General features: G+C 38.5%; 5 protein-coding genes across 6 annotated transcripts in view; 4 read left to right on the top strand and 1 right to left on the bottom strand.

The window, feature by feature from the left end:
• The first annotated feature begins 11,692 nt into the window (after nt 1–11,692).
• Nucleotides 11,693–14,616, top strand: LOC121769777 (toMV resistance protein Tm-1(GCR237)-like). Its single transcript, XM_042166535.1, has 5 exons — nt 11,693–12,314; nt 12,399–13,363; nt 13,513–13,719; nt 14,029–14,232; nt 14,316–14,616. Exons 2-5 carry the CDS (start codon nt 13,331–13,333, stop codon nt 14,517–14,519), a joined length of 648 nt encoding a protein of 215 aa, XP_042022469.1. The 5' UTR covers nt 11,693–12,314; nt 12,399–13,330; the 3' UTR covers nt 14,520–14,616.
• Nucleotides 14,617–24,919: 10,303 nt separating this feature from the next.
• Nucleotides 24,920–27,289, top strand: LOC121772518 (AAA-ATPase At5g17750-like). Its single transcript, XM_042169650.1, has 2 exons — nt 24,920–26,003; nt 26,723–27,289. Exons 1-2 carry the CDS (start codon nt 24,963–24,965, stop codon nt 27,164–27,166), a joined length of 1,485 nt encoding a protein of 494 aa, XP_042025584.1. The 5' UTR covers nt 24,920–24,962; the 3' UTR covers nt 27,167–27,289.
• A 7,220-nt stretch (nt 27,290–34,509) lies between these two features.
• On the top strand, nt 34,510–37,437 carry LOC121770584 (thioredoxin domain-containing protein PLP3A-like). The gene is made up of 9 exons (XM_042167323.1): nt 34,510–34,669; nt 34,756–34,863; nt 35,506–35,580; nt 35,664–35,711; nt 35,824–35,966; nt 36,214–36,286; nt 36,368–36,429; nt 36,971–37,068; nt 37,146–37,437. Exons 2-9 carry the CDS (start codon nt 34,780–34,782, stop codon nt 37,247–37,249), a joined length of 687 nt encoding a protein of 228 aa, XP_042023257.1. The 5' UTR covers nt 34,510–34,669; nt 34,756–34,779; the 3' UTR covers nt 37,250–37,437.
• Nucleotides 37,438–37,447: 10 nt separating this feature from the next.
• Nucleotides 37,448–38,946, bottom strand: LOC121770585 (putative 4-hydroxy-4-methyl-2-oxoglutarate aldolase 3). Of its 2 annotated transcripts, XM_042167325.1 has the most exons (3): nt 38,773–38,946; nt 38,199–38,278; nt 37,448–38,116 (listed from the first exon to the last, which is right to left on the bottom strand). In XM_042167325.1, exon 3 carries the CDS (start codon nt 38,097–38,099, stop codon nt 37,599–37,601), a length of 501 nt encoding a protein of 166 aa, XP_042023259.1. In that variant the 5' UTR covers nt 38,100–38,116; nt 38,199–38,278; nt 38,773–38,946; the 3' UTR covers nt 37,448–37,598. The 2 variants fall into 2 exon arrangements, with proteins under 2 accessions (XP_042023259.1, XP_042023258.1); XM_042167324.1 differs by lacking the exon at nt 38,199–38,278 and having other exon boundaries at nt 38,773–38,939.
• Nucleotides 38,947–71,871: 32,925 nt separating this feature from the next.
• Nucleotides 71,872–72,089, top strand: part of LOC121771071 (bZIP transcription factor 11-like) — a 986-nt gene continuing 768 nt past the window's right edge. Inside the window, exon 1 of the mRNA XM_042167860.1 lies at nt 71,872–72,089. This exon is cut by the window's right edge and continues 768 nt beyond it. The gene's annotated coding sequence lies outside the window, so the exon portion shown is untranslated.

The following is a 72,089-nucleotide window of genomic DNA, read 5'->3' on the forward strand; positions in this document are numbered from 1 at the left end:
TAGCAGATTTTCGAGAATACCCTCGATTTTACATTTTCCCCAAATCTGTCAAATTAGGGCACAAAACAGGGCAGCAACTTTACACATTAATTTGACCTATCAAATAATGAAAATTTGGGTTGAAATTTTGCAGGTAAATAGTTCATATATCAAGGTTCGTTCACACCAAAAATCAGCTCAATCCAAAACAATAGACCAATAAACAAACATAGGCTAAAACAAGGAAAAATAAAGAAATGAAATTTCATAGAGGCATATAATCAAACACTTACTAAGCAACTAGGCTCTAGATACCAAATGATAAGGATTCTTGTGAGGGAATCCTTCCATGTGCCCAAGAAATACCCAAAATAGTGTTTGACTCTAATTTTTTTTAGTTATGATAAAAATGATAGGTTGAGCTAGCCACAAAAACTAGGATCAAAAAGGAGTTTGGTGGAGATGTTAGAAAAGGAAGAAGGGTATAAAGAGGGAGGAATCCTCTTTGGGGACCTATGACTTCCCACAAGAAGATGTGGGCAACCCTAGGTTACTTTCACCCAAAGCAAACACTCCATTGGTTCCACATTCATGACTACACCACCATAAATGCATACCTATACTTGATCTAGTCTAATGAACATAAACCAAGCAACCTACATGTACGAATTTGGATAAAAATCTCACAAGGGAGATGCTCTCAAAGGAGTCTTCAAAATACCATTCATCAAAGTCTGCCAACAAAAGTCTTACAAAATAGTATTTATAGCTAGGGTTGGAATCCCAAGAAAAGGGTTCAAAAAATTAGAAATTCGGCTAAAATAGTTAAAACGCCCGGTCGGGCGTTTTGGACATGTGAAATCGCCAAGTCGGGCGAACTCTCTGTACTCTGCCGCTACTTTGTCAAACGCCCGGTCGGGCGTTTTGGGATGGTGAGTTCGCCCGACCTGGCGAACTCTCTGGAACGTGGACGACACTCAGTGCACAAACGCCCGATCGGGCGTTTTGGAGGGGTGGATTCGCCCGACCGGGTGTTCCGTCTCCCTCCTCCATTGCCCTCCGGATGAAGTTTGAAACGCCCTCCCAAAGCTTTTGTCTCATGGATCTCGTGACGGGCCTTCCGGGCAGCCTAAGGAGAGTCGTGGTCGCGTCCGCCTTGGCCTTGGACCCCGTTCGTATCACTCGTGTCAAGTCAAACTTGGACAATATTTTAAAGTCTATGAACAATCTCTTATGGGACAAAATGGGTATTATTTGGATTGTGAACTATCACTTCAAGCACTCGAATCATATATCAATATCAAAACATCTTAAATGGAAGTACATAACAATTGCACCATGGAATTTAACAACAAAAGTTAATAATCTAGAAAGTACAAATATCCCCTCGAAACTCGGTACAAATTCCAACATTGAACACTATATCTGACTCGGTACATGAACAAATATGCCAATCAAATTTATAAAGCCTAAAAGCCAAAATTATGGTCCATGAAATAAAGCCCAGATGTTCTTTGTACACCCAAGCCCACTCACATAAAAAACATTATTTTCTTAAATCTAATTGAAGAGCTTTAGGAGACGTGTCATTTGCACGCCTCTTTTTGACCCAACAAATATAGTTATAGTTCTCATTCTTCCTAAAATACTATCATTACGAGTATATGGAAAGTGCGGATGTCGATCCATCAAGGAATGGTAATTCAGACATAAGAGATTTAGTAATTCAGACATAAGACATTTCATACACAAGAGAGGGGTTGGTCATGCAACCATGCTATGCTTTACTTTGGGATGGTGAGACTTAACTACTTGCATGAAATAAACTATCCTAAGTGGGAACTAAGAGCATCAATAACGCGTTGGGCCGGGCCACAAATCGCGAGTCCCGGCCCGTCCCAAGCATTGGATGGAGGCGAGTCACGACCCAGGCCGGTCCCGGGGCCGCATTTGCGGCTCGGTGACGGTCCCGCGGCCCGGCCTGGCCGGCGTTAACGCGTCACGGGCCGCATCCCGCGAGTCCCGGCCCAGCGTTGCATGATCTTCGGGCCGGGCCACAAGTCCTCAAAATATATTTTTTTTTCGATTTTGTGTCTATAAATACGAGACTATCGTCCATCATTCTTACATGCATTCTCCATTTCAATCCTCTATTATACCCTTTGCTTCGGTGTCAATGGAGTGGTTCAACAGCGATGAACGTCAGATGGACGAGTTGCACCGTGAGATGATCGCCTACCTTCGCGCCCAAATGAAGAAGTAGTAGTTGTGGCCCGGGTTTCTAGTATTTTTAATTTGCTTCGTCTAGGAAATGTAATGTTAATTTCTAATGAACAATGCATTTTTCCAGTTTCAATTGTTCAACGAATTGCATTTACGAGTTAAATATGTCGAAGTTGTGAATAGTATCTTTTATTAGTTGCGGCTCGGATTGTGGCCTGCAGGGTTAGAGCAGTTGGGGTTTGGGTCACAACTATACAGGAATAATAATGTGGAGGGGACTTGGGACCTGAAACTGGATCGGGGTTATTGATGCCCTAAACTAGTGGAAATGTTGGGTGCAGTCACGCAACTTGGACAAGTAAGAGAGATTCAGCAAATAAGCATAACAGGTGATGTGAAACAAAAGACTAAAATTTGAATTGACAAGATGGAAAAGTAAACTATACTACTTGGCAACATGAGTGGACAAGTGAAACAGTATACAAAGCAAAGCAGAGCAGTCTTTGAAAAAGCAAAAATAAACATCTCACTCACGCAAACAGACATTGGGAGAAATAAAACTCAACCTAACTCATAAGACCATCAGCAGTGGAGCGCCCTATGGCGAGCCACGTCAGCATTTTTATCCTACTCCTTCTCCACCTGCAGTGGGGCACCCTAAGGCGCGCCCTATGGCGCGCCACATCATCAATTTTGTAATATTTACAAAATACATATGAATTAAAAAAAAAACTAAAATACATTTAAAATACGAATTTTAAAAACTTCATTCATTTAATAAAAATTAATACATTACAATGCAAAATAATAAAAAACGCAAACTCAGCGACGGCGGTTACGAGCCCACACGTCTTCAATCATGTTGAGAGAGAATATGTTGAGAGATAGTAGATATGTTCGTATGCACAACTGAATGAGAAACGAGATTTATATAAAAAAACGAAACCGCGTGCCATCGTCCGCGACCATCGTACGCGACGTCCACAATGGAGCGGACGATGGCGCGGACGATGACCATCGTCCGCGGTTTAAGTCGCGCCCGAAGCATAGGCCGCGACTATCGTCCGCGGCCTATGCCACACACCCACAGTGGGGGCGGACGATGAATGGCGCGGACGATGCGCGCCATCGGGCGTGCCATCGTCCGCCCATTGCGGGTGGCCTAAGTATATTCTTAGAGCATCCACTGAGCGTCGCGCCGGCGTCCCGCGATCCGTCCCGTCCCGCGTCCCGTGTCGCCGAGACAAGCGACAAGCCGTCTAGCCACGCGCCTAGGCGACGTGGTGCGACCCGGCGTCGTGCGTGGCGCCCACTTGCCGGCCCGCGAGTGAGCGTCGTCACGCTGACGCAATAAATCAATTTTTTTAAAAAAAATCGAATTTTAAAAAAAATATTTTTTATTTTTAAAAATTGTTTTTATATTTAAAAACAATTTTTACAAATAAATAAATACAAGAAATTCGTAATAGCCCACATATATTTGATGGGCTTGCGAATTTATGAAACTCATTCTTGGTTGCTTCTCTTTTATAGAGACAACCTTGAATGTTTTATGTTCCACTTTCGATGTGGGACAAAATCATTCATGGTTGCTTCTCTTTTATAGAGACAACCTTGAATGTTTTATGTTCCACTTTCGACGTGGGACAATGTCATTCTTGGTTTCTTCTCTTTTATAGAGACAACCTCGAATGTTTTATGTTTCACTTTCGATGTGAGACAAAGTCATTCTTGGTTGCTTCTCTTTTATAGAGACAACCTTGAATGTTTTATGTTCCACTTTCGATGTGGGACAATGTCATTCTTGGTTTCTTCTCTTTTATAGAGACAACCTTGAATGTTTTATGTTCACTTTCGATGTGGGACAAAGTCATTCTTGGTTGCTTTTCTTTTATAGAGAAAACTTTGAATGTTTTATGTTCCACTTTCGATGTGGGACAAAGTCATTCTTGGTTGCTTCTCTTTTATAGAGACAATCTTGAATGTTTTATGTTTCACTTTCGATATGGGACAAAGTCATTCTTGGTTGCTTCTCTTTTATAAAGACATCCAAAAATGATTTTGTCCCACATCGAAAGTGAAACATAAAATATTCAAGGATGTCCATATAAAATTATATTTTAAATTATGTAATTTTTATTTTTTTAAGATTTTAATTATGTTTTTTTAAAAATTTTAAGTTGTATTTTTATTTTATGTTGTAATGTTATTTTAATATTAATGAAGTGTGTTTGTTTTAATTGAATTGTGTTGGAAAAAAAATAAAAAATGAGATTGAATGAATAGTAATTTAAGGGACGGAATAAGGGACGGAGCGTTGCAGGTTCCGTCCCTTAGTTAAGGGATGGAGGAATAAAGTACAGATGGGGTCCTCAAATAGTAGTTTAAGGGATGGTGGGGGGACAGCGTAGTGGATGCTCTTAGGGGGAAATTTCGTTTAAAAGTGAGGATTGTACCTTTATGCACGTAAGAGGAAATTAAGAAACAAAAGTAGAAATTAGCTATCAATTTCTGTTCTTATTTCTAACTACTGTACAAACAATATTATCTCTACTTTTTCATCTCTTTTACTTTATTCTATCTCCATTAACTCATAAAAAACACTATATAAAATCTCGTAACGAAAATCAAATGTTTTTCATACTTTATAGAGCAAAAATGAACCTTATCACTTATTGCAAAAAAGTGTTAGAGCATCTGCAACGGTGGTCGGGAAGAAGGCCGCCGTCCGTGCCAGCGGCAAGGACGAGGCTCGCCGCCGCTGCGCTCGCGCCATCGAGCAGCGCCGTGCCAGCGAGCAGTCGACGTGGCGGCACACGATTGGGCAACGGCATAGCTGTTGCCTTTGAATAATTTTTTTTTAAATTCGTTAATTAATTTTAAATAATGATAAAAAATAAAAAAAAATTATTTTCCAAATCCCAAAAATATGGCCGTTTTTTTGCCCGTTTTTCTGAATTTTTTGATTTTTTGATTTTTTCCCCAAAATCATCTATAAATACACACATTCATCATCCATTTATCACATCAAATCATCTCTCATTCATCTCTCATTCATAATTCTCATACAAACTATCAACACATTCATCCCTCACTCAAAACCTCAAATGGATTTCACCCATATTATGGCAGAAGCGGAGCGCGAAGAACAAGAATACTACGAACAACATCGTGCCGCTTACGAAGCATATGTCGCGGCGAATACCCCCGCTCCTCCTCCTCAACGAACTAGATCAAATCGCCGCTACATCCATCGTGACCGGGAGGGAGCCCACGAAAGGCTCGTTGCCGACTACTTTTCCGACCAGCCGCGGTTTCCGGCAGATTACCCAAGGTGGTCGACGTTCGTGAAGACGCTCCACAACCCGCACGACCCGAGACGGGTTCTTTATGCGCAGCGTCAAGAGTCCGCGCGGAAAGACGTCGAAAGAGCCTTCGGGGTCCTTCAAGCCCGATTCAACATTGTGAAGGCCCCGGCTCGGCTGTGGTACGTGAATAATATCGCCGACATCATGTTCACGTGTATTATCTTACACAACATGATTATAGCCGACGAAGGGCCGAGGGCGGCTAGCTTCTACGACGAGGATGAAGCCGGAAGCTCAACAGCGAGGTCTCCCTCACGCCGAGGTGAGCATACGACGGTTGGACAGAGGATCGAGACAAGGCACACAATGCGCGATACCCGAACCCACATTCAGTTACAAGAAGACCTAATCAACCACATGTGGATGAAATTCGGCAACGAGTAGTGGCTTTTTTAATTTTTAGTATTTTAATTATGTAATTTTTAATTTTTAGGCTTTTATTTATGTCGTTTTTATTTTATTTGTCATTTGTAATTTTATTTAGGTTTTTTTAATGAATTTTATTATTATGGAAATGTTATTGTTTAATTGAATTTTAAATTAATTGTGCTCGTCCTTGCGGAAGAGCACAGCTGTGGGTGTTGTGCTCTTGCCAGAGAGCATGCAGAAAAAGTGGGGTCGGGCCCACAACCATGCCGCTGGCAAGAGCACGGTTGTGGATGCTCTTACGATAGAACGGAAAGAATATAATAGTCCAACTGAGAGTCCATATAAGTTAAATTGAGCTCACATTTAGCTATTCAAGTGATAGTTTTAAGTTCGAAATAATTTACTATAAACAACATTAGTATAGATTTATAGAGTTAATATAAATAAAAAATTATTTAATCAAAAACTGATTGAATTATTGTCAAATCAATTAAACTCCAAAAATTAACACTAGATTGAATTTGTAAACTTAACTAATGATATTTATAAATTTATAAATATAATTAATTTGGCTCCAGCAACTCAGAATCACTGTATGAAATATACACACTCAGCTCAACTACCAACAACCCCTTCACATTCACAGATTTCGTTTGAGGTTTCAACAATGGAAGATATGAAGAACAACAACATTATGCAAGTATTCTGCATTGGCACAGCTGACACGAAGCTTGATGAGATTCGATTCCTCGCGCAGTCAAATTCGAGACAATCTCAACCTGTTTTCGGCTAATTCTTCCTCAAAGGTTTTAATTTCGACTCATTTATTACCATTTTTGTTACTTTTCCAAAAAGTTATTGAGAGTTGTGATGATTTAGATTTTGTGTGGAAAAGGGACATCCTCTCGTGCTGTGCTGAAGCAGGGATGCTTGGTAATCAGCAGGTTCCTGATGATAGAGGCAAAGCTATTCAGGCTTTCCTCTGCAAGTCAGGGCTCATGCGGATCGAGTTCTTGCTGGAGTTATTGGGGTTGGAGGAAGTGGAGTGGAGTTAGACGTCACCACGGTTCGGAACCGCCGGTTCCGGTTCAAAAAATAAGTGAACCTGAACCGGCCCGGCCAAGGTTCGGCGGTTCCGGTTCCTGAACCATGAACCGCCGGAACCGCCGTTGCATATCCGGTTCCGGGCCGGTTCGTCCGGTTTGGCGGTTCAATTTTTTTTATACATTGTGAATTTGTAATTCAAGTAAAAAATGTAAATATATTTGTATAAATAAAATTAGAATAAAGCGATGTACAAATGCAATTTTATTGATACAAATTACAACTTTAAAATTACAAATTACAACTAAAAATTTACAAATTACAACTTTAAAACTACAAATTACAACTTAAAATTTACAAATTACAACTTAAAAATTATAAATTACAAAAGACTTAAAGTCTTGATTACAATTTACAAATTACATATTCGAAACAAAGGGGGAAAAAATAAAGGAAAAGGACTTGAGCTCAACTTAAATTTAAAATTTAAGTTGAAATGCCTACGTATCCTCAATGCTCAATTGCATTTTGGAATCAAAGTCAATGTAGTTCTCTTACCATTCTTACCTATTTGGCTTGATCGTAGGAATTGGCGGCGCGCCTACTCTTCTTCGTCGGGGAAGTAGTCTTGGTCGGGTTGTACTACTTGATTGTTACAATCCGGTTCTTGGTCTCTAATTTCGGCGAAGCACCAATCATCAAGTAACATGGTGGCTTCCATGTTTTACCCGGTGAGTCTACTTCTTCTGTCGTCCAAGACGTTGCCTCCAACACTAAAGGCGGACTCGACGGCGACAGTGGAAGCCGGAACCGAAAAGATCTCCTTGGCCATTGATGCAAGGATGGGAAAATCTTTCTCGTGTGATCCCCACCAATCTAGGACGTCGATTTGTTGGGGAACGGGACCTCCTTCTTCCTCATTGAATGAAAAGTGTGAGTCAAAATATAAGTTTAACTCACTTGTCGAATTTGCCGTCCTTCCTCCGCTGCTGAAGCCGTATAGGTCCGCCAATTGGGATTGGGCGTCGGGGTCATCAACTTGGAAGAAGCCAAAGTTATGTGTTTGACGGGGGGTCTAGGTCTCACTTGGTGGGTACGGTTGTACTTGGCTTCGTAATCGTGAAAGAGAGCCCGCAAGTCGAACTCAAGATTGTTTGTGGAATATTTCATTGCAGTTTTAAAACCAAGTGATATGATCATGCAATGTTCTAAAACACGAACTGATGTGCAATAATACACACCCGATAACTCAATAGTGGCATTTCGAAAACCTTTGAATAACTTAAACAAGCTCATGCATTGATCCCAACAAGAAGATGTTAGATATAAATCATCAACAGGGTAAGTTCTATAAAAATCGACTAAATATTCTATATGCTCCAATGTAGAATGCAACATATCATATGTAGAGTTCCATTTAGTAGACACGTCTAAAGTAAAAGTTGTGTACCTTATTTTCTTCGTGTGGCAATACTTCTTCCACGCCTTGCCAATTTGAGGCTTCCAGTGGATCAAGGATACAGCTGTAGTAATAGGTTGAATATGTCTTTGCCATAAAGACAAAGCATCTTGTACACATAAGTTTAAAATATGACAAATACATCGTTGGTGAAAATACTTACCACTTATCGCCGGGGAGTAAGCCGCAATTAAATCAGATATACTTGCGGTGTTAGCGGTTGCGTTATCAAAACCAACCGAAAATATCTTGTTTCATAACTCATACTCATTCAAAACTTGAATAATTAAAGATGCAATTGCTTGTGCGGTGTGTGGGGAAGGAAATTGTCTAAAACCAATTAAACGTTTATTTAAAGACCAACTATTGTCTATAAAATGGCATGAAATTCCCATGTAAGAATTTCGTTGGAAAGAATCCGTCCACACATCGGAGCAAAAAACTGACGGTTGTTAGATCTTTGAGCAGTAGAGGGGGAAATTCTCTTTGTAGCAACATTAAAAGCGGTTTGCATAGTAACTTCATATTTTTTGTCATTAAAAAAATTGAACGGAAATGTTTCATTGCCGCCCATCTTACCATAGCATCGGTAACATTTTTCGGATCATATTTAAATAGCGGCGTACCTATTTGAGACGATGAGCCGGCGGGGAAGTTTATTTGGCTTTGGAACTTAGAATGCCCATATTCCACGGGGTGTTTTGCCTTCAAATGGCGATGGAGAGTACCATATCCCTCACCAATAACATATGGATAGACTTTATCGCAATAGTTGCAATATGCTTTGAACTCACTTGTCTCAACGGTAGTGGTCGGATCATTAGGATTTGAAATTACCACCGGGACCTTCTTGAAATATTTGGTGAAAATCTCGGATTTCAACTTGGGAGGCATCTTTTTCTTTTGTCGTCCTGCGGGAGGAGGAGCATCGGCCTCCTCCTCATCATTGTCGCCAACTTGGCCGGTGCTAGAAGGGGGAAATTGATGCGATCCATCATCGCCTTCGTCCGACGATAGAGTCACATCGTACTCGAAACGCGAAGCCGAATGTGAATGCCCCCCTTGTTGGTCGTCGTCAGCTAGGGCAAGTAACAAGGCCGCATTTCGATCTTCTTCCTCCTACGAAAGTTATACAACTAAGTAAAAATACTAACACAAAAATAAAAACACATAGACACATAGATGTTGAAAAATGAAATTATGAATTTAATAAAAATGAATTAACAAAAAATTAAAACATATTATAACTTACTTGAGCTCGAAGAGCGGCTAGCCTTCCCACCTCCTCCGCAACTTGTGCTCTAGAAGGGGCACGTCGACGACGAGTATCACTTTGATCTTGGGCAATTCCCTTGCCCCGATCACCACCACGACGAGATGAAGACATGATATAAATATTTATGGAATTGAAAGTGGAGAATAGAGAGTAGTGTGATTGTGTGAAGATGATAACGTGAACAACGTGAGTAAATTATGAGCGCAAATAACGTAAACAACTTGAGAGAATGAGGATGGAGAATAGAGAAATTGAGATTGAGAGAGAAATTTTTATTAACACAAGAATGGGGTGAGTAGAAATGAAGAGGATGTGGGGTATTTATAGGGGAAAATTGTGATTAAAAAAAATTAATTTTTGAAAATAACGGCCGAACCGCCGGAACCGCCGGTTTTTCGTCAATTTCAAATTTCAAATTTTTAAAAACCACGGCGGAACCGGCGGTTTCCGTCAACGGTTTCTGCCCAAACTGGCGGCCGCGGGAGCGGTTTCTGAAAAGGCTAGGAAGTAGGCCTGAAAAGGTGTCAGGAGTTGTCGGGAACCGCCGGTTCGAAACCGCCGGTTACGGTTCTTCAAAATTCGCAAACCTGAACCGGTCCGTCGGAACCGGCGGTTCCGGTCCCGGTTCGAACCGCCGCCGATGGTTCCGGTTCTGGTTCGAAACCGCCGATGACTGTTCCGGGCCGGTTCGTCCGGTTCGGTTCGGTTTGGAGACCTCTAAGTGGAGTGGAGTGGGGGGACGTCGTTAATTTCCTCTTGGAATCCCAAAGCTGATTGTGTCAACTGTGGCTAGTGGACAGACTGAACCTTATGTGGGAACATCAGCTTTGGTGTTGTTTCCGTCGGTGGTTGACATTTGTGGCATTAATAATGTGAGTAGAGTCGCTGCTTCTGCATTTACTGGAATGCTGATTCCAAAGCATCTGCTGCTACTGCTTCTCTTAAGGGTACGGTTGGTTTAACTATGTTTGGGGTTACAATTCCACGCCCTGTCACGCCCGCATTTTCTAAGAATAAGACGCGAGGAAGAAATGGGGAAATCAACACAACTCGACCATAACTCAAAATGAGTTAGAATAGCTCAAATCAAATCAGAGTACTATTTCAACAATCAACAACTCCAAATGAAATATCTCAACAATACACGAACTCAAAAGAAACAATATTTAGCGGAAGCATTCGAGGGTAGAATACTATTATGTATGAAGACATAATATATTCAGAAAATTTTATTTAGTATCTTCTTCACTTTCATGCTCAACACCCACCGCACTCGTCACCGCTCAACCTGCACATAGGAAAAACACATGCAGGTTGAGTACTTGATGCACTTAGTGGACTCATGCCGAAAATATTTTCAATAAAAATATTTATCATGCCATTAACGAGTGACCTCGGGGTTTTAACTTTGAAAGGGCTCGAGTCACTAAAACATTTACCAACATCATCATCACCATCAACCTCAACATCATCAACATCACCATACCATATCTGAACATATATGACAAGGAATGTGACCACATTCCAAGCCACTAGACCGGCCAACTCAAAGAGATAGCGCACGATCTACGGGGTGTACACTAGCCTGAGTAAGGATTCACTCCCTAGTCAGATCCGAATTCGATTAACCATACATGGCAAAAGCCACTTCAGATAGGTCCCATAGCAACACAAAAATATGGCATGACAAGCATATTTCGCAAAAATAAATATACTTAGGACATAATCCTTATTTAAAAAGAAAGTCCACCTCGTTCACTTAAAATCCGCAACTCATCTTTCCATTCCGATCTCAAATAGCATGCAAAAATCAACCTTTTTAAAAGTACATAATATGCAAAAATTAGACTTTAAGAATATAATTTAATTTCAACAGTGTATGCATGTATAAATCTAACCCTTCGATCCCTTTTAGGAAATTCTAAATTTTTGATGACTTTAGCACATGTCGTATTCATCCTTCTATTGACTCCGTCCGAGCTCTCATCATTCTCGTATTCTAATTCCACTCCAACTCAAATAAACAAGCCGCCAAGTCTCGTAATTCAATCATTAACTCAACCTCTTTAAACATAACTCCGGCCCAAACTACTATTTATTCATATTGCTTAGATCAAAACTTAATAGTCCAACAACCAACAAAAAAAAGTGAATAGAGCTAACACTACAAAATTCTTTCTTCTCCAAAATCCCCCTTCTATCTTCAATTTCTTCTCACACGCCAGAACACCCCAATCCTTCTCTTTTCTCTCCTCTTTCTTGCGTAAAATCAGAGGGTCCCAAATTTGCATACCCTAACCTCTCTTTCTCAAATCCAAATCAGGAAAATACCCAAATTCACAACGCATTCTCTTTCTCACAGTAAGCACCCAAATCAGTTTCCTCTCCTCAATTCAACGCTAACTTTTTTTCTTCTTTATCTCCCTCTCGGCGTTTTGCGCCGCCTCCGTTCAGCCTGGTCTCCCCGTCGCCGCTGCCCCACGCTCCGTATTGCAGCGCCGTCGCCGATGCTTTCGTATTCTCTCCATCTTTCCGGTCTCAATTTCTGCCACAGCCACCGCGTTCACAGCGACGAGCTCACCACACCGCCTCCTCGGTAATTCTCTTTCTCTCCTTCTACCTCCGTACATCGCCGTCCCCCTTCCTCACTTCGCAGCTCCACCGTTGTCTTGCTGCTCAGGCCCGCTCGATGTCACGCCGTCATCGCCAACTCTCCTCTGTTCTTGGCCAGCTCTTCCCTTCGCCACCTCTGCTCCGGCCGCTTCCGTCATTATTGCTGCTGTCCGTCATGAGCAACCGCGGCTGCTGCTGCTGCTCTCCCCGCCGGCTCGTCGTCGTTCGCCTTCTCCCTCCTACCTCAGCGGCAATCGGCGCCGCCGCTATTCACCGTCGCTTTCTCAATTGATACTTGAAAACTTCTCGGATCTCTCTCTCTCTCAGATTTGGAATTCATTGACTTGAGTGTGTGTAGCTTGTGTTGAGACCAAGCTCCCTCTCTGTTCTCTCGCATCGCAGCGCTGCCGTGAGTCGCGGCAGTTGTTGCCGAACCTGACAGCCGTCGGCTCCGTATTCACCTGCTGTTATCCGCCGTCGCCGAGCCCGTGGATCACTCCGTCGTCATCTCTTCTCCCTCCATCCAAACTCTCTCAAAACACAGCGCCTGTCATCTCTCTTTCTCTAATTTCTAACTCTCTGTTTTTTTTTTGAATTGATTGAATCTGATGAAACGTGAAGAAGACCGAAGGTATGTAGATGGTCTCACGTTGAAAGTAAAACTGATTTGGTTCCCTTTTTTTGTCTGGTTATTGAGAGTAATATGTGGCAGTTTTCATCTCCAATTGGGCTTCAAAATGTAGTTTCAAATAAAATGAATTGGGCTTGGAAAATTAAATAAATTAGGGGTAGAAAAAGAATAATTGTTATAGGCCCAAAATGATATGTCCTTCTATCAACTAACGAAACAAAGGCAAAAATTTTCCGGGTGCACAAACGATGTCACTACAAGAATAAATAAAAAGGGTAGAAAAAGTGGGTGTATTACACAAAGACAGGTTGGCTCGAGAAGGGTATGAGACCTTAGTCTTTCATGCTACTGGGGTTGGAGGGAGAGCTATGGAGGATCTAGTTAGAGGAGGATTTATACAGGTATTTTTACCTCCTTCAGTGTTTCCATATTTGTATCTCGAATACGTATATCTAAATAAACTCTTACCATAACAGAAACTATTTACTGTTGTAACTATTGGCTATCTAACTTTTTAATTCTCTATTATTTGCTTCTTCCTGTCACATAGGGGGTTTTGGATATTACAACAACTGAGGTGGCAGATTACATTGTCGGAGGTGTCATGGCATGTGATCCCTCCCGCTTTGATGCCATCATAGAGAAGAAAATACCTTTAGTTCTCAGTGTTGGAGCATTGGATATGGTGAATTTTGGATCCCAAGACACAGTACCTTCTAAGTTTCAGCAAAGAAAGTTGTATGAACACAATGAACAGGTGATGGTTTTCCCTCACCCGGTTTGTCTTTTTCTCTCTATAATCTCCATAGTCACAAATTTTACAATCTAATTAAACTAAAAGCCTCTGACCCTTAGTTTCCAAAGCCCCATCCTATGATAGTTTTGGGGTCATGCATGTGAAAATAATATAGCTTCCTTAGCTGCTGCTGCCTCTAATAGCAGAGTTGTTTAGTCAAAGAAGTTGTAGAACAGTGGACATTGATGAGTAACAATAATATATTTTGGTGCTCACTGTCCAATTTGCCTAAGCTGTATACTATTCATGACTGTGTATCTTTCTTCCCAGGTTACATTGATGCGAACGACAGTGGACGAAAATAAGAAAGTAGCTGCATTTATTGCAGAAAAGTTGAATAAGTTGTCATCTAAAGTTTGCCTGCCAAAGATGGGAGTATCGGCATTGGATGCACCTGGGCATGATCCTGTTGCTACCGGTACACTTATAGAGGAAATGCAGAGGCTAATAATTCAAACAAGCGAATGTCGTCAGGTTCTACACTTGCCATGTCTTCATATGATGATCAAGATTTTGCATTTACTGCAATATGTAAGGCTAATACTGTTTGTTGACAGATTAAGCTTTTGCCACAACATATTAATTACCCTGAGTTTGCAAATGCTCTAGTGGACTCGTTCTTGGAGATCTCTACAAATATTAAGGATATTAGTAAGACAAAGATTGAAAGAAAAAGTAGTTATTGGAATATTGTCAGTTGCTTGCTACATCTTTACATCAATTTCTTTATATTCAACCACATATCTTCTAATCTAATCTAATCTGTTTCCCAAACTAGGATTATTCTTTAGGTGGACAAAGGTTATCAAAATTTAAAAGAATTAGGCTAAAAACAGGACAGAACTTCACCTTTAGGAGGAGCTGAAAATTTCGTCCACCTCACGAAATTTATGAGGAATAATGTCCTTTGTCTCATGTGTAGTTTCCTTAATACTCCACCCGTAAAAATAAAGAAACTTTCTTTTTTCGTTCATCCTATAAAAATATCTCATTTCCATTTATGAAAAGTTCTACCAAACTCATTACCTATATACATCAATTTATATACAACTTATACCACTGTGGCCCAACTTTAAACAATAATAATAATCTGAATCCCACATCTAATAACTATATCCTTTTTCTCATCACTCTTACTATACCAATTATGCATTAATTATGTGTTGTTTCAAATATTACTATATTTTTTTAGGATGAAAGGAGTATAGAGTTTTTATGGGCCAGAGTAGGAGATTAGAGGTCCATGGAGATTGGACTTGGGTCAAGCTTGATTTTACTAATTAAATTGAGTCTAAATTATTTGGAATGTTTTTGGGAATCCTGTATTACTCCAAATGATAGATTTAATAAAATAGAAATATCACTATATATCTTACTTTATTTTCTCTCTAATAAAATAACAATACATATAAAATCTCGTAACAAATAAAAAAATAACCCATTTAAAATGGAGGGAAGGAGTTTGTTATAATTTGTAGTAATGAGTACTCCACTGTCTACAGCAGAAACCAAGTATATTGTCTTTTGTGCACTGTTCACGGTCATCATCTCCATGTTATTGTGCAGGTTGTACTTTAACTTCGGATATTGTCCTAGTTAGTATAGAAGTATTATTAATTTTTGTTTTTTGGGGGTTTGGGGAGAGGGTATTTCATGCCTTTTCTTTACAACATTTTAATACTATGAGTTTATTGAAGAGTTTATTTTCTTTTAATAGTAGTACAATTGCAGAAAAAGCCACGAACCACTTTAGGTTTGTCTGCAAAAACATTTGCTTCATCCAGAACATATAATGTTCATGAAAAAAGTGTATTAAAGTCGTTTCGTCTGCAGTAAATTATTGGAATTAGTCTCAGATAATGATTTAAGGAAAGTTTGGAGTTTGACTATATGAGTTTCAGCATATTGTTCCGCGCAGATGTGTGGTAGATCGGTGGGTCTCGTGGTTTTTATCTCTTCACAGTAAAGAGAGTTTTCCACGTAAAATATTCTTGTTGATAGCATTATTTATTATCGCTTCTCATTATCATATTATTCATTCGTCCACATTAGGGAGTATTATATTGTGCTCCTATCATATTCTCGCAATTTGGGAGGTTTGTTTATCTGCTGCGCCTTAGAATTAGGTTATTCCTCTCAACAATGTGCAATATCAATATGTGTGAGTAGCATAAAGCAAATATGTGAAAGAAAAATTTTATTTGCAATTTTTTTGAAGTTTAATACGACCAAACGGATGATTGAACCAAGTGGAGCCTTTGCAATTTGGTTTCTTATGTTGATGGAATAGATTCGATTAATAATTTCGATTGATCAATCATCGGCCATGATCCAACTCCTTTAATCACCTATCCTTTAATTTTTTTCTAAAAAATCTTTTTGCATTGTGAGATATACTACTAGTATTATCCTTTTATACAATCACTCATATACCACATGCAAGAAATATTTATGGTGATAACATACAAATCATAGAATTTATAGATCTATGCAAGGTGAATTGGATTAGGATAGTTGGCTATATTAGGCGAAGCTAGTAGGAGTTTAATGTTGGAAGGATCAAAACAGCATTAACAATATTTGCGAGTTCTTTTTTATGTTGGTTGCCGAAAGAAATTGTAATATTGACGAAGATATTTGCACAAGAAAGATAACTAATTAGAGAAAATTAGTTAGAAGATAAGTGACAATGTCGATAAAAACAAAAGGGACAGAGAATATATTTTCAATAAAAAAAACCTAATAAAAATTTAAAAAGAGATAAAGAGAAATGGTGTAACTTCTAAAGAAACGGAGGGAGTATACATTTGCCTACGTTTATATTATTGTATATTCATACAAAAATCATAATGATATTCAAATTGGAGCTATTTTTAGATTAGATTAACAAGTACTCCCTCCGATCCCCAATAGAAGTCCTATTTTATTACTTTTTGTTAGTATTTCCCATTTATCATGTTTGTTGTTTCCCATTTGTTTGAATATAGGGAGTAATTTCATATCATTAATTAATAATCATTGCAATCCAAAATTATATATCACCGTTTCTGTATTTATTCTCTTCTTATTTATTTTTGTTGCTTTTACAATTTTACCATTAATATATACATAAAAAATATTAATTTAAGATCATTAAAAAATATCTTCACAAAATAATTATTCAATTGTATTGTTTTGTATTCATTCTCCACATGTTTATTTTTATTGTTTCCTTAGTTCTATCATAAAATTTTGTTAGTATCACTAAATAATGATACTTGCAAACAAAAAATATAAATATAAATATAAATATAAATATAAATATAAATATATGGATTCATTTGATACTAACACCTCTCTAGTTTCTATTGATCAATCTCTCATTATTCATATCTCTCGCATCATTTTTTATTGTTTACTCATATTGCAGTTGTTCTAGCGACAACGATATTTAAGCTCCTTAAAATCAAAATTCCGGCTTCTCCTCTACATGGCTTGAAGTCGGAAGATGAGACAACAAAATTTGTTTAACTTGCACAAATCCAGACAAGTCGATCCGGTACACTTGGATACCATTAAATACCTCCACCATCAAATTGTTGTTAACTTGTCCTAATCCTGCAATAACAAGAGTATCCACTATAGGGGCGGCAGCGCCCTATAGGGCGGCGGCGCCCAATTCCCTCCGCCGCCCCGCCGATCTATAGTGGCGAGGACGTCCGCCCTGAGGCGGAAGGCATTTCCGGGGCGGAAGGGCCTCCGCCGAGAGTTGTGCGAGGACGCGCCGGTGCCTGATCGCCGCGCCTATAGTGCACCGGCCGCCCGGTAAATTTTTTTTTCAAAAATTCTATTATAAATACCACCCCTCCACCACCCATTTTACCCCCTTTTCACACACTCTCCATTCATTCAATCTCTACACTTTCACTCTCTAAAAATGCACGGTGGAGACGACGAATCACCCGACACTGACGAATCGGGATATGTCGGCTATCCTTCCCAGTCGTCGGGATATAGCGGCAATCCGTCCCAGCCGTGGGGATCGAGTCCAACCCCTCCTCCATCTCAGCCGTGGAAGTCTTCTCCCACGCCCCAACCTTTTCAGAGGAATTTGAGTCGCTCGGCGTTTGAAGATTACAGACCCAACCTCGACGCGCTTAACCATTCGCGTCCGGAGACCCCTTTCCAATCCAGCCAACCTCCTTTCACAGATGCAGATCGAGATGCACTGGAGACGATGATGGGTCTGCTCAGTCCGGGCATACAGGATACGCTGGCAGCGCGCATGGATACCCCTGTTCCAACGAGAGCGGGTGGAAGCAGTGGTGGCGGGGGCGGCGGAAGAGGCGGCAGCCGCGGTGGCAGCGGCGCCGGCAGCGGGGAAGGCGGTGGCGGCGGCTCGGGCAGCACCGGCGGTGGCGGCAAGGGCAGCGGCGCCGGAAGCCGGCGGTAAATGGGTCACGCTCTACACCAAAGCAGAGTCCGTTGCTTTGGCGCAGGCGTAGGATGCCGTCACATCGGACCCCATAATGGGAACCGATCAGACCGAGGGGATCTTTTGGAAGCGCGTCATGTTGGCATACAACGAGTTCAAACCTCAAGGCGCCAAACCGCGTGACGGGGAACAGCTCCGCAAAAAGTGGTCTAGGATTTTGGCGGCCACCAAGCAGTTCGCAGGCATATACGATAACAACCTGCTCAATGCTGAGAGTGGCCGAAGCGAAGCCGACGTGAAGGCACTGTCTATGAGCCTATTCAACACGGAAAACTGGCCGAAGTTCACAATGTGGGAGGAGTATCTTGTTCTCGAGCACTGTCCGAAATTCAAGGCCATCTGTGCGCAAGAGCGGACTGGAGCTCCTGGGGCGAAGCGTACTAGACACAACATAGTCGGGGACTACAGCAGCGGCAGCGGCTCGCAATCAATCGACCTCAACGACGAGCAAACCGAAGAGCCCTCTACTACACACTCTAGGCGCCCACGCCCTTCGGGACAACAGGCCTCTATCCGAAGCGCTAGAGTGGCTGGAAGTTACTCCCGCCTATCGTCGGCCGCGTCTGGATCGCGCATCCCGCATCCCGCCCCTATACTGCAGCCCATGGCCCCCACGAAGTCTTGAGGGAGACCCTAGATGTGCAGTTTTTATTTGTATTGTTTTTAAATGTTCGTTGTAAAATTTTCTCGGTTTCATAATACAATGAATATTCGGTCTCAATTACCTCGTTTTCTAATTATTTACATTCTGATAATTTTTTATTATAATTGATTTAAAATAAATAAAAATAAAATTAAATGAAAAGTAGATATAAAATTTGGGGCTATTGGAAGTGTCCACCTTATAGCTGCAGATAACTTATTTTATGGGCACGAACAAATAAAATGGGGCTATGAAAAAAAAAGAGTGTGGAGCTACTAGGCTTGTCCGCTATAGTGGATACTCTTCTGCCTCTTGGAACACATCAAACCATAGTGGAATGTGATTAGTTTGCCAAAAAGAGAGGCAATATTAAATTGACACCTATGATAGAGCCCCCTTTATCTATCTTGGGTGATGTGAGACTCCCCCATGTGAAACTCCACAGATTCTATTACACAAATAGGGTATTTTTCTTACAAAAGATCCCCATTGGCTAATCAATCCAATCTGCCAAAGAATTCATGGGACTGTACCTCTTCCTCTTTATAGTAAATCAAAATTATAGAAAAAATTTGCTACAAAATCACTGATTGAAGATTCTCCTTTTACAAATCTATGCTACACTCCAATGCTAGTTTTGGACCACCTCACTGCTCTCCCTTATTAGAAACTCAATACTAGGTTAGGACAGGTGTCACCCCCACATTGCAGATCACCAGCATCCAACGGCCCAGAATCAACCAGCACACCTAGATGTCTAAAGTCAATTTTTCTCTTTCTTATCCGAAAATTAAGTTTACATTGTACCATTGGGTGTAATGTAATAGAAATATAACATCACATGGGATAGAAGAAAAGAGGGAAATTGCTGGCTGTATTTCCACGTACAAATTTGTTAAAATAATGAAAGAGGACAAATTCACTTTTTGCTCTCTTCCTTTGCTACTTTTCAGAATTGCCCACTTTTGAATTTTGATTAGGACTAATATTAATCGACTCATATACTATAGTACTACGAATTTTGATTAAAATTGAATCCAAACCTAACAAATTATCCAAAACTATGAATCCGAAAATTTGAGAATTTAATAAGAAAATTGATCCTACTAAGAAATCTGAAATTCCAAAAAATCAAAAAATTTAGAAGATTTGAAAATCTGAAAGCCAATTCTCAGAAACTTGCATAGCAATATTTTGCTTTGGTTGGAATCGGATAATTAATTTTTTGATATTATAATTATAGTGACCCCATATTATAATATTAGGATTTAGGACATAGTACAACTTAATTCATGCCGCCAATCTCAACTCGAAACGTGTGTGAAATTTGTTCCATGTCGATTTTTGTTGCTGCCTGACGTTGTAAAGCAAATTTAATAATTTTAGTTATTTGTGTGTGTGATGTTGTTTGGGTATATCAACATGAGACTTCCAAATTTACTTTAATTTACACAATTATTAAGTCACTTGATTTCAAATTTACTTTAATTTACACAATTATTAAGTCACTTGATTTTATTCTCCAATCCTCTCACCATCATGCACAACCATTTATCAAAAGAAGCATAAGAAATAATGCTATTCCAGCATGCTGAAATTGTTTCTTACTACATTTTTCTACTATTAAAGTATAATTTAATACTCTCATATAAAAGCAAGGAAAATTACAATTTGTAGTTGTCTTCCTTAATTTCAAATTGAAAGCACGCATGCAATTATTACAATTATAACTGGTGTGAGCACTTTTTCACCATGAGCACGAATATTATAATTTAATAAACTTTACTACTCCACCAATTAACCTTATTATAAGTAAATGATTACATACTATAAATAGTAATTATATTTGGTCTCACTGTGCACGCGCACAAGGACTTCAACTCTTTTATCATTTGGCACATCATCATATCCACTTCTATAATTTGATGTCTTAAATCGACTGTAATTAAAAAAATTAGATATAAGGTATAATCAGGATCAAATATCAATGTTATTATCATGATATCAATAACTATGATTAATGTTATGTGATAACCAAATTTAATTAATTTTTATATTAAGCGGTCGCTTTAATTTGTCGATTTTTACAACAATCAGTTATGAGAAGTGATAACGTTTTTTTTTTCTCGCGAGTTTTAACCATATTCAAATAATTTGCATATAATGCATTTAGCGTTATAATGTCGTAAATTCAGTTTTAAGATGAAGAAAATCTAATGTTATTATGATGTATAATTTTTAATCTCTAATGACACTTATCCATTAATCACCGTTGGTAGTCCAAGAATATTTCAAAAATTTTAAATTCTAGTGGTATAACTTTGTCGAATTAAATTATTTTTTTCCAAATAAGTAAAGGTAATTTAGAGCATCCACAATAGAAAGGACTTCCCCACGGACTAGCACTAGGACTTCTTAAAAACACCTTCTGCCACATCACTAGGACTTCTCATCTCACTGCCACATCACTAGGACATCCCACTGCACAATATTGGACAAGCACTAGGACATCCCGGTGGACAAACACAATAATAAAAATTCACAAATTCACAAATACGCAATTACGGACTTAAAATTTCGACACGAATACGGCGGAGAAAGTGCAATAATAATTTTATTAAATAAAAAAATTACAATAATACAATGCAACAAAAAAACAACAATTTAAACAAAGTTTAGTATGCCTTGAATCTTTATAGTTTGCCGCTAGTCGAACGGGGTGCAGCGAGCCGGATGTATAGAGTTGAAATTAAAAAAACAAACGAAAAATGCTCTCGTCCGTTGGGACATCCGTCGAGCACCCATAATAGCGGACGAGCCGACGGACGAGCGCCTTATCCGACAGACAAGAGGTCGTCCGTTTGGCTCTTCCTTCGCACGCTCGTCTGCCCCAATATTGGACGTCTCGGACGAACGTCCCGCTCGCCGGTCGGACGCCTGCTATTATGGATGCTCTTATGTGAATGTTAATGAATTTATAATTTTATAGTTTTGTATGACGACATTTTCATAAAAAATATTCCGTTTGTTCCACTTTAGGAGTCTATTTGAGTTTGACACGAGTTTTAAGAATGTAAAGGAAAATTAATGGAAAAAATAGTGGAACGTGAGTCCTACTTTTATATATTCCCCATGTCCCATAAAAATATGGCAAGAATATGACACAGGAATTAAAAAAAATTGGTAAAGTAAGAGAGAGGAAGAGAATGGTATGGTAAAGTAAGAGAGATGAAGAGAATGGTAGTTAAATAGTGTTAGTGGATAGTGAGACCAATATTTTTAAATTGATATAACTTTCCAAAAATAGAATACACATATTTTTTGTGGGGAAAGTACACATATGTTATAGGACGGGGGTATTAGTTTTATAATCAAATGAGTGGAAAAAGATTGATGAAATGTGAGGCTTATCACCATTTATGGAATATTTGAACTGAAACTCTTAAAATGAGACAATAAAAAAAGATAAATGGGAATTATTAAAGTGGGGCGGAAAGATTACTACTTTCTATGTGCGGGGTATAATGTATGGAGTATATGTCAATTGGTATTATAATAAAGTAAACATTATGAATTTATTGTGTGAGAATGCGAATTAATCATTGCTAAAACTGAAAAACTTTTCAGGGGCAATTTTTGTGGAAGCCATATGCTGTTTGTAAAATAAACTTGTGCCAATTAGCTGAAATTATTTTCCGTTCTATTCCTGAACTGGGAGATCAACCAATTGGTCGCTCTAATTACTTTATTATTCCCTTCTTTCCTGAAAAAAGGAAAACATTAGATAAACCAAGAGTTTTCGTATATAAGTACTAAATTAAGTTAATGTATACTCTACCCCACTATTCCATTAATAGTGTAGCGTAATGACATAAATTGTAAATAAATTGATGTGCAAAGATAATGTGTTGTTTACATATTTTAAAATTAAAATGTTCATACTTTTCAAGTACGGATTAATAAGGAAATAACTCATACTTTTCATGGACCGAGAGAATATTAGATGAAATTAAGCTCTGATTGAATTTTGCAGGTTGTCTAATTCAGAGAATAACTATTGTTTCTATTTCATTATTAAATAAAATTAGAAGAATAAAAATAATACTCCCCCCATCCTATTAAAATAGAGAGTATTGAATTAACACAAGTTTTAATGAATAACGTAAGAGCAACTGCAACGGTGCTCGTTGCTAAGGCGGGCTACCGTGCCGACGGCGTGGCATGCAGCTGCTTGCCGCTGTGCTCTTGCCGTCGGCACGACCCTGCTCTTAGCATCGAGCACCGCCGTGCCAAGAGCAGGGCGACGTGGCGTTGTTTCATTGGCCAACGACAATGAAGTTGGTTATTTTCATTTTTTTAATTCAAAAAAAAATTAAAAAATCGATTTTAAATAAAAAAAAATATTTTCCCACTTCTCAATAAATATACCCATTTTTTCTCCACTTTTAATTTATTTTTCATTTTTGTACCCCAAAATTCACATTTTCATCTATAAATACTCTCATTTCCACACAAAAATTTTTCCACCACACTACACAAATTCTCATCTAAATTCTCTCATCAATTCTCACACTTTCACTCTTGCAAAAAATGTTCGGCTCCGGCGATCACCCCCGACTCCCACGGATGGAACCACGAATGGTTCGGCCCAACACCATTCCCTAGTCCGGATACGGAATTCTCGCCCCCTCTTCAAACCCAAGGTTCTCAAATTCCGGGCGGCTACCTGCCTTACCCGGTGGACAAGCAAGATGCCCCCGATGGCCAATACGGGTGGGCACCCGAACAAGGCTCGGGAGGGAGTGGCTCGGCGCCATCGTTGTTCAAAATTCCGGAGGGCGGTTCCGACACTCCTCCTCCTCGTAGCACCCGTGTTCGTACTTGTGGCAGTACCAGTGACCCCAACGTCCGCACCCCGTACACTCCGAGGGAGATGTAGAGCTTATTCAAAGCCTATTTGAGAATCTCCGAAGATGCGGAGGTAGGCATGAACCAAACCGTGGACAAGTTTTGGTCCCGCGTCACACTCCGGTACAATGCCAACCGACCGAACGGAACCATCGAGCGCAATGAGAGCATGGTGCGCAATGTCATCAGAAGAGCCAACGAAGAAATCTAAATGTTCCAAGGGTATTACCTCCAGGAACAAGCGTCGGCAGGAAGCGACACGAGCGAGGTCGACGTGATCACGACCACCTTGAAGACCTACCAGTCAATGCACTACAAACCATTCAAGCATCTCAACGCTTGGTACGAGGTGCGTCATCATCTGAAGTATAAGGGAGGCGTTGGATCCTCCTCCAGCTCCACTTGCAAACGGTCGAGGTCGGTTTCCCTATCTGACGCCGGCGAGGATGAAGTGGCTAGCCAGCTTTCCGGAGCTCACTTGGGTAGCCCCGACGCAGGCTCGAGCGGTTCTCAACACCGGCTGCCAGGAAGGAAACAGGCGACGACCAACCGCCATCGCGCCGCGACCCCAGCTGCCGTGCCAGCTCCCGCTCCCTTTGTGCCGCCTCCACCCCCCAACAACACGTTGTGGGCCCTTTTGGCTCAAGCTAATATGGCCGATACGTCTTGGATGGCTCCCGAGCAACTTGATTCACATTTTACAATGATACGAGCTCTCCGACAAATATTGGGGATACCACCATCGGGCTAGTCTTCTTTAAATTTCCACGGATGTATTTTTTAGGATTTAATTATGTAATTTTTATTTTTTAGGAGTTTAATTATGTACTAGATTTTATTTTTTAGTGATTTGTAATAGTATTTCGGGTATTATTAATGCATTAATATTGTGGAAATGTATTTAGTAATTGAAGTATTTAAATTAAATAATAGTATGGTGTGACCCTTGAGCATGCTATTACGAAAAAATATGGATGTGACTGTTGTGCTCTTGAGAAAGAGTATGAAGTAAAAAATTAATAAAAATGGGTCTGGGCCTACATTCATACTCTTGCCAAAAAACATGGACGGATAGATGCTCTAAGAGACTTAAAAAAAAGTCTATTAACAATGAATGAAGAGAGGGGTATAAGTAGTGGGTTCGTCTGTGTGTGTGTGATTGTAGTTGTATTCCGCAAAATGGCAGTGTCGATGATGTCTCACATGATGCCCCCCGCCTCGACCCTCTTCTCGATGTACGCCTCCATCTCCGCCTCCATCATGCTCCTCCACACCATGCTGAACCAGCTCCTCCCCCTCCCCGCCCAGCGCTTCCTCCTCTCCCTCCTCCGCCGCCTCTTCCCCCGCCGCCCCTCCCCCGCCTCCCTCCTCATCGAGGAGCGCGACGGCCTCTCCCCCAACGAGCTCTTCTCCGCCGCCGAGACGTACCTCTGCTCCCACCTCCCCCCCGACCTCCCCCGCCTCAAGCTCTCCAAACGCCCCAACGACCCCTCCCTCTCCCTCAGCTTCGCCTCCTCCCACTCCATCCCCGACTCCCACCTCGGCGTCCCCCTCCTCTGGCGCTTCGTCACCGAAGACCAAAGCAAGAAACACAACAAGCCCAACCTCGACTCCCCCCACCCCCTCCTCGAATCCGAGAAGCGCTACTTCGAACTCACCTTCAACAAAGAGTTCAGAGACACCGTCCTCGACTCCTACATCCCCTCCATCCTCCACCGCGCCAAAATCATCAAGGAACAGAAAAAAATCGTGAGGCTCCACACGCTCGCCGGGGCCCCCTCCTACAGCTCCTCGTCCGTCTGGGACTCCGTCAACCTGGAGCATCCCTCGACGTTCGAGACGCTGGCGATGGAGGCGGAGCTGAAGAGAAGGATCACGGAGGATTTGGATCGGTTTGTGAGGAGGAAGGAGTTCTACAGGCGGGTGGGGAGGGCGTGGAAGAGGGGGTACCTGCTGTACGGCCCCCCCGGGACGGGGAAGTCGAGCTTGATTGCGGCGATGGCGAATTATCTCAAGTTTGATATCTACGACTTGGAGCTGACGAATGTGAGGCGGGATTCGGATTTGAGGAAGCTGCTGCTCAGGACTGCTAACAGGTCCATTCTTGTCATTGAGGATATTGATTGCACCGTCGACCTTCCCGACCGGAAAGGCTCCTCCGCTGCAGCCACGCCCCTTGAAGGCGGGAATGCCCATCCCCACCGCCCGCGTGAGACTCAGGTTCTTTTTTTTACATGCTTGCTCTGTTTTTTAGTATTTTTTTTAAAACTTGTTGAACTCACTTTTTTTCAACATTATTGGGAAATTGGTCTACTTTTCACTCACTTATTATTGTTTCTTGCTTCGTCTCAGTTGAGACCACATTTCTCTTTTTTTTTATCCTAATCAGAATGACATTTTTTATTTTTGGTAATTTTTTCTCTTCATTTACATTTAATACACTAGTAGCATTTTTTTCTCCGTTCGATTCTTTTTCTCTCTCCACCCAATATTTGCAACCAATCTTTCTCTCTTTCTCTTTTTAGTTAACTGTATTAACCAACAAGCCCTAAAATCTCGGAGTAATAAGTATGTCATCTTAGTTGAGAGGAAGGAGTATGAATGTATGATGATTACTTACTTCATCCGTGCCAAAGAAGATGACTTATTCCTGAATGGATTTTATGTAATTTTATTTTATGTTTTAGATGGAGTGAATTAATTAGGAGTAATAAAAATAGAACAAAGTAGATAGTGGAGATAAAAGGAATTTTTATTTTTAGTAATATAATTAAAAAATGAGAGTGAAACCAAGTTCCAATATCAACATTTCGCTTTCAATATGAGAAAATGCATTGAAGATTGATTTCAAAATCCTTTTTTTGTTATGCTAGGGTCCACATTGTACATGGTAACATGACTACACTAGAAATGTTAATAACATGAAGATTTTGTTTTAGTTCACACTCTCAGGGCTGTTGAACTTCATCGACGGGCTGTGGTCGAGCTGCGGCGACGAGAGAATCATCGTATTCACTACAAACAACAAGGGCAAGCTAGACCCCGCATTGCTCCGGCCGGGGCGCATGGACATGCACATACACATGTCCTATCTCACGCCCGATGGGTTCCGCCTCTTGGCCTCCACATATCTCGGCATCCAAGGCCACCACCCCCTTCTCCCCGAGATCGAAAGTCTAATCAAGATGAAGAACATCACGCCCGCTGAAGTCGCCGAAGAGCTCATGAAATTTGATGACGTCGATTTATCCCTTAATGAGGTGCTAATTTTTCTAAAAAGCAAGACCAATGAAGAAGAAGATGTCACCAAAATTATTAGTGAAAAAGATGTGGAGGTTGGTGAGGCTAAAGATCAAGTTACGGCCCACGATTGCGACTTTTAAATGTGACACATTGAGAAACTACTAATTTGGTATGGTAAAAATGGTTTGATATTGCTAGCTTAGCTTAGGTTTGATCACTTGTTGCTTTTGTTCTTTCCTTTTCAAGAATTGAATTTTAATTTATGTCTGAGCTCGCATTTAAATTGAAGTCATAGAAAATAAGTATTCCATTGAACAGGTCTTCATCGAGCTACCCAAAAAGAAGCAAATAATTGCGAAATACCTTCACACATCTTGGTTCTTTATGGTACTCACAGCCCATGTGCCACAATTATCCAAACTTACAACTCACTTTGTCTCGAATAAAATGTCAAATTTCATTAAGTTTAGGAGTAGCAGGTTAATGTATTTAATTAGAAGAAAAAATTAGGCATAAATATCAAATAAAGAAAAAAAAGTTAAATATTTTAATTGGAGACAGAAAAGTGGTTAGATGTAATAATTAGAAAGAAACAATTATACTACAAAAATAGGAATATTATTGTTTCCAAAAATAGAAATGTTTTATTTGTTTGTGACAAAGTTAAAAAATAAAAATGTGTCATTTTAGTTGAGACTAAGAGAGTATTATTCAGGTAAGTACTAAATTAACTTTTGATGCCAAAACACTAAACGCTCATAATCCATAGGCTTAACTTTTACTATTAGTCAATGCTATTCCTTCCATTCTCATTAGGAGTCCATATTTTACTCGACACGAGTTTTGAAAAATATAAATGAAAGTAAGCTGAAAGAATTAGTAGAATATGTGTCTCATTTTTATTTAGATTAGTTTTATGAAGTATTAAAATGTGAGTATACTTGACTCAACTTATTTTAATACAAGAAATACCCGCAAGTGTACGAGGCTAGTGTAGCAATTAGCAAGCAAGAGTATCGTATCCCACATAGACAAGATTGTATCAACTCAAGTACCACTAACAAACGTTGACAACTATCTAGACAATCGAAAATGAATTGGTTTTGTTCTAACACTACTAAAAGCATATAACAAGTAAAAGTAAACAAAAGTAGCAAAAGAGAATTAAACACAAGGAAAAGTATCACAAGGAGAAGAGTAGACCTTTGGATCCAACTACAATGGAAATGTCATGCAATTATTTCAACAACTTCGATTACCCATTTTATGTCTCTAGGATTACTAGGAAAGTCGCTAGTCTAGGTTGAGCCCCCTCTCGAGTGTACTCACCCCGTTGATTAACCCTTAATATTGAAGTCTCCTTCTAATATGTTTAGATTAACTCCAAGGAACAAAAGACCCAAACCCTCACAAAGGATCCCCTCTCTTGAGTGTAGATTACCAATGTGATGTTCACTCTTTTATCATCCCTACTTAGGTATCTCTCGATTACTACTATCAAGGTAAACAAACTCAATTGGTAGCTAAGCAATTGAATTGAAAAAGCACAAGAGTGAACAAAGAAATCACAGGAGCTAAGCAATCTAAAGAAGTCCTTGAATTAATCACAAACATCCATTGTAGTCTTCACCAAAACTCCACAATAAATTTAGCTACTCATGTTCTTCATGAAAACCAAAACAAAGGATTGATTCGAATACATAATAAAGCAAATAGATACTCATGTGGAACGATTCTATGGAATGGAAACTTCAATCTCTCGATTTGTAGTCTTCAATCTTCAAATCTCTCTTCAAAGTGTTCTTGGGAGTGTGTGCGAGTGTAGGAGGCGGTGGATCTAGAATGCATTTGTTAGCCTGCAACCCTAGCCTTTTCTTCTCATTTTTCCATGTCAAAAATCGCGTTTTCTGCTAACAGACGCGTCAATCCACAGTATCCGGCCGGGTGGAAATAATGCACTAGAAACTCACCCGGTCGGGCGTCACTTTTCGGGCACCTTCTGGACTCTGACGACTGAAACGCTCTACCCGACCGGGTGGAATTATTGAACTGCATATTCACCCGGCCGGGTGCTCCTATTCAACGGCATTCTGCCTCCATGCCACCAACAGTCCCATTTTTGCCTTCTTTTCCACATATTTTTCTAGAACACTCAACAAACACATAAAACTCCAAAAGATAGAATAATTGGCTGGACAAAGACAATTTCGAGTGATAAACTCGACATTTAGCACTTCAACAGACCAATTTAACGATGAAAATATGAGTTTGTCAATAATGAGTTATTAGAATATGAAGTATTAGAAATGAGCCACTCACCCCTTAAAAGACCTCATAAGGGGGAGGGTTACCCACACTTATATAGGTGAGCTAGGATCGTTACCAAGTCGATGTGGGATAAGAATTATGAATTTTAACACGCCCCCTCACGTGTGGGCCGGAATGACACATCGGACTTCCATCACGTGGGTAGGCAAGAGAAGAAATAAAGAGATATAATCCATCATCGACTTGGGCCCGTTCTGATACCATATTAGAAATGAGTCACTCACCCCTTAAAAGGCCTCATAAGGGGAGGGTTATCCACACTTATATAGGTGAGCTAGGATCGTTACCAAGTCGATGTGGGACAAGAATTATGAATTTTAACATGAAGTCCACTAACTATTTACAGTAAAAGTGAAAGTGAACTCTCATTGTGGGATGAACCAAAATGACTAACGTTGTGATACTAGGGATGTCAATGCAGCCCGTAACCCGTGAGCTGACCTGAATAGACCGCCAAATTTATAGGATTAGAGTTTAAACTAGTCATTTTTTTGGCACATTTCATTTTTATTTTGTATTCATTTTCATACCTATAAATACCATAGGTTTTTTATTCTTGTTTTGACACCATAATTTCAATTCTTCTTCAAATTTTCTCCAACTTATCTCTATATATCATTCATTTCCTATTTGGGAATACGTACTGCGTACACACAGAAAATGCATCCATCTTCTCGACAACAAGCAAATAGAATCAAGACCTAATTTAAGGGCCAATAAAATTTGACCTAAGGGTATCCACTATGGGGGCGGCGCGCCGGCCGCCCCCTTCCCGCCGCCGCCCCGCCGGATTATAGTAGGGAGGACGTCCGCCCCGAGGAGGACAAAATTTCCGAGGCGGAAGAGGCTTCGGCGTGTTTTGTGCGAGGACGCGCCGGTCCCCGATCGCCGCGCCTATAGGCCCGCCGGCCGCCCCAATGTTTTTTTTTTCCGACATCTTTAGGGTTTAGAGGGAGATTGGAGAAGGAAGAAGAAAGAAGAGAGAAAGAAGCAGTTTCGAATTTTGTGTAATTAAAATGAAAATTGGTTATAAAATTTCGGGGCTATTGAAAGTGTCCGCTTTATAGTGGCGGAAACCTTTTTTTGGGAGCGGACTAAAAAACTGGGACTGTGGACAAAAATGGGGTAAGGCTATTGGGGACGTCAATCTTACAGTAGATACTCTAAAATTTCTCCAACTCAGACCATCCACAACGCGTCCCGCCCCGGTCTCGCGTCTCGTCCTGGAGGGACGGGTTCGCCGCGGGACGCGTTGCAGCGCCCATCCCGTCCCCAGCCCGAGCCCGTCTCGTCCCGTAGCCCGTACCCGCGAGACGCGGGACGCGCTGTCCCGCCACGCGCCTGAGACACGTGGCGCTCGTCCCTTGCGTGCGTGTCGCCCACTCGCTGCCCCGCGAGTGGGCGACGTCACTGATGACGCAATAATTCGTTTTTTTTAAATTGAATTTTTAATTTTTTTATACAAACGGTAATATTACCGTTTGATTTATATTTTTGTTTATTTATTTTTTTTTATTTTTTTTATTTTTTTTTTACTCTTTAAATAATCTTATTTCATACTAATTTCAAACACAAACACACATGTATTCCTCTCAAATCCTCTCTATCACTCCAATTTCCATCTTCAATCACCTAAAATAAATGGATCCTTTTGAGCAAATGCGTCAATTAATGGAACAATCACTCGAAGAAGATCGACGACGGGAGGCGGAGGAAGCCGCGCCACCCCCACGACGCTCCCAAAAGTACATCAATCGGAACCGGGAAGAAGCCGCTGCACGGTTAGTACGCGACTATTTATTGCGATAACTCGATTTGGGGAGTTACCTACTTCCGTCGCCGTTTCCGCATGCGGAAACCGCTATTTCTCCACATAGCGAATACTTTGGCGGCCAGGGAAGAGTTCTTCCGAGAAGGGTTCGACGCGGTCGGCCGTCCCAGCCACACGACGCTGCAGAAATGTACTGCAGCCATCCGGCAGCTTGCGACTGGACAAACGGCCGACATATTCGACGAATACCTGCACATCGGAGACACCACTGGGCGCATGTGCTTGCTCAACTTCTGCAGAGGCGTCCGGGCAGCCTTCAGTGACGAATTTCTCCGGAGGCCAACCACGGAGGATAGTCAGTTCCTCCTCAACCTGCACGAACAAGTGCACGGATTCCCCGGGATGCTTGACAGTGTCGATTTCATGCACTGGCAATGGAAGAATTTCCCGGTGGCTTGGAGGGGGTCCTACACGAGCGGCCACAAAGGCACCCACCCAACCGTTGTACTCGAGGCCGTTGCCGACTATCGGATTTGGATCTGACATGCGTACTTCGGGGTTCCTGGCTCGAACAACGACGTAAACGTGCTCCAACAGTCCGACCTCTTTACCGAAGTTTTGGATGGTAAAGCGCCGGCCATCAACTTCGTCGCCAACAACCGGCGGTATAAAATGGGGTACTATCTCGCCGACGGCATCTACCCGAAGTGGCCGACCTTCGTGAAGACGTGCGGCAGGCCTGCGAACCCAAAGCAGGCTCTTTTTGCGCAGAAGTAGGAGGCTGCGCGCAAGGATGTGGAGAGGGCGTTCGGGGTTCTCCAAGCGCGCTTCAACATCATCAAAGCCCCGGCTCGTTCGTGGTTCATGGACCCGATGCAGGAAATTGGTTCGACCCCGAATCCCCCGGAAGCTCAACCGCAAGTAGTCCGCCGCGAAGTGGAGCGCATCCGTCTATACAAGAACGGTTGGCTATTCGGGCAAGGACACGCGACTCTAGCGCCCACACCCAACTCCAAGAGGATCTAATTGAGCACATTTGGGAAAACTTTGGCGGAGCAGATTAAATTATGCCATTTTTATTTTTTGGGAATTTTAATTATGTCTTCATTTTTTTTTAAATTTTAAGTTGTAATGTTGTTTTAATTTTAATAAAGTGTGTTTGTTTATTGAATTGGGTTGAAAAAAAAATTATAAATGAAATTGAATGAATAGTAATTAAGGGACGGTATAGAGACGGTTAAGTGACGGAGCGTTGCAGGTTCCGTCCCTTAGTTAAGGGATGGATGAAAAAAGGACAGTGAGACCCTCAAATAGTAGTTAAGGGACGGTTTAAGAGACGGTATAGAGACAGCGTAGTGGATGACCTCATGATGCAAAAAATCGAAATTGAGTGGAGCACTAACAATTAAATTGACTTTGCCTATCATTATGGTCAAATGAACAAGACACATTTAGATATTTTTAAAGCACGGACAAAAATAAAGAACTTTAAACACAAGAAATATCTTAAAGATTTCGTGGTTATGAACTTTCTCGAACGCAACAACTTCTTGTTTTCTTCTTCTACTTCCCTTTGGTACGTATTGATATATATATGGAAGTAAAACTTAGTGATAAGTTTCATTAAATATATAATTATAATATAAAAATGATCTCTCAATGATGAATTATGAGGGTATTTTTTATAGATATTAGGGTGTTTTTTCAGTATGATAATAATTAATTTTGGCTCATAATGGTAAGTCCTGGAGCGAAATAGGGTAAACAGCACCTGTCGTACAAACTCAGCGGACCATAGACATGATCACAGCGGGTCGCTGACTTGCTCCTAGACTCTTGGCATTGAACTTAGCATGTCGCTAATCGGGACATTGGCTTAAGCTTGATTTCCAAAATGGGCCATTGGACCTCTATCAATAGCTGACAAGCTTGGCAGCCGCTGACTTCGTGTCAGCAGACCATTGAGATGGTCCAATTCTTCCAGACTTCAATTTCGACTTTTTATATAATTTTCTATGTCTAATTTCTCACAAAACATGTTAAAATATCGAACAATAAAGATATTACACTTTAAGAACATATTTTCAAGAAAGATAATCAAAAGTGACCAAATCTAGGCTTAAAAGCATGCAAAATCCGCAATTATCACAAGTGGCTTTCCAAACTTGTGCACGAAAAACCAATCAGATTCAAGTACAAGTTTAAAACACTTATTAACAAATATGGATCCCGAAACTAGATTCTTGCGGATGTCCAGGACATGCAACACTTTCTTTAGAATGATTGTCATGTTAGACGTCATCTTGAGGACCTCATCTCCAACACAGATAATTTCGATAATGCTTGATTCCTCATGTTGAGCTTCCTCCGCTCAAAACTTCTATAAGTAGGGCAGTAGAGCCCGTGACAATATACCAACCACCTTTATTTTCGACATGGTTGACTTCTTTAGAAACCGCGACGGATATGTCGCCTTCATCACATTTGATGAAGTTTTTCTCTAAGTTTTCTCACATCACTTTTGATGCGTTTACAACGGAATATACTATGTACAAAACTATAATCCAAAATATGCATACAACAAATTATACTCACATATTCTCATACATTAGTTGGTCTTGTTTTTTTTACCAAACATTTCTCAATGTGGTATCCAACAAGGAAAGTGTGAATATTAAACTAAATGTTCTACTAATATTTCTCCTTAATGGTATCGCATCGCCAAATGGATAGCGAAATAGTGTGCATATAGAATGTGTCGTATCGTAAATAAAAATTACTGCTACTCCTTCCGTCCCATATTATGAGTCTGGTTGACTATCCTACACTAGTTTTATAAAATTATACTCCCCTTGTCCGACTTTAACAGTCCCATTAATTTTTCTGTAGTCTTTTCTACGTTATCCTCTATCTTAGTTTACCATTTCTTCACTTTAACTATTTATTATCATTTTTATAAAATGAGTGCAGAAAAGTTAACGAGACTCATAATGTGGGACGGATGGAGTAGTAATTTATTTATCACTTCTTAGGCTCCCCAAATTAAATCTATAAGTACATTAAAAAAATTAATTTATACAGTAAGTTTTATACACAAAGTGAAATAAGCACAATCTCACAAAATTATGAGATACGTTTAATGTAAACCTTAGTATAAAATATACATGATTCTGCATAAATAAAAGACCATAACAAATATAAATATGAAACCCTATTTAAAAAATAGATATCCGAAAATATAGAGATTCTAAACATCTAATGAAATATCGAATTAAACCTAGTAGTACTATTTTTTAGCCCAATATGATTAAAAGCAAAAGGTCCAGAAATTTCAACAAGTCCAAGTAGATTAAATCTAAGCCCATGTTTTACCACATTTTTCAAACAGAAAATATAGTTTTTTTTTTTTATAAAATTAAATAGATCAATCACTCAATTCAAAGACCTAGTGAAATTGAATTTCGCTATAAATTTTGTTGCAGATTGTCGAGTTAATCTTTGTCTTTAGCTTTAGCTTTTAGATTTGTGAATCCAGATCTTATTGGTAAGTTTATTCTCTCCCCTGGTGCACAAATTCGTTGGTTTTTTGTTTGATTATGGTGTAACAGTGGTAATATATTTCTATTTCAGCTCTGCAATCAGAGAGAGAAGGAAATGGATCCGGATTCAGTGAAATCGACTCTTTCTAATTTGGCATTCGGCAATGTCATGGCTGCTGCAGCTCGCGATTACCAAAAGGTTCCAAATCTTTTTTAGTTTATTTTGGGTTAATTTTACTTTGATGAATTTCATGCTCTATATTTCTGCTTCGGGAATTCTATGTTAAGCAGATTTAGTAGAATTGATGAATTGGAGGAATAGCTTATGCGAACTGATGTAATTGGGGTATATTTTGCGTAATTCTACCTTTTTTTCGGGTAATGTTTAGGTTTAGTTTCTGAAGAAGATTTTTGGACATTATTCTACTAGACTAATATCTTCCTACTAGAGCACTCAGAGTTTATATTAACCAGAGTAAATATTGATGATTTGATTGAAGTAGTAAAGGGGAAGTTTATTTGTTTTATTGAAAAGAGGCAGAACTGAAATAAAGTTCGAGTGTCGAATTTCAAATTAGATGCTGCAGTTTGGTAGATAGTACAGTTGAATGTTGATTTGTGTGGTTTCAATTAAGCAAAAGCATGCATTTTGCTAAATATCATGTGCTGAGATTTTGTCAATGTTTGTATGTTGCAATTGAGGGTTTGGTTCATTTCAAGGTTTCTGAAGTATATAAGATTTAACTGCGAGCTGGAAGGAGATTGGTTTTAGTAATGTATGCGAATAACATTTCTTAAAGGAAGTAAAGATTGTGGATCTCAATTGCTGTAACTTCCACAGGATTTGCTGGCTCAAGGGAAAGCTAATGCATCAAGCTCTGTTCATGATGAAGTGGATTTGGATGAGCTTATGGATGTAAGTAAGTTTTGCATTGACATTATGTTGCTTTATTTTTCTCTGTATGTCTCATCTTTTTGCTTTGTTTATGCTACTCATAGGACCCTGAGCTGGAGAAATTGCACGCTGACAGGATAGCGACTCTTAAGGTATCTATCTAGCTGGTTTATTTTTCTTCTTGCCTTTGAGATCATCTGTCTAGGTTTTCATATGAGGCAGAGCTTGCCTCTTTTGTTCTATCTTTACTAACTTTCCTTACAGAAAGAAGCAGAGAAGCGGCAAAAGTTGACAATGCAAGGTCATGGGGAGTACAGGGAGATAACAGAAGGAGATTTTTTGGGTGAAGTTACTGGCACTGAAAAAGTGATTTGTCATTTCTACCACAGAGAGTTCTATCGTTGCAAGTACTGATGCATTATATCTCTTATTTGCAGTATCTGTAAAAAGTCGGATATATTGAGTAGATATTTTCAATTAGGCATGTGATGTTATCATATTAATTTGTTAAGTAGTTAAGTATTGAACAGCTAAAAGAAGGATTTATGGTGACTCTGTCACCCTAGTATATTTTGCAATTTTTTTAAATTTTATTCTGAAGATCCTTAAAAAGCATGCATTTGTTATAATCTCTGTTATTGTTGCATTCTCTAGGATTATGGATAAGCACTTGAAGTCCCTTGCTCCTAGACATTTTACTACTAAATTCCTCAAATTGGATGCTGAGGTTAGTATAGAAGATCGTGCTGCATGTATGTATTGTACATCAAAGAAGCTTAAACTCACGTGTGCTATTTTTTTTTGGTAGAATGCTCCTTTCTTTGTTACCAAGCTTGGAATCAAGACATTGCCATGCGTCATACTATTCAGGTAATCCTTATTTACCATACTATTCCTAAACTTCCAAATTATTCATTTTTCCATTAGCAAGTGGGAATGTGGGATTATTCCATTGATTTATAATTGACATGAATGGCTATGAATTAGATATCAATGAAGTTGGAAAGAACTATTGTTATTTTGTTATATTTAAATCTTATCATATTCATCTCCAAGTTACTTCTGTGGCATCCTAGTTTTTCATTCTGCCACTGCTGGTGACGAGTAAGATTTCATACTTCTTATTTCCTTGCTATGACTTGCTGTGCAAAATATACTGGAGACGGGTTGAGAATAAGTGATGGTCAAGGAGAAGCTATCTTTAGGTGGTATATTATTGTCAAAGTAAAATCAGGCTATGGCATAAAAACCGTAATTTGTTCAACTTAGCTCACTTGAAAATTTCTCCGTTTTGCCACTGATTCATTTCACATTGTATAATAACATCGCATAAGAAAGTCTCTCTGCTTATGATTCAAGGTGAAAATAGCATTGCTTAGCATCATATCTTTACATACAAACATTCACACAGGCAAGGCGTAGCATCCGAGAGGCTGGTGGGGTTTCAAGACTTGGGGGGCAAAGATGATTTCCCTACAAGGAAGCTTGAACTTTTCTTCTTGAAGAAAGGTAACATTGTTCTCCGGAATCCTGCGTTGTAGCTGCATTTATTTACTTTGTTGCAGATTCTAAACCTATGTTTTCAGGAATTATCGAGGAGAAGAAACGAGATGAAGAGGATGATGATTATCTTGAAGGAAAACGTACGTCAGTGAGAACATCAGTACATACAGATTCGGACTCTGACTAAGAACTCACCGAGCAGCTTGCCCCAAGAACTTGAACTGCAGTTATTTTGTGGTTTTTTTTTGTAGTTACTGTAAAATTTTACCGCACTCGTCAATGGCTGTAACTCTTGCTGTATGTGTTATTTTGTTTTGCTGGGATACTATTACATGCAATACTCGAGTAATGATAAATAGAGTAGTATATTTGCAATGCAACAATCTTAATAAACTACTATGATAACTCTGAATAAAAATCTGTCTTTAACATACACAGCCAACAGGCAAAAACAATGCATAATGATAGTAACTGTGTGCTTTTGTGATTATTACTATTACTATTACTATTATTATTTTTATTGGTGCAGAAAATAACTAGAGAGAAAGCTCTCCTTTGGAAATGAGGATTCCATCAGAATCTGCATAGAGCCACTCCCCGTCGTGAATGAGTGTCCCTGCAATATTAACGGGTACATGCTTCTCGCCGATGCCCCTTTTGTACGACTTCTGGGGATGCGACGCCAATGCCCTGACCCCGACATCACACCCATTGATCTCATCCACGTCTCGTATGCACCCATTTACAACAATCCCATTCCAACCCATATTCTGAGCGAGCTGCCCCAGATTTCCTCCTACCAACGCACACCTCATGCTTCCTCCCCCGTCTATCACCAGAATCCTGCCTTCACCCTTCGTCTCAAGAAGCTCCCTCACCAACACATTGTCTTCGAACACTTTGAGAGTCACAATCGGGCCAGAGAATGCACGACACTGCCCATAGGTCTTGAAAATAGGTGGAAGGACTCGGATGTCACCAACTGCCACCAGTGCTGCATTCGTGTCACAAACCTCCGCGGTTGCTAAAGAACCCATGTCTTCCTCTCCTCAAACTAGTCAAAACCATTGCAACCATATAATCAATTGTTAATCTACAAATATGTCAAAAGTAACAAGAATGTTAACACCTCTTACTCGATAGTGTTTCGTTTCTAGGGCTTCAACGTCCGATTCAACTCTAAGATGCCTAATTTTCGATGTAAATTCCATATTCGCTACCAAATTAAACAACAAAAATCCACAAATAAGATCCTATAAGGTCAGAATTTCGTTCTTAAAGGCAACTCACAATTTGTTTCGATGTCGATTCAATTTAGCATTCGAATAATGTATATTAACAGCCAGCCTATTTAAGCCACCCCACATTCAATATTCATCCATATCAATAACCATGTGATCCAACTTCTAATTCAAACATCAAACCATAAACGAAATTGGATCATGCGGCTATTTTCCGATCTTAATTAGAAACCGAGCAATGAATAAGTCCTACAAAGTTTTGCTTGACTATATTTGTTACAACACATTCCCTCCTCCAATTACAAGAATGGTTAAGTTCACGCCCAATTCATCCATCTAAATAAATCTTCAAACAGCATAATTAACAAAATATGCTTGAAACCCACAGCACAGCCAAAGTAACAGTAGAACAGGTCAAATTCGAGCTCAATTACGACAAAACCAGTTGTAAATCGAAATGAAGTTGTACCTGTGAAGAAGAAAGGAGAACAACAGCATCCACCGATGAAACCTTCCCAAGTAAATTTTGAAACCACAAGTTAAATGATACTGAAAATCGTTTCATCTTTTCGTTGGGTGTGCCGTGACGTATGATCAGACAAATCGTATCCATCCCTCTCATGTTAACAACTTGGTTTTGGATTGGGTTCCCTACTTTATAAGCAATGCTTCAATGGTTGGCCATTCCTTTTTTTATTATTCCACATCATTATTTTTTGAAAGGATTTATTTTCCCATACCGGATTTTCCCTTTCACGTCATCATTATTTTGTTTTACTTTTTAGCATTTTCATATTTAACACTTCCTTCGTCCTTCTATAGCTTCTATAGCTGAGTCATATTCTTTTTTGGATTGTCCCTTTATAGTTGAGTTTTTTTTTCTTTTTTACCAAAAAGCAACAACTTTTCTTCTCTATTACTTTATTCTTTCTTCATCTGTTTACCTTTTTCCTTTTCTACTTTATTATTCATTTACTTAACTTACTTAACATTCATTTTCTTAAATCTCGTGCCGAAAAGAAACGTCTCTACTACAGAGGGACAGAGGGAATATGTTATTAACTTAATTAAATTAAAATATAAAAGTATTATGGTACATGAAATAAATTTTAATGTATCTTAAATATTTGATAACTTATTAATTAATTAAATGAAAACCTAACTTAGGCCATCTCAAATATAATCTATTAATTTAATAAAATTATTGGCCCACTAATTTATAGTCCATTTATTTAATAAAATTATTGGCCCATTAATTTATAGTTTAAATATAAATTAGGGTTTTATTTTCTTAATCTTCCTCAATAGCAGCCTTTCTTCCTCCTCCTCCTCCTCCAGTGTTTATTCCTCTCTCTCTTTCTGTTTCAGCAAAAAAAAAGATTATATGGCCGATCGCCAGCCCTCTCACCACAATGGAGGGACGATCGACGCCCCATTTGGATCGGCCAAGGCCGATTACATTGGCCTTTGGGGGGAGAGGGCAGGGGGCCAATCGACGGCCTTTTCGCCGCAATGGTGGGGCGATGGAGGCCGATGGGGAACCCCGTCCGTGTTCCTAAACTTCTTGAAAACTGTTTGGGTATTAGTGTATGATTACATTAACTCGGCACATGTAATTGTTCTATTTTATAGAATAATGAAACGTTACTCCATAGTAATGTAAAATAGGAATAAAATAATGTAGATAGAGTTAACTTTATTTTAATAATAATGTCCAATAGACTGAAAGTAATGGATATAAATAATCGAATAATGATAGTATGGTGCGTAGCACTAGTATATTATTAATGTACATTCTGTCAATTGCATGTGCACAATAATGTACAAATTAAAGGCCAACAATGTACATTATCTGTTTCGTAATGCAATATATAATGTACATAATGTGTCTAATAATGAACTGTAATGGAATAACTATATAGAGTAAGTGAAGTGCTAGTATCCGATTATGTAAAACTTCATTACTAATAATGAACGAAAACAGATTAGTAATGCAAACATATTATGTTTCAGTCATTACAATCACAATGCTTGGATAACCGTCTGCGCTTCATAGAAAAACCAGACCGTGCATTCAATTGGTCATCCTCGTTTGACTTCTTCTTGTGTTCCCTATTGCATACAACATACTACCAAGTTGTAACATCGTCCGCCTTCCTCATCCATTGTTTGCGCGTATCAAAACCAACAGCGCGAGCATACACAGCGTAAAAAGCGAAAGCAAAATCTAGGGATTGGAATTTCTGACCAACGACAGGCTTCAACTCAGGAGAACAATCAGGTACAACCACCACTTTACAAAAACCAAAATAAAACCGGTTCAGCAAACATATACATTACAGCTCATGTCTATACCATTACAGAACCTAAAACAACAATTATTTAGTATAATATGTACATTATGTAAATCAGTTAAAACTACTTCCTAGCCGGGATGATATCTACACCCTCGTTGAATGACTGAAACTCGAGGACTTTGGTAATGATTTTTTTACTTAGTACATACTACACCCTAGCCCCAAGGATTGCTAAACCCGTTGGAAAAACAAGAAGCCACTACTAGAAAAATGAGATGTTCTTACACTTACAATATGGCACTTCATAAGGCCACCCGCACAGCGTCACGCGGGTGGCCTGTATTCCGTCACGGAGGGACGGGACGGCGGCGTGACGCGTTGCAGCGCCCCGTCTCGTCCCCAGCCCGTTCCGCGTTCTGTCACGACATGACGAGTGGCGAGACGTCTCGCCACGCGCCGAGGCTACGTGGCGAGCCCCGGCGCCATGCGTGACGCCCACTCGCCGGCCCACGAGTGGGCATCGTCACGCTGACGCAATAAATCATTTTTTTTAAAATTTGAATTAAATAAAAAAATTAAAAATTTAAAACGGTAATATTACCGTTTATAGCCGTTTTCCATTTTTTTAATTTTTTATATTTTTTTTACTCTATAAATACTCCTAATTCATCCTCATTTCACACACAACTACATATCTATTTGTAACACCCCGACTTTTTCTACTCTTTTTATTGTGTTCTTGAAAGGACCGTCGTTTGTACACTTGAAAATTTTTTCGACCTTGTTTCTTTTGTCGAGAGAATAATTTTACAATTTGCCTTTGGGCTATTAATTTTAAGAGTGTTGGGTCATCCAAATTTTCTTATTCTTTAACCAACTTAGCCAAACTCTACAATTTACATGTTGGGCCCAATTTCATCAAAGAACTTTAAGTTTCCAAGCCAATTCATTTTATTTGGAAACCACACTTTGAAGCCCAAGTTTTTTTTTTCTTCTTCTTTCGTTCTTTCTTCTTCTTTCTTCCCATGACCGACGGTTTTCTTCATCCCCCCATGATCGACGGTTTTCTTCCACTCCCCACTTCCTCATCATTACCTACACCCTCCCCAAGCCCTCTAGCACCACTCACTACTTTCTTTTGGCAAAAAAAAAAGAGAGAAGAGTGAGGCAGCGGCGATGAGGAAGAGAAATGGCGACGTTAGAAGCGTGAGGGCTCCGGTTCAATCGAACGCAGCAACGTCAGTTCAGCGGCAACGATCCAGCAGTGGCGACGAACAGTGGCCCCCTTGCTGCGTTTTGAAAACTGAAACGAAAGAACATATTTTTTGAAGGAGAACTTATCTTTCGGGGCGGTTCGGAGTTGGTTCGGGGCTGTTCGGAGATGTTTCAGGGGCTGCCGTGTCGTTTCGAGGTTGAATCGGTGAGGAACGATGGCTGTCCGAACAGCAAACAGACAATGCAGTGGCTAATTGCGAATGACGGCGACGCTGCGAGACCTTCGACTGCACAGCAGCGACGACGCAGCAGCGCCGAGCGTCTGTGGTGGACACGGGTGACGAATCGGAGTCAGCAGCGGCGACGTCGGCGGCGAACAGGCTGACCAACGGGCAGTAGCCGACGACGACCGATCTGGACCGTGAGTTGCAGAGTTTACAGTGATGGAACAAAACGAATTGATAGAGAGATGAGTGATGGTGGTCGAAAGAGGAAAGGGAGCGACGGCGGAGCAGCAACGTTCGTACAGCAGCGTCTCCCGGCTCTGTGCAGCAGCCAACAACAGCAACAACGTGCAGCAACGGGCCGAACAGCGATGGCACCGCTCGTCTGCTCGACGAATTCCGAACAGTAAGTTCCGACACGTTTTTGACCGATCAAATGAACTCCGATTTGACCAATTCTTTTTCCTGAGTAAACTTCATGATGTCTTCTATGTTGTGTGTAAATTTCAACCCTTTTGGATTAAAGATGAATTTTTGGTGAATTTTTGAAGTTAACTGCGCAACTCTGCCGAAAATGTTTTCTCGACCAGTAGGTTACGTGGTTGTTTTGACTGACCTAAAAGGGGTATTTGGACATGAAATTTTAACTGGAAGTCCTTTGATGAGTCTTCTGTATTGTGGTAAAGTTTTAGCCCCAACGGAAGTCGGATGATTTTTAAATGATTTTTATAAAATCGTTGCGCAGTGCTGCCAGTTTTCAAATGAAATTATATATGTGATGAAGTGATAGGATATGCAAAGATGTATGTTATGATGTGATTTATGTGATCGGAAAATATGTTGATATATGTGCTATGTAAATTTTTAAAGGTGAAACATCGCAAGTGAATCGTGATCGCAAGGGAAAGAAAGTGTTTTCGGATTAAGCACTCGAGGTGGGCTTTCTAACTAAGTATTTTGTGGGCTTTCGAACTAAATATTTTCAAGAGCTTTCGATTTAATATATTGATTTGAGCATCATTATATGTGACGAAATGTCTGTGATTGCGATTATTACATGATTATGTGATTTATGTGCTTAAAGTGAAAGGGATTGTCATGTGTTGCGCTGTATAGCTTTTTGAGTAGTTGTGAATTGCTTGACTTGTTGATATGATGTGAGATGATGCTCGACCTATGCAGAAAAATAATTTATGTTTCAAATACGTTTTTGAGGAAAATAAAGTTTGCAAAGGGAATATCATGCCATGTTTTTGTTTTGAGAAATGCATATCTGTTTGTTTAGCAAGGGAATTGTCCCTACTAGACCTATTGAAATCGAATTCGGGTCTGACTAGGGAGTGAGTCCCTACTCAGGCTAGTGTACACCAATGGAGATCGTGAGCCGTCTTTTGGGTCGGCCGGTCTAGTGATCGAGTTTGCGGCCACAAATCTCGTTTCACAGTATGTTGTTGATGTTGACGAGGTTGATGTTGATGAGATTGATGTTGATGTTGATGTTGATGATTATTTAGTGGGGAGTGAGTCCCTACTGTGAGTTTAATCGAATTCGGGTCTTAGCAAGGGTGCGTCCCTACTCGGACTAGTGTACACGATGAGGACCGTGAGTCATCGAATGGGTTGGCCGGTTTTCGTGCTCGTGGAAAGTGGCCCCTTACACGGCACCCTAAAGAACAGATATGACAGTTTCTTAAATAATCAAGGAGAAATGGTTGGTTTGAAATGATGAGAAAAAAAGATTTGAGGATGAGTTGAAAGTTTGTGTTTGAAATATTTTTAGTGTCTCGGGCCTTTTCAAGTTAAACCCCGAGGTCACTCAATGGTGGCATGATATACACAACTGTTATAAAAATTGTTTTGGCATTTGTTCACTGAGTGCATCAAGTACTCAGCCCTGCATGTGTTTTCCCTATGTGCAGGTTGAGCGGTGACGAGCGCGGTGGGTGTTGAGCATAAAGGTGAGGAATGTCTACCAAATGTCAAGAATATGTTGTGTCTTCATACATAGCATTATTCTACTCTCGAAATGCTTCCGCTAAATATTGTTTCTTTTGAGTTGTTGATTGTTGAGATACTCTGATTTTATTCGAGCTATTCCCAGTTGTTTCGAGCTATGGTCGAGTTGTGTTGTTTTCCCCTTTCTTCCCCGCTTCTTTAATCCTCCCCTAGTCGCGATCAACCGTGTTTTCTATCCTTAGAAAATGCGGGCGTGACACTATTATTCCCAAATCATCTCCATTTCCTCTTCATTTTATTTTCTATAAAATTGTATTTTAAATTTTGTCATTTTTATTTTTTTAGGATTTTAATTATGTCTTTTTTTATTTTTTTGAATTTTAAGTTGTATTTTTATTTTATGTTGTAATTTTATTTTGATTTTAATGAAGTGTGTTTTTTTAATTGAATTTGGTTGGAAATAAAAATAAAAAATAAAATTGAATGAATAGTAATTTAAGGGACGATTAAGGCACGAAGGGTTGCAGGTTTTGTCCCTTAGTTAAGGGATGGAGTAAAAAAGTACAGTGGAGCCCGCGAATAGTAATTTAAGGGACGGTTTAGTGACAACGTTGTGGATGGCCTAAAAGATGTCAACATATATATCCAATAATCACATCAATGTTTCATTGCATTTATAATATCTATTATTGCTGCATTTTACATAAATGTCAAAAGAGGATTCACTTAATGACATTTCCTTTACGTGTCTTATGCTAAATATTAAACCTAAATTTAGATATAAATTTAAATAGAAAATGTTAATCGGTATTGAGAATAAATATGCTCTTTTTTAGAATAAATAGAATATATTAAAAATATATTTTATTAATGATTAAATTTTGTTTAAAATTACTTTATTCATTATTAAAAATATTAGAAGCACGTTCATAAATTAAGGATAAGATTGCCCTTTTCAATTAATAAACAAACCATACATGTATTGTTTCTACTTTTGTTTTAATACGAATTGCAAATAAAAATATAAAATCAATTCACCAAGCTATTATTTTATCATTATTACAAACATATCTATGTCGATATGTACCATATCTAATATTGATGATTACTAATTTTGTAATATTAAATAATAAAATGAACATGTATTTAGAAAATTAGTGGAATACTTATTCTATTATTTTATCTAATTTTGTAATATTAAATAATAAAACGAACATGTATTTAGAAAATTGGTGGAATACTTATTCTATTATTTTATCATTATTACAAACATATCTATATCGATATGTACCATATCTAATGCCTTTTTAAAATATTTATCCAATTTGTGCCTAAATGCCTGATATCGATAACTATAGCTTTAAAAAGCAATTCAATCACTCCATTCGGCAGTTTCTGTTTCATAAATTAGAAGAATAAATTAGGAACCCTAGATTAGGGATTGAGCGGGAGAAACATTGAGCGCCAAATTAAACATTGATCTTACAACCGTCCACTCCTCCCATAACTCCAAGCAAATTCAGGAACTCACAATTATCTATAGTTTAGCAAAGAGAACAAGAACGAGAAGAAAATCAAGTTGAGACCTTCCTTTGATTCTTGCAAGGTGAGTTTTTTCAATGAAATTATTTTTAGAACGAACGATGTAATATATTCAGGGGAATGATAATTTATTGTTGCTAACATAGATTATATGTTTTAATCACATACTATAGGTTTCAATTGAATTTTATTATGCGATGTGATCAAGTTTAAAGTAATTTTTGTTTTACCCCAAGTGTTTGATGAAATGATCTCAAGTTTCACTATATATTTTACCCGCTATTGTCTTTACTTACTTTCATTCCAATGTATGTAGTTACATATGGCTTCTAAAGGAGGGAAGCAGATTAAAAAAAAGTGGTCGTTTACAGGAGAAAAGGAATACGTCAGCTCAAAGGTTTACTTCTAGTGAAGGTAAAAAAAAATTGCTTGGCTTCTAGGTGATAATAGGGAAGGAAAATCATTTTATGTTTCGATTAAATAGTGAAACTAAATAGAATCTGATGGATTTTTTTAAACAATAAAACATCCAGATTCAAATAATTACACCCCTAAACTCCATTTTTACCGCAATGTAATCTCAATAATCTCATTGAACAATTATTAAATTCTAAATTTTCTTCCTATTTTTAGTACTTTGTCTAGTTAAATTCTAAACCTGTCGAATTAGGATTTAGTAGATCCATTGCTATCTCTAGTAGTGGTTAATTTGAGAGGCCTTTCATCATTAACTGAGTTTCAATAATAGAGTTATAATCACCACTCATCCGTTCCAATGACATAATATAATATTTTATTTCGGATGTCTCAAAAATATAGTCTACATGTTAAAAACTTCATTCTTTACTAGTAATTTTTGTAATCCTTGTGAAAATTTAAATCAGCCAGATTGAGTTGATCTTTTTGTTTAGCATACTATATTGTTAGGTAGTTAATATATATTTTAAATATAAATTGTTATAATAATTATCAGGTTTTATAACTAAGACAACAATGAGCAGAAATAAAGAAGCTGTGAATATGTTCACACATTCGAACCGTATCCATAGGAGTGTGCCACCATTGCCAAATGAGGACATAAGTACTCAATACTTGTTGTGAAGCAGACACATATATGTGTTATTGCATGTAGTTTAAATCATTGGATCTAGTTTTGCTAAGAGTACTTTTTTGAACATAAGTTCAAAACACTCTGGATTATCACACTACATTTTTCTCAATTCTTAATTGTTATTTAAGTTCTATTTTACTTTAACTCGTAGAAATTAATGTGATCTATTTTTCATTCCAGACCATTGACAATTATATATACATAGTTATAACAATGTATGTCTTTGTCTAAGGCATGATTCACTATCCCTATCATTGCTGAGAAATGGGTTGTGGCCTCCATCGGAGTTAAATGGAGAAGTTGGAAGCATTATTTGAAAACAAGGTATTGGGCTGACGTACCTATCGAGCATTTAATACATGAAATGGATGACAGAGTTTTGGAAGATCAATGGATCAATTGTCTTACTTACTGGAGAACGGAAAACGCAATGGTTTATTCTAGTTTTTCTCTATGTAATGATATTTCATTTAAGCTATGAATCTAATCATTTTGATTTATGACTTGCTATTAGAATATAAGTAAGAGAAACCAAAAAGCTCGAGCAAAGAAGTTAATGAATCAAAGAACAGGAAAGACGTCATTTGCACAAGTTAAAGAAAAATTGGTAATGTTTTCTTTTTTCTATGTTTAATTTCATCATTATTTTTATGACATATTAGTATCCTAACAATATACATATTCATAGACAAAGGAACACGGGCGATGCCCAACCCGTGTTCAACTTTTTAGTTCCTATTTTGTTCCTTCGAGTGGAAACGCGAGTGATGACGTATCAACTAAAATTGTATATTTCATTACATTTTCCCATTGTATGGAAAATATTATGCAATTTCATTATGTACATTAATTTTTATAATTTTGTGAACAGACAGCAATGGTCGAACGTAGTAGCCAACTTCCCGAAGGTGTCGAAGATCAAATTGCTCCAAATGACATATTTTCCCAAATCATGGGAAAGGACAAACCAGGTCACGTAAGGATGATGGGTAAGGGAGTGTGTCCCATAGACGTGTGGAGTGGAACACCAAGAAGCACATCGGACCGTTTGTTAATAGAGTACAAATATAAAATTGCACGACTAGAAGCAATGCTTGCCGCAAAACAAAGACCAGCTTCGCAAGCAGACATAAGGCCATGTGTGACAAATTCTGAGTCTCTCTCATCACAGGCTACAACTCAAGCTGATCTGGTATCTTTGTTTTTTTTCTATAATTTTGAAATATATAACATATTAAAAATGGTTATTAATCTATTTGTTTTCTTGGAGGTTGGGACATACGTTTCTCTAAGGAGTTTTCTCACCCAAAAAGTTGTTGCTAAGGGATTTATTTATAGCCTCAATCCAACTACAAGAGTTGGCAGGATTGAATTGGTGTGAGATATGTGTCGTAGCCGTGATTGAACCAAAGGAGCAATTGATCAGGCCCTATGATAACTTTCAAGAGCTTTCACAAGTACTTGGTCATATAATTGCTTGGCCTATAGCTTTGGTATATTCTATCATTTATAACTTATAATTAATAATGCATTTCAGTTTGATTCATAATTCACACACGTCCTATACATGCAAGTGACACCCACTGAGTGACATCCATTGGATGTTTATAATTTCTCGATCCACATTTAGATGACAGGTACTCTAAATTTGATTACTAATTATACTATTTGAACTACTTGTCTTGATTTATACTACTAGTTTTTAGTGGACATTTGCATTTCTCATTGTGTGTGGACTTACTATTGTTGCATTCAATTTCAGTTGGACATCTGTATTTTAATTCACTAGATAGAGCTCTACATGTATTGTTTTTGTCTGGCCTTTGTATGCGGATATTACAGTGTACTATTTTCTGTAGTTATTTTATAGATTAGCATTAATGTATGATTAGTTTTAAGTTGTTAGAATACGTGTTCTAATGGATGGTGACACAACAATGAAAAAAGTGAGAACAAATGCATTGTTTATTTGGTCTAATAACCCTCTTTAAATCTTCGATTTAGTCACATGTATGAAACTTTGATAATTCTGATTCTTTGCCTTATGTTATTCACCTGATGGATCTTTTATTATCTACACTATAATTTTCTTTGTTCTTTATTAAAAATCCAATGTGATATATACTTTGTGCATTCACTGTAGCTACTTGTTGGAGAGACATACTTGTAACTGCAAGCTAGTTTTAGTCTTTTTACAAGTACTTGTAGCCTTGTTCTCATTTTCTTATCTTGGATATGACATTCTCCTTCTCCATATTTCAACTTTCGGATATAGCTATGAAATTCATTGGACATTGGTCATTGTCTAAATCTTGAGGAAACTTATGTACATAAAGTTATGAGTAGGAACCAGCATAGGTGCTTTTTCTTATTATTATATAGTTGAATCCTTGCCAAAGTCACTTTCATCCTGAACTTTCATTAACAATTTGAGCTTTGTGTAATATATATGAGTATCTCCAACCTTTGTTATTTTCTCAAAGTACATGTATATTGTTGTTATTTATTGTATTAACTTGGAATTTTGTAATTATTTTAGGTCGCATGGCGTTGGAGTGGTACTTTGCTCTTTTGACAGGCATAAGAGGCTCACATTTTAAAGAAACAAGCAATGCCCCTACAAGCACTTTTGGAATAGATTAGGACTTTATAATTTTTACTTTTTAGTACTAATTTTGTTTGTAGTTTAAGTAAAGATGACCAACGCTTATGTTTAATCCTTGTGTTTAAACACATTAGATAACATCATTTGATACTTTGGGTATTATTGAAAATTGCCATTTTATTTGAATTAGTTATTTATTAAATTTTTTTGAATGATTAATAATAATATAATGAATTTTGTACATTGAAACTAAAATGTAATTGAAGGATAAAAACATAATTTATGAATATTTGAAGGACAATAATATAAATTCTATAAATATGTAGGTGAAAAAAATAAATAAAAATAAAATATAGGGTAAATTGTAATAATAAAAATTTATGGGGGTAGTTAGTAAATTTTCGTCCAAAAGTTAGTGTAGTTTAAGAAATTATATTGTGGCATTTTCAAGTGACATTACACATTATGTTTCATGGCACCTTTGGAGTGTAATAAAGAAGGATTTATCTTCACTTTGCTTGTTATCACACTTTTTTTCCTCACACGAGCAATAAGTGCCATTACACCTAAAGTGTCAAGATAATAGTTTTCTAATTGCATTTATACATGTCATAATATGTGAATTTTCTAGTAGTGTGCCGAACAAGCAAACACGGCCAAACTTATATTAAACTAGTCAGTAAAAATGTACATTTCAGATCGCAAATCCTGCATTACAGAACCCAAAACAACCATTATATAATATAATATGTACATTATGCGTATCAGTTAAAAACTACTACCTAGCCAATATTATGTCTAATCCCTAGACGAATGACTGAAGCTCGTGTACTTAGACTACGGTTTTAAGAATTAGTACATACTACACCCTAGCCCCAAGGATTGCTAAACCCTATGGAAAAACAAGAAACGTGTGCCGAACAAGCAAACACGGCCAAACTTAAATTAAACTGGTCAGTAAAAATGTACATTACAGATGACAAATCCTGCATTATAGAACCCAAAACAACCATTATATAATATAATATGTACATTATGTGTATCAGTTAAAAAATACTACCTAGCGGATATGATTCCTAGACCCTAGATGAATGACTGAAACCCGTCTACTTTGACGACGGTTTGAAGAGTTAGTACATACTACACCCTAGCCCCAAGGATTGTTAACCCCATGGGGAAAACAAGAAACGTACGCCGATCAATCAAATACGGCCAAATTTAAATTATACTAGTCAATAAAAATGTACATTACAGATCACAAAATCATGTATTACAGAACCTAAAACAACCATCATATAATATAATATGTACATTATGATGTGAGCCTGGTCGGCGCGGGTCAGAAAGAGATGGAAGAGGATCGAATTGCCGATCGGAAAAATGGGCACCTGGTCGATGAGTCTGAGCATGTGATGTACAACCCCCGCAAGCAAAAGGAAAACGAGGCTGCTTCTTCACCAACAATGCAACCGACCACGGCAGCGCGGTCAATCAAATAATGCACATTTGTATATTCCTTTCACCAATTTTCCCACACCAGCAAGTAACCAGGCATATAATGCAAAATACTTGACAAATAATGCATCCCATTACATAAATAATGTAAATTTTAGATCAACTAATGCGCACAAACCAGTCTTGCAATTACCCATCCAGCCATTTACCAGATATGTAGATGAATGCACAATGCAAGCCTAATTGTTGTCGAACTACTGACGCACTTAAACACTCAATCAACTTGTTTGGTTACCTGCAGCATGTGTAGGTTGAGAGCGCGACGGACGGCCTCTTTTAGTCATTATAAATCTGTCATAACAACAAGAAATAAGATACCCAAATCCATCATTTTAAACCCAAAAAAGGTCTGTTTTCGGAGTCAGAGAAAACCGTGAACAACTACCATTTTTTTGATTTCGAAAGGTCGCAACCAAGTCGATGTTAAAATCATTGATTTTCGTGTCTAAAAATTGATGAAATCGACTTCTAGTCGGGCTTTACCGTCATCTACCAGGTTCAAATCATCAACAAGAACAGTTATTTTAGACCCACTTTGTCGATGCGGTGAACAATGTAAACGCCCACTTCCGGAGTTCAAGTAGGATGGAGAAAATGACGACGAACGGTGGTGGCGGCTATGATTTGACGTTTAGTGGAAGTTGGGGAGAGGGGACGGCGGAAGAGTGGAGAGGAAGTTTTGTGTTTGGAATGAGAGAGAATGAATCGACGCTGGGACGTGTATCAATAGCCTCACTAAAATTCGCATATTCCGTTTTTGGTGTGGTTTTATTTGGGAATTTTTACTACTTTACCCTCCTAATGCACAGAATCCTATCTATAATGCAACACGGGATAATAAAAAAAGAGTCAATCCGGTACCTTGATCAATCTAATCTAACGACCCAGATTTAGAAGAAACTTAAATCTAAGGGATGAAAAGGAGATTAAAGCTCCCCTATATATATATAGTCTCACATTTCAATTTCAAATCGCATTTCGCTTTTACCGTGCAAATTTCAAATCATTCAGACACCACAGGTTTTTGCACGATTTCTACGTTGGGACTGCATAACGCCCCAATACCTTGCGTTCACGAAGTACTTCTGAGAGAACGTCTCATAGCTCAACCGTGCGTAATTAAAGTGGTCGAGGGTTTGTGTATAGAAGTAGGTCTCGAAACCATCTTCTAGTAATGAACTCACACTCTCCCCTAAGGGTGGAGAGAGTGTAGGGATATAATTAGATAATGTGGTTTCAACAAAAAAAGAAGAGAGTTACAAGAGAAATGAGATTGAGAGTGAAGAAGAAATTCATGCTTGTTAATTTCTGAAGAAGAGAAGAAGTTGAAGAATGGATATGTGAAGAAGAATGGACACAACTCTAATGTGTATGAGAGAGAGAGAGAATGTAAGGAAGAAAATGTAATTGATCACATTTAGCAGAGCATATCGAATCATATAAGGAAGAAAATCATGCCTCAAGCACTGGCCCATGCATACAACATAAAAAAATATATTACATTGATGTTACTGCACTAATGCAATGTCATAAGCACTCCCATTACATATTATTTTGAATCATGATTAAACCCTGGGCAGATGCTGATATTGCAAAAATAAAGACACATCCAATGTGGATGTTAAAAGGATTCCAGACCATACTCACCAAATGTTCCAAATCTGTTACCATCATCCGTGGTCTGCAAAGAAAAAAAATACAGAGTATAAAGAGTTGAGTCGTGAAACCTCAAGGCGACGACCACGCTAGTGGCGAGCTCCTGGAGGGGGTATCACAACGGCAGAGCAGGGGTCGTCGTACTCTTTTTTAGTCTACTTTTAATTATAAAGGGCCACCGTTATTATTCTTTTCATTTAATAATGGGTTAATTGATTTAAGAGTTAAATTCAAAATCGCGTTTCCCTTGTAACTTGCGAATTTCCAGTCATTCTGACACCGTAGGTTTTTGCCCGATTTCTACGTTGGAATTGAATCACGCCCCAATACCTTGCGTTAACGACATACTTCTGAGAAAGAACGTCGCATAGATCGACCACGCGTAGTTGAAGTGGTCGAGGGTTTGTGTGTAGAAGTAGGTCTCGTAACCATCTTCTAGTAATGAACTCACACTCTCTCCTAAGGGTGGAGAGAGTGTAGGGATATAATTAGATAATGTGGTTTCAACAAAAAAAGAAGAGGGTTACAAGAGAAATGAGATTGAGAGTGAAGAAGGAATTCATGCTTGTTAATTTCTGAAGAAGAGAAGAAGAAGTTGAAGAATGGATTTGTGAAGAAGAATGGACACAACTCTATACTCTGTGTGTATGAGAGAGAGAGAGAGAGAGAGTGTAAGGAAGAAAATGTAATTGATCACATTTAGCTGAGCATATCGAATCATATAAGGAAGAAAATCATGCCTCAAGCACTGGCCCATGCCTACAACATAAAAAAATATGTTACATTGATGTTACTGCACTAATGTAATGTCATAAGCACTCCCATTACATATTATTTCGAATCATGATTAAACACAGATGCTGATATTGCAAAAATAAAGACACCTCCAATGAGGATGTTGAGGGGATTCTAGACCATACTCACCAAATGTTCCAAATCCTTAACCATCATCCGTGGTCTATAAACAAAAAAATAAGGAGTATAAAGAGTTGAGGCGTGAAACCTCAAGGCGACGACCACGCTAGTGGCGAGCTCCCGGAGGCGTTATCACAACGGCAGAGCTGAGGTCGTCGTACTCTTTTTTGGCCTACTTTTAATTATAAAGGGAAACCATTATTAATCTTTTCATTTGATGATGGGTTAACCGACTTAAGAGTTCAATTCAAATCACGTTTCGCTTGTACCATGCAAATTTCCAGTCATTCTGACACCGCAGGTTTTTGCCTGATTTTTACTTTAGAACTGCATCACGCTCCAATACCTTGCGTTTCACGACGTACTTTTGAGAGATCATCGCATAGCTCGACCACGCATAGTTGAAGTGGCCGAGGGTTTGTGTGTAGATTAGGTTTCAAAACCATCTTCTAGTAATGAACTCACACTCTCTCCTAAGGGTGGAGAGAATGTAGGGATACAATTAGATAATGTGGTTTCAACAAAAAAGAAGAAAGTTACAAGAGAAATGAGATTGAGAGCGAAGAACGAATTTATGCTTGTTAATATCTGAAGAAGAGAAGAAGAAGTAGAAGAATGGATTTGTGAAAAAGAATGGACACAACATTATGCTCTACGTGTGTGTGAGAGAGAGAGAGAAAATATAAGGAAGAAAATGTAATTGATCACATTTAGCTGAGCATATCGAATGATATAAGGAATGAAATCATGCCTCAATCACTGGCCCATGCCTACAACATAAAAAATATATTACATTGATGTTACTGCACTAATGCAATGTCATAAGCACTCCCATTACATATTATTTCGAATCATGATTAAACCCTGGGCAGATGCTGATATTGCAAAAATAAAGACCAATGAGGATGTTGACAGGATTCTAGACCATACTCACCAGATGTTGAATGGATTCCAGACCATACTCACCAAATGTTCCAAATCCATAACCATCATCCGTAGTCTGGTAAGAAAAAAAATACGGAGTATAAAGAGTTGAGACTTGAAATCTAAAGCTGACGACCACGTTAGTGGCGAGCTCCCGGAGGCGGTATCACAACGGCAGAGCTGGGGTCGTCGTACACTTTTTGGGCCAATTTTTAATTACAAAGGGTCACCATTATTATTCTTTTCATTTTGTAATGGGTTAATCGATTTAAGAGTTCAATTCCAAATCGCGTTTCGCTTGTACCGTGCGAATTTCCAGCCATTCTGACACCGCAGGTTTTTGCCCGATTTCTACGTTGGAAATGAATCACGCCCCAATACCTTGCGTTCACGACATACTTCTGAGAAAGAACGTCGCATAGCTCGACCATGCGTAGTGGAAGTGGTCGAGGGTATGTGTGTAGAAGTAGGTCTCAAAACCATCTTCTAATAATGAAATCACACTCTCTCTTAAGGGTGGAGAGAGTGTAGGGATTTAATAAATAATGTGGTTTTAACAAATAAGAAGAGAGTTACAAGAGAAATGAGATTGAGAGTGAAAAAGAAATTCATGCTTGTTAATTTCTGAAGAAGAGAAGAAGTAGAAGAATGGATTTGTGAAGAAGAATGGACATAACTTTATGCTCTACGTGTGTGTGTGTGTGTGAGAGAGAGAGAAAATATAAGGAATAAAATTTAAGTAATCACATTTAGCTGAGCATATCGAATCATATAAGCAAGAAAATCATGCCTCAAGGGCTGGCCCATGCCTACAATATAACAAAATATATTACATTGATGTTACTGCACTAATGCAATGTCATAAGCACTCCCATTACATATTATTTCGAATCATGATTAAACCCTGGGCAGATGCTGATATTGCAAAAATAATGACACATCCAATAAGGATGTTGAAAGGATTCTAGACCATACTCACCAGATGTTGAAAGGATTCCAGACCATACTCACCAAATATTCCAAATCCATAACCATCATCCGTGGTCTGGAAAGAAAAAAATACGGAGTATAAAGAGTTGAGACGTGAAATCTCAAGGCGACGACCACGTTAGTGGCGAGCTCCCGGAGGCGGTATCACAACGGCAGAGCTGGGGTCGTCGTACTCTTTTTGGGCCTATTTTTAATTACAAAGGGCCACCATTATTATTCTTTTCATTTGATAATGTGTTAATCGATTTAAGAGTTCAATTCCAATGCGCGTTTCACTTGTACCGTGCGAATTTCCAGTCATTCTGACAGTGCAAGTTTTTGCCCGATTTCTACGTTGGAAATGAATCACGCCCCAATACCTTGCGTTCACGACATACTTCTGAGAAAGAACGTCGCATAGCTCGACCGTGCGTAGTGGAAGTGGTCGAGGGTATGTGTGTAGAAGTAGGTCTCGAAACCATCTTCTAGTAATGAACTCACACTCTCTCTTAAGGGTGGACAGAGTGTAGGGATATAATTAAATAATGTGGTTTCAAAAAAGAAGAAGACAGTTACAAGAGAAATGAGATTGAGAGTGAAAAAGGAATTCATGCTTGTTAATTTTCTGAAGAAGATAAGAAGAAGTAGAAGAATGGATTTGGGAAGAAGAATGGACACAACTCTATGCTCTATGTGTGTGTGTGTGTGTGTATGATAGAGAGAAAGAGAGAAAGAGAGAAAATAAGGAAAAAAATGTAATTGATCACATTTAGCTGAGCATATCGAATTATATAAGGAATAAAATCATGCCTCAATCACTGGCCCATGCCTACAACATAACAAAATATATTACATTGATGTTAGTGCACTAATGCAATGCCATAAGCACTCCCATTATATATTATTTCGAATCATGATTAAACCCTGGGCAGATGCTGATATTGCAAAAATAAAGACACATCTAATGAGGATGTTGAAAGGATTCTAGACCATACTCACCAGATGTTGAAAGGATTCCAGACCATACTCACCAAATGTTCCAAATCCTTAACCATCATCCGTAGTCTGCAAAGAAAAAAAACACGAAGTATAAAGAGTTGAGACGTGAAACCTAGGGCTGGCAATTTTCGACACGACACGATAATCTGACACGAATCCGCATGAAATTATTGGGTTGGGGTCAAGTCTTATTGGATCCGTGTCCTTATCGGGTTGACCCATTAAGAACCCGGTAATTTCGGGTTGGGTTCGGGTCGGATGCGGGTCGGATGCGGGTAACCCATTAAGAATAATATTATTATTTTTATTATTATTTAAAAAAATATATATTACTTTAATTTTTTAATTTCTTATAATTTAGGTTTAAATAGTATAAAACGAATTTTAATTGTGTAAATTAGCTTAAAAATTAAGGTTGAATCGTGTAATATTAGGTTTTAATCGTGTAATATCATGTTCGGGTTGTTATCGTGTCGTGTCAACCCATATTATATCTTGTCGATAACGGGTTCGTGTCGGGTGCGGGTCGTGTTCGGATTTGAAGGTAGCAGGTCGGGTTCGTGTTCGTGTTCGGATTTACAATTTCCTTAGCAGGTCGGGTTCAGGTTAGGCCTTATTGGGTCGGGTTCAGGTTGACCCGATAATGACCCAATCCGCACGATTTGCCAGCCCTAGTGAAACCTCAAGGCGATGACCACGCTAGTGGCGAGCTCCCGGAGGCGATATCACAATGGCAGAGCTGGGGTCGTCATACACTTTTTTTTGTGCCTATTTTTAATTCTAAAGGGCCATTATTATTATTCTTTTCATTTGATAATGGGTTAATCGATTTAAGAGTTCAATTCCAAATCGCGTTTCGCTTGTACCGTGTGAATTTCCAGTCATTCAGACACAACAGGTTTTTGGCCGATTTCTATGTTGGAACTGCATCACGCCCCAATACCTTGCGTTCACGACGTACTTCTGAGAGAATGTCGCATAGCTCGACCCGGCGTAGTGGAAGCGGTCGAGGGTTTGTGTGTAGAAGTAGGTCTAGAAACCATCTTCTAATAATGAACTCACACTCTCTCCTAATGGTGGAGAGTGTAAGATATAATTAGATAATGTGGTTTCAACAAAGAAGAAGAGTGAGTTACAAGAGAAATGAGATTGAGAGTGAAGAAGGAATTCATACTTGTTAATTTCTGAAGAAGAGAACAAAAAAGTAGAAGAATGGATTTGTGAAAAAGAATGGACAAAACTTTTTTGCTCTATGTGTGTGTGTGTGAGAGAGAGAGAGAATGTAAGGAAAAAAATGTAATTGATCACATTTAGTTGAGCATGTCGAATCATATAAGGAAGAAAATCATGCCTCAAGCACTTGCCCATGCCTACAACATAACAAAATATATTACATTGATGTAACTGCACTAATGCAATGTCATAAGCACTCCCATTACATATTATTTCGAATTATGATTAAACCTTGGGCAGATGCTGATATTGCAAAAATAAAGACACATCCAATGAGAATGTTGAAAGGATTCCAGACCATACTCACCAAATGTTCCAAATCCTTAACAATAATTCGTGGTCTGCATAGAAAAAAAAGTATAAAGAGTATAGACGTGAAACCTCAAGGCAACAACCACGATAATGGCGACCTCCCGGAGGCGGTATCACAACGACAGAGTTGGGATTGTCGTACTCTTTTTGGTTCTACTTTTAATTAAAAACGGCCACCATTATTATTCTTTTCATTTGATAATGGGTTAATCGATTTAAGAGTTCAATTGCAAATCGCGTTTCACTTTTACCGTGCGAATTCCCAGTTATTCTGACACCGCAGGGTTTTGTTCAATTTCTACGTTGGAACTGCATCACGCCCCAATAACTTGAGTTCACGACGTACTTCTGAGAGAACGTCGCATAGCTCTACCGCGCGTAGTTGAAGTGGTCGTGGGTTTGTGTGTAGAAGTAGGTCTTGAAACTATCTTCTAGTAATGAACTCACACTCTCTCCTATGGGTGGAAAGAGTGTAGGGATATAATTAGACAATGTGGTTTCAACAAAGAAGAAGAGTGTTACAAGAGAAATGAGATTGAGAGCGAAGAAGGAATTCATGCTTATTAATTTCTGAAGAAGAGAAGAAGAAGTAGAAGAATGGATTTGTGAAGAAGAATGGACACAACTCTATGCTCTATGTGTGTGTGTGTGTGTGTGAGAGAGAGAGAGAGAGAGAGAAAATATAAGGAAGAAAATGTAATTGATCACATTTAGCTAAGCATATCGAATCATATAAGGAAGAAAATCATGCCTCAATCACTGGCCCATGCCTACAACATAACAAAATATATTACATTGATGTTACTGCATTAATGCAATGTCATAAGAACTCCCATTACATATTATTTCGAATCATGATTGAACCCTGGGCAGATGCTGATATTGCAAAAATAAAGACACATCCAATGAGGATGTTGACAGGATTCTAGACCATACTCACCAAATGTTGAAAGGATTCTAGACCATACTCACCAAATATTCCAAATCCATAACCATCATCCGTGGTCTGGAAAGAAAAAAATACGGAGTATAAAGAGTTGAGACGTGAAATCTCAAGGCGACGTCTACATTCGTGGCGAGCTCCCGGAGGCAGTATCACAACGGCAGAGCTGGGGTCGTCGTACTCTTTTTGGGCCTATTTTTAATTACAAAGGGCCACCATTATTATTCTTTTCATTTGATAATGGGTTAATCGATTTAACAGTTCAATTCCAAATCGCGTTTCGCTTGTACCGTGCAAATTTCCAGTCATTCTGACACCGCAGGTTTTTGCCCGATTTCTACGTTGGAAATGAATCACTCCCCAATACCTTGCGTTCACGACATACTTCTGAGAAAGAACGTCGCATAGCTCGACCACGCGTAGTGGAAGTGGTTGAGGGTACGTGTGTAGAAGTAGGTCTCGAAACCTTCTTCTAGTAATGAACTCACACTCTCTCTTAAGGGTGGAGAGAGTGTAGAGATATAATTAAATAATATGGTTTCAACAAAGAAGAAGACAGTTACAAGAGAAATGAGATTGAGAGTGAAAAAGGAATTCATGCTTGTTAATTTCTGAAGAAGAGAAGAAGAAGTAGAAGAATGGATTTGTGAAAAAGAATGGACACAACATTATGCTCTACGTGTGTGTGAGAGAGAGAGAGAAAATATAAGGAAGAAAATGTAATTGATCACATTTAGCTGAGCATATCGAATCATACAAGGAATAAAATCATGCCTCAATCACTGGCCCATGCCTATAACATAACGAAATATATTACATTGATGTTACTGCACTAATGCAATGTCATAAGCACTCCATTACATATTATTTCGAATCATGATTAAACCCTGGGCAGATGCTGATATTGCAAAAATAAAAACACATCCAATGAGTAAGTTGAGAGGATTCTAGACCATACTCACCAAATGTTCCAAATCATTAACCATCATCCGTGGTCTACAAAAAAAATACGGAGTATAAAGAGTTAAGACGTGAAACCTCAAGGCGATGACCACGCTAGTGGCGAGCTCCCGGAGGCGGTATCACAACGGCAGAGCTGGGGTCGTCGTACTCTTTTTGGGCCTATTTTTAATTACAAAGGGCCACCATTATTATTCTTTTCATTTGAAAATGGGTTAATCGATTTAAGAGTTCAATTCCAAATCGCGTTTCGCTTGTACCGTGCGAATTTCCAGTCATTCTGACACCGCAGGTTTTTGCCCGATTTCTATGTTGGAAATGAATCACTCCCCAATACCTTGCGTTCATGACATACTTCTGAGAAAAAATGTCGCATAGCTCGACGTAGTGGAAGTGGTTGAGGGTATGTGTGTATAAGTAGGTCTCGAAACCATCTTCTAGTAATGAACTCACACTCTCTCTTAAGGGTGGAGAGAGTGTAGGGATATAATTAAAGAATGTGATTTCAACAAAGAAGAATACAGTTACAAGAGAAATGAGATTGAGAGTGAAGAAGGAATTCATGCTTGTTAATTTCTGAAGAAGAGAAGAAGAAATAGAAGAATGGATTTGTGAAGAAGAATGGACACAACTCTATGCTCTATGTGTGTGTGTGTGTGAGAGAGAGAGAAAATGTAAGGCAGAAAATGTAATTGATCACATTTAGTTGAGCATATCGAATCATATAAGGAAGAAAATCACGCCTCAAGCACTGGCCCATGCCTACAACATAACAAAATATATTACATTGATGTTACTGTACTAATGGAATGTCATAAGCACTCCCATTACATAATATTTCAAATCATGATTAAACCTTGAGCAGATGCTGATATTGCAAAAATAAAGAAACATCCAATGAGGATGTTGAAAGGATTCCGGACCATACTGATACCTCGGATTTTGCTTGGTTTTAAGGCCATCTTTTGGTTCGTTTTCAATTTCAAGGTTGCATTACATATCAATTATTTGCATATTTTTTCTATTTTGGTATTTTGACATGTTTTGTGAGAAATGTGCATATTTGAGCCTAAAAAGGGAGTCAAAACACGAAGTTGGAAATTTGGAGTTGTTCTGCATGTCTAGCGGTCCGCTGCAACATAGCCGGCGATTGCTGGCGCCCAACAACCGCTAAGTCAGTCGCGGCCCGCTCCGGAAAAGTTGTGCATGAAGTCAAGACACGCCCAGCGACCGCTGGGGAGTGCGTGGAGACCGCTACTGTCACGACCGCCCATACAAGGTGTACCACAGACGCGGCGATCGTGACCGACATGCATGGATAACAATTTAAAAGAACAACTTAATTAACTTAAAGAAAGAAAAACAACTTAGTTTAAGGAGTTTAAGGTTATGATTTTTTTTGAAGAGACATAAGGTAAAATACTTGTAAAAAAGACAACGGAAAGAGTTTGACTTAAGTAAAACAATAATTAATAACTAAAGCAAAATAACATTTAACTTAAATCTCGGAGAATACCATTTTCAAAAGGCAACGTAAATACTTGTTTAAAACCTATCACCACCATGCTTGTTCAAACACAAAACATAAAGAAAAGATTAAAGTCTTGAGAAATAGTTCAAATTATAGCAGCGGAAAAAAAAGGTTTAAGGAGAGTCAAGGATAATGCCTATGTATGAAGACACAACGCATCCTAGGTACTTAAGCCAGCTCAACATCCACCGCAACATCCCGCTCAACCTGCACATAAGAAAAATAATATGCAGGGCTGAGTACTTGTTGTACTCAATGGGCTCATGCCGAAAATATTTTAATAAGTTATGTCATCCATACCAGTGATCTCGAGTTTTATGTAGTAAGAAAATATCACGAGAACACAAAAATATTCAAGTCTGGCCAGACAATTTATCTCCCCACTTTTCACATCAATCCATCAATAATAATCATCATATCACAGTGCGACGAAAGTGTGGCCACACTATTCGCCCATGAGACCGGCCGACTAGCAAGGACTGCTCACGATCCCACCAGTGTACACAGCCTGATAGGGTTTGCGGCCCTACTCAGACCCGAATTCATTTCACAACACAGCCCTATAGCCTAACGGAGCAAGCTCAGACGAACTAGACATCAGACAACAATCTCATAAACAAAAACAACATGGCATGACATAACAAGTTAAACCACCCTTATAACGCCACATAGTATTTTCGTAAAATAAAGAGATTTGAAAAGAAAGCCCACCTCGTTCGCTTAGCAAATCACAACCTAACTTATAGCAACCCTCGATCCTCGAGTTCACGAATACACAACACCCTTGTCAACGACAACACAAGTCAGCTTTCCACAACAACATTTTATTATGCATGTCCTATCGTTTTCTCTCTCATCGTTTTTCTCAAATTCCAGATCCAACATACGTCACAAAGATGGAAGAACACACCGTAACACATTTCAACTTATCACATGTGATCCCATCATTTAAACACGTTCCTTGGACATACATGCATCATATAATACTTTTAAACTTGAAAATAAGTGTCATTTTAAAAAGGCAGAAAACTAGCAGAACTGCGCGACCGTTTTATAAAAATCACTATAAATATACCCGACCTCAAAAGAAGCTAAATTTTGGTCACAAAACAGAGGACACATTCAAGTTCATCCATGAAAACTTTCACACCGAAATCACGTCATTTAGTCAGTCATATCACACATTAAACTCTCTGGTCGGAACACACAATTTCTGACAGCACTGCGCAGTTTATTGGAAAAATTCACCATAAATTCATCCAATGCCTAAAACGGCTGACAATTTAACACGACTCAGAAGACACTTCAAATTTTCATATAGTTCAAGAATCACATCAATCGGAGGTCATTTGGTCGGTCAAACAGAAAACGAAACATTCTAGGCGAGAACACAAGTTTCTGACAGATTTGCGCAGTCAATTTAAAAAAATTATTAAATATTCATTTTTCGATAAAAAGGGCTGAAATTCACACGAGACACAGGAAACACCTTGAAATTTACTCAGTAAAAATTTCTTATCGAAATCCGTTCGTTTGGGGTCAATTACAGATCATAAGTTACTGGTCGTGCACCACAGTTTTCAGGTTCATAGTTCGTAAATAGGGTTTTCATCTTCCATCAAACAAACACCGATTTTTCATGCTCGAAAACACATAATCATGCTTACAAGGTTCTCATACACATATTTGCACATAAACTCACATCATTCACCAATATTCCAATCCAATATCACATGATTTCGATCAAACACACAATACCATCCAAGTTCTTACGAAAACACACTTTCCCCCCGTTAAAACTTGCGATCTATCAATCCTACAACCACTACATGCATGTAGGACTCAAGAACACGGTTCAAACGGAAAAGGATGAGGAAAAGTGAGCAAATATACCTTATTTGACAAAAATAAATAGGTAGAAGCAAAGAACGAAGCGATCCGTCGAAGACTCTTGAAAAATACCTTCAATGGTTGCAAGAATAAGCTTGAATGGGAGATTTTTGGATATGGGAGAGTGGGAGAAGAGGGAAGACGTGTGGGAAAGAATGAGGGAGAGGGGGTGGCAAAATTTGAGAGAATGGGGGCTCGGGTTTGTTTAAGTGGTAAATATATTCTAGGTTTAGGTCCATGAGTAAATTAAATAAATAAATTGTGGAGAATTAAAATATAGGCTAATGAATAAAAATTCCACAATTATAAGGAGCATGATTTTCGAAAATTATGGCTGCAAATTAACAAGGGATTATTTGATATTTACTTGGAGAGAAATAAATCCACAATTTAGGAAATAAGGAAAATGAATATTCCATAACCAAGGGAACAAAATAAATTAAATCTCCAAGTAGGAAACATGGGGTAGGGGCCGAAAATTTGAGGGGGAATGCACAAGGAAATTATTTAAATCCTCAATTAAATAGAACATGATTTAAATTTGGTAATTTCTTTTATGGGAAAAGGCTCCCATAAAATAGGTAACAAATAATTAAATTCCCACAAGGAAAAATAAGGCATAGGGGGCGTGTGGGATGGAGACAAAAATAGAAGGACAATATTTCACATCCCCAATTAATTAGACATAGGTATTTATTTGAATAAAAAGGGATTCCACAAAATAGGAAACAATTAAATTATTCTCCAAAAATTAGTGAAGGGGCCGAAAATTATTAGGCTCAAATAGCCAAGGAAATATTTCAACTCTCCATTTATTTTGGGTGAAGAAATAATATGTGGCATGATTTAATTGGATTTAATTCACAAGAGGGGAGTCAACAAAGCACCAATTAAATCAAAGAAAATAATTCATTCTCCTAAAATAGGAGATTTTCGAAACTCCCAAAGATAATAGGCTAGAGTTCGAATTTCATGTAGTACCACTTAGGGGTCATTTGGTTTGGATTTAATTTGGATAAATACCCCAAAACAATTAATTAAATCCACGAAATGAAATATTATTTCAATAATTAGGAAGAGCCGAAAATTTCCACGAATTGGTTTGAAAAATATAAATGCATGACCCTATTGATTATTTCCCCACATTGGAAAATATAAAATATCAAACACTTCATTCCACATCACTCACGATAATTATTTCACGCAATTCACTTAATCACAAAAAACAAAAGTTTCATAATCGAAATTTCACATAAACATACAAAAAGAGTCACAAAAAAAATTTGGGATGTTACAGCTACCGAGAGTCTAGAGAGTTACAGGATGATGGCTAGCGACCCGCCAGCCAAGAGACAAAAGCGTCGGACCAACCCGCAGCAACAGCTGGCCAAGGTGTAGTGGCCCGTTGGGTAAAAGCGGCGAGCAGAATTTGCCCTACTTTCTCTCCAAAATTTACCATAATTTACAACCATTTTCCTTATATGATGAGGGACGATTTTTCCCTTATAAATACCCCCGAAGCTTCATCAAAAATAGATCTTCTCTTTGCCAAATATTTCCATAGCTTAAAAGTTAGAGTGCTTCATTGAGCAAGGAGTTGAAGAAGGATTCAAGATCATCAAGGTTTCTATCATGTGTAACGAAACTCATAAGATTCTAGGGATGTGTTAGTAACTTTTATTGGTTTATACAATTTCTATTTCTATTTATCATCTGTTTGTTCTTACTTTGTTTCTTCCTTAAGTTAATGGATAATGCTTCACGCTTGAGTGACACATTCAGTGATGATTTAATATAACTTGCTACATAATCGTGAGAGGAGGTTGGCGAGTTAGATCCACTTAATCGACACTACAATTAGCTTCCTTTAAAACGACACTGTTAATTGAGAGTGAGGACTTGTCAAGGGTCTTAGGAGCTTTTAGGAGTTACGTATTTAGGATTGACAACCCTAATGTTTGTAATCAACGTTTGCATCGCATGAGCATAACCTAGGTGACTCGTTCTATCAAAGTAAGAACTGTGCTAGGGTGTTGTAGTTGGAATTTGTATAACCATAACTGTGAACGCACATCCCTGAAATTCTCTTATCTCTATACTTTTATCTCCTTGTTTATTTGCAATTAGTTGTTTCTTTGCTTTCAATAGTTGTTTGTTTTCAAAAATCTTTAAAACTTTCGGTTTTCCAAATAGTAATTGAGTTTTAGTAGAGGATAGACAGTTTGTGTTTGTTTTCCCCGTGATCGATATCCGGTACTAACCTTTAGCTATACTATTTCTATTCTGTATAATTGCAGGTATTTATAGTACTAATAAAAAGTGCATCACATACTCACCAAATGTTCCAAATCCTTAACCATCATCCGCAGTCTGCACAGAAAAAATATACGGAGTATAAAGAGTTGAGACGAGAAACCTCAAGGCGACGACCACACTAGTGGCGAGCTCCCTAAGGCGGTATCACAGTGGCAGAGCTGGGGCCGTCGTACTCTTTTTGGGCGCCTACTTTTAATTCTAAAGGGCCACCATTAATTTTCTTTTCATTTGATAATGGGTTAATCGGTTTAATTAATATTTTTATGCAAGTTCTCATTGTGTGGACTTAGCTCCGGCATCAATGGCTAATTAAGCAACGGAAAACGGAGCTTCACACTATTGAAGGATGGCTAGCAACGTATTACAAAGGAGGGGGTTCACTTTACGCGCCACACCCTGGTGACTTATAATTATCATTATTCTTGTAACCTGTAACCTTGTATTAAGTATTCAATTGAATTCATCAATATCATTATTATTTTATTATATTTACCATTAGTGATATAGAAATTACAATTTTACTCTTACGAAAACGGTGCTCTACAAATATATTGACCGAAATCCGCATATAGTATTTTGGATCAACATATATTTATAAAATAAAAATGGATGGCTACAAAATTTGATCTTCAATTCAGTATCACCGTCTTGCGAAACTATCTCATTCAATTCAATTTCACTTGTCCATTGTAGTACTTTACTAATTAAGTTTCATAGTGGGCCAATATCGTTTGTGAGCTTTACTTTTAGGATCATTTCATTAAATTTTGAAATCTTAAAGGTATAATTTTATTGCAAGGCTATCGTGAGAAATTTGAGAGGTTGTGTTTAGAATCACTTAAAAGTCTTCTAGCTTATAGTCAGAAAATTTTATGCAGTGAAATGATATGATCTTTTAACAAAATTATTGAGATGGGCTCAAGTTCTATTTCCACTTACTCATAATTGTTTTTTGTCGAGATACGAATTATGGCAATCTGATTAATAACCAAGACTAATGTAATAGAGTAGCATATCGACGAATTAATACACATAGTAAAAGGGGATTAAAACCTCGACAGTGAATAAGGAGGTTTTAGGGGGCAACTAGCAAAACCCAAACTGATCTCAAAATCCAATTTCTAAGATTCAATTTTATTTTAATAAAACACAATTTTTCAAGTACAACCTGTTAGAGAGTCTTGCAAAGATGATCAAGCTCCATGCAATGTGAAGTTGTGTGAACTTGACGAGCAGCATGGGAATCTGTTTGTGGCTGGTATACGAGAGAAAATGGTGAGTGACTCCACACGAGTTGAGCTCGTGACTGTTCCAAAGGCAATAGCTAATGTGCAGGACCACCATGGCACTTGAAGAGACGTGTTGCTTAAAGGATTGAAGGGGAAAGAAGATTTTCAGAGTTAGTTTTGATTAGTGTTTTAATCATGGCTTAGCTTTGTAATACATCAATTAGTTATTACTTCTAGATAGTTCGAATATGAAGTATAAATATGGGATCTGTAAATGTTTGTCACTCATGCAATGAAACAACAATATTTCCCAAAGATATTTTTAGCATCTTTCCAAAATATTTTCCTCTTCATGAATCATATGGCATCCTTTCATGGTATCAGAGTAGGATATCTTTGATCCCGTCTCTCCTACCTCTTACCTAGGTTTGTGTAGCTTCCCTAAAAATGGCAGATGCTAGTGAATCAATACCGCTGGCAACACTCCCACCAATCTTTTCACAGTTGCCTCCTATTTCAGTTAAATTGAATGAAGGAAATTTCCTCATATGGCAGCAGCAGGTCGATGTTGCAGTTTATGGCTATGGCCTTGAAGGTTTTCTTACGGGATAAACAAATCATCATGTGCAAATGATCCCAGATCCAACTGGAGGATCAATGCAGATCATCCGGCCTTTATAGGATGGCAAAGGCAAGATAGAAGGGTAGCAGGATGGCTTCTGTCTTCTCTTTCTGAAAATGCCTTGACCTTAGTGGTGGGGCTCAGATCTGCAAGAGACATTTGACGAGCACTTGAAACAAATTTTGCAAGTCGCTCGACGACCAAGGTGATGCAGTACAGACAATAGATGCAAACCTTGAAGAAAGATGGCTTGACCATGACTGAGTATTTGGGTAAGATGAGAACTTACTTTGATTTGCTTGGGTTTGTTGGTTGTAGGATCTCAGAAGGAGAACAAGTATTGCACATCTTGGGAAGACTTGGTCAAGAATATGATCCAACAGTGTGTGCTGTAACTTCCAAATCAGATCTATGGAGTATTGGAGATGTCAGTGCATTCTTGCTGAGTTGTGAGTCCATAATGGAATCAACTAGGAGCCACTATATCAGTTCATATGGATCTCAGCCAAGTCTTAATCTTGTTCAGCAACAGTCTGGGCAGAAAAAGGATTCCCAGTCTTTCAGTGGCAACATATATGACTCTGGAGGAGGCAGAAGAAACCAAAGAGGTGGCTGTGGTGGAAGAACTTATGGCAGAGGAGGCAACAAGATTATTTGTCAACTGTGTGAGAAGCCTGGCCATTCAGCAGCAAAATGTTGGCACAGGTTCAAGCAGAACTACACACCACCTCAACGTTCAATTCAGAAGAAATGCTCCTCAACGGCAGCAAGGTTTCTACAACAATCCTTCAGCACATCTGATTCAGTCAATTCCAAGATCACCATCATGGTCTTTCTCTCTTAGTACCCCTTCTGAGTTCGACTATGGCTCGAGTGCTTCTTTGAGTTGGTATCCAGATTCGGGGGTGACACATCATGTCTCAAATGATCTCAACAATCTCAACATAAGTTCTGAGTACACAGGAGGTAAGAATCTCTTGCTTGGTGATGGAGCTGTTGTTACTATTGCTAATATTGGAGAATCTATTTTTAAATCTCACTCAGCTAGTACTTCCAGAAAACTTCATCTTAAGAACCTTTTGCATGTTCCTAACATCACGAAAAACTTACTCAGTGTGTCTAAGTTTGTTCATGACAATTTTGTCTTTTTTTAATTTCATTCTAATTTTTGTTTTGTTAAGTGATGCACTATTTTTTAGCACTACAACTACTTGCAAGTATATAAGGGAGAAATAGTATAGCTAAAGGTTTGTACCGAGATATCGAACACAGGGAATATAATTGCAACTGGCTATCATGTACTATGCGTCAAATACTATCTAGAGAAACAAGGGTTTTAGTGATTTTTAAAAATAAAACAAGTAAAAACAAGTAAACAATTAATTGCAAATAAATCACAAAGATAAAGATATGAAAGATAAGGGAATTCCAGGGATGTGCTTTCACAATTATGGTTATACAAATTCCAACTACAACACTCTAGCACAGTTCTTACTTTGATAGAACGAGTCACCTAGGTTATGCTCATGCGATGCAAACGTTGATTACAAACATTAGGGTTGTCAATGCTAAATACGTACCTCCTAAAAGCTCCTAAGACCCTTGAAAAGTCCCCACTCTCAATTAACAGTGTCATTTTAAAGGAAGCTAATTGTAGTGTCGATTAAGTGGATCTAACTCGCTAGCCTCCTCTCACGATTATGTAGCAAGTTATATTAAATCATCACTGAATGTGTCACTCAAGCGTGAAGCATTATCCATTAACTTAAGGAAGAAACAAAGTAAGAACAAACAGATGTTAAATAGAAATAGGAATTGTATAAACCAATAAAAGTTACTAACACATCCCTAGAATCCTATGAATTTAGTTACACGTGATAGAATAAGCTAAGAACATAAATTGAAGGGAATACAATGAAAGCATAAGAACTAAAGCAATAAAACCAAAAGATTGAATCCTTGTAGCCTTGATGATCTTGAATCATTCTTCAACTCCTTGCACAATGAAGCACTCTAACTTTTAAGCTCTGGAAATATTTGGCAAAGAGAAGATGAAAGATGGAGTAGGGTTGGAGGAGATGCCTTAGGGCTCCCCAATTTTGGAGGCTATGAATTGGTGAATATTATGAATAAGGTTATGGTATATATAGGGTTGAAAAAGGTTTAAACATGGTAAAAGATGTCCTCCAAGTAATAGGAAAGATAGAAATTTCGTGCTCCATAGGTTAAGGAAAATATTTGACCTAACAAGGTAATAGTTTCTTTCCTTCCTTAAATTCGCGCCAGCACTTGATAGCATTGCGCAGTCTTCGTAGAATGACCGTAACTTTCTCCACAGAACTCCAATTGAGGTGATCTTGGTACCAACGTGAAGCTCTTTCTCCACAGCTTTCTGATTCAAAATTGCCAGAAAAATGAGTTTAAACACAGGCTGTCGTGCGCGACCGGGCCCAGCGGGCCGCTGGACAGCTCCTGAACTCTCTGGAATGGTTGCAGTGATCGCTGCATTGGGTGCAGCGGGCTGCTGGGTTGCGCTTTAGTTCCTGCTTCCGAATTTTGACCTTTTTATGCTCTTTTTCTGCTTTATTTTGCACATTTCTTACAAAACACGTTAAAATACCAAAATGGATAAAATATGCAAATAATGGACAAGTAATGCAACTTTGACACTCAAAACGAGAGGCAGCATAGGCATATTGTTGAAACTGGTTTAGCTCTATTGGCCCAAGCTTCCTTACCTCAAAAATTCTGGGATGATGCTTTCATAACTGCAGTTCATTTGATCAATAGAATGTGCAGTTCATTTGATCAATAGAATGCCTTCTAAAATCATCCAGAATGTTTCCCCTCATGAAAAGCTGTTTGCTAGAAAACCAGACTATTCCACTCTTAGAGTATTTGGCTGCCTTTGTTTTCCTCTCACGTGACCTTATAACAAACATAAACTTCAGTTCAGGTCATTTAAGACTACTTTTCTAGGATATAGCTCCTCTCACAAAGGATACAAGGCCCTTCTTCCCGATGGAAAATTGATCATCACAAGAAACATACTTTTTGATGAATCAGTTTTTCCTTTTCAATCTCTTCCTAATGGTCAGCCTAAGTCTGTTGTTGCTTCTCCTCCATGTCAACACACATCGTTTTTCCCTATCACCCCTGCTTCAGCTTCCCACCAAACACCATCCCATGTAGTAAATTCTCCAGATTCTTCACCCATTCCTCATCACTCAGCCTCCACTTCAGAATCTGATAATTCCATTTCATCTTCTTCTTTCGCTGCTCAGCCTGCTTCTGCAGTGCATTCTTCTGCACCAGATCAGCCTAATTTAGATCAGTCAGCTCCACCTGCAAACCAACTCAGGCAGTGCATTCCATGACAACCACATCAAAGGCTGGTATTTATAAACCAAAAGTTTTCTCCTGTCTCACCATATCTTTTGCCTAAATTTGCACTAGAAGCCTTACTCATTCCCATAAAGAAAGCTGCTATGCTGAGTGAATTTATTGCTCTTCTAAAAAATAAAACTTGGATTTTAACAATACTCCCACCGGGCAAGAATCTTATAGGTTGTACTTCGTTTTTCAAACTTAAACTTCATTTATCCGGTGCTATTGCTAGACATAAAGCAAGGCTAGTTGCACAGGGCTTCTCTCAATAGCTTGGATTTTATTTTAACGAGACATTTAGCCCAGTGGTAAAGCCTACTACCATCAGGTTAATACTTATTTAAATTAAATTAAATAAAGAAATGCATTTTTTATTAATATATTTATATATTGAATATACTTTATATTAAAAAAATTACACTAACTAGAAATTAAAGAAATATCAATAGTGAGCAAGTGAGATTTTATCATCAAAACAGTCTCCATCTTCTATACTCCCTCCGTCTCACTTAAGATGACACACTTTTCTTATAAGTTTGTCCCAACCAAGATGACAGATTTCTATTTTTGGTAACTTTCTCTCTTCTATTAATACATTCAACCTCTTTTTTCTCTCCTCAATTAAATATTCATCTCTCTTTCTCTTTCCATTTAATACTTACACCTACAATTTCTCTCTCCAATTAACCACTTTAATCAACAACTCCTAAAATCCCGTGTCGACTAAAGAATGTGTCATCTTAGCCGGGACGGAGGGAGTATAAAAAACTTTTTATGTAGAAAATAAAAAAGAAAAAATATACATATGGTTTGTGTGAGTTGGCCAAGCGGTAGAGGTTATATAATATCCGAGCGACCTGGAAAATATAACGAAATATAAAGAGTTGAGACCTGAAACCTCGAGGCGACGACCGCGCTAAGTTTAGCTCGAGACCGTTATAAATTTAACTGAGCAAAGGTGGTAAAAATGGCTTATAAGTTTTAACTTCATGTGGTTCAAAATTGAAATGTTACATGTTACATTAATTTACCTTATCAATCATAACGTGACAGCCAGTTCAAAAATATTAGATGCCGCGCCCACGCTACTTTATTCTTTCAATCTTCATTTAAAAATAATCAATCGACCGACATCAAATAATTTAATCATAATGATTGCCACCATAAATCATTTCTTTATTCTCTTCATTCACTCTTCTCTTTGTATAAATCTCCCCCTTCACCACCACCATAAGCCTCTCTCCTCCTCTAATTCAAACCCTAATTCTCCTCCTTTCTCTCTCTCTCTCTCTCTCTCTCTCATTCAAGCCTAATCAAATCCAAATTAAGTTAAAATCGAGAATAACATTTTCATATGGAAGAGTTGGATGATAGAATTGGAATCATCATGTCACCTCTAGTGAGTGAGGTCCTCCTTTCTGGATTCACCATCAAC

The sequence above is a fragment of the Salvia splendens genome, chromosome 16 (genome assembly GCF_004379255.2).
Source record: "Salvia splendens isolate huo1 chromosome 16, SspV2, whole genome shotgun sequence".
NCBI lineage: Eukaryota > Viridiplantae > Streptophyta > Magnoliopsida > Lamiales > Lamiaceae > Salvia > Salvia splendens.

Bases quoted from the DNA above. Each gene is read 5' to 3' on its own strand.
- LOC121772518 (XM_042169650.1), top strand. From the start codon at position 24,963: ATGGCAGTGTCGATGATGTCTCACATGATGCCCCCCGCCTCGACCCTC. The intron at 26,004-26,722 runs GTTCTTTTTTTT...ATTTTGTTTTAG, and splicing joins ACCGCCCGCGTGAGACTCAG to TTCACACTCTCAGGGCTGTT.
- LOC121770585 (XM_042167325.1), bottom strand. From the start codon at position 38,099: ATGGGTTCTTTAGCAACCGCGGAGGTTTGTGACACGAATGCAGCACTG.
- LOC121769777 (XM_042166535.1), top strand. From the start codon at position 13,331: ATGGAGGATCTAGTTAGAGGAGGATTTATACAG. The intron at 13,364-13,512 runs GTATTTTTACCT...CCTGTCACATAG, and splicing joins TTAGAGGAGGATTTATACAG to GGGGTTTTGGATATTACAAC. The intron at 13,720-14,028 runs GTGATGGTTTTC...CTTTCTTCCCAG, and splicing joins TGTATGAACACAATGAACAG to GTTACATTGATGCGAACGAC.
- LOC121770584 (XM_042167323.1), top strand. From the start codon at position 34,780: ATGGATCCGGATTCAGTGAAATCGACTCTTTCTAATTTGGCATTCGGC. The intron at 34,864-35,505 runs GTTCCAAATCTT...TAACTTCCACAG, and splicing joins CAGCTCGCGATTACCAAAAG to GATTTGCTGGCTCAAGGGAA. The intron at 35,712-35,823 runs GTATCTATCTAG...CTTTCCTTACAG, and splicing joins ACAGGATAGCGACTCTTAAG to AAAGAAGCAGAGAAGCGGCA.